The 60,948-nt window shown below is 40.2% G+C and overlaps 2 protein-coding genes across 2 annotated transcripts; one reads left to right on the forward strand and one right to left on the reverse strand.

The window, feature by feature from the left end:
• Positions 1-8,337: 8,337 nt before the first annotated feature.
• On the forward strand, positions 8,338-21,716 carry CD164 (CD164 molecule). The gene is made up of 6 exons (XM_060753151.2): positions 8,338-8,638; positions 14,587-14,643; positions 15,278-15,358; positions 17,240-17,275; positions 18,651-18,725; positions 19,100-21,716. The coding sequence occupies exons 1-6, from the start codon at positions 8,572-8,574 to the stop codon at positions 19,261-19,263; spliced, it is 480 nt and encodes a 159-aa protein (XP_060609134.2). The 5' UTR covers positions 8,338-8,571; the 3' UTR covers positions 19,264-21,716.
• A 1,263-nt stretch (positions 21,717-22,979) lies between these two features.
• On the reverse strand, positions 22,980-60,725 carry LOC132760855 (coiled-coil domain-containing protein 162-like). The gene is made up of 22 exons (XM_060753150.2): positions 60,619-60,725; positions 59,959-60,076; positions 58,087-58,252; positions 56,406-56,544; positions 52,703-52,856; positions 51,733-51,828; positions 50,550-50,693; positions 49,432-49,643; positions 47,897-48,035; positions 47,553-47,673; positions 46,345-46,454; positions 46,011-46,160; positions 45,170-45,223; positions 44,640-44,807; positions 43,193-43,345; positions 41,698-41,832; positions 40,093-40,245; positions 39,164-39,373; positions 37,364-37,484; positions 28,858-28,920; positions 23,746-23,873; positions 22,980-23,605 (listed from the first exon to the last, which is right to left on the reverse strand). Exons 1-22 carry the CDS (start codon positions 60,723-60,725, stop codon positions 23,501-23,503), a joined length of 2,946 nt encoding a protein of 981 aa, XP_060609133.2. The 3' UTR covers positions 22,980-23,500.
• Positions 60,726-60,948: the final 223 nt, after the last annotated feature.

Consider the following 60,948-nt stretch of genomic DNA (forward strand, 5'->3'; position numbering starts at 1 on the left):
CTAGCAGGAGCTTCTGGGCAGTCTTCAGAGGCAACCCCACGTAGAGTACGTTGCAGTAGTCTTTAGGGCACTATCTCTCTCTCTCTCTCTTTTTGTAAATGTCTGTTTGCTAAAACATACTCAGCATGTGGTGACTGTAGAATCTTGGTAGCAGTTAAGCACACTCACAAGGAAATATTGGAAATTTCTTGAATGATAGATTACTACTATACAGCAAAGTCACAAATGAAGAAAACGTGGTCAACTTCTCATTTTCAATCTCCTAAACCCCACCCTCTCAGCTCCCGAAAGTTCCTCCATCCAGACTCCAGGTCTTCCAGTCTGAGCTGGTCCATGTTAACAGGTTCCTTCCCACTCAGGGCCAGATGTTTTCACTCATCAATCTTGCCTAAGAAACTCATGGCATGGAGGTGTTCTGGTGTCTTGAACACACCACATATGGATCCATGACACAGGAGTCCAAAATGTCTCCTCTCATAAAGAGAAGAGCCATACTCGTGCAATATTTGTGTAGATTTTTTTTCTGAGTCCAGTGCCCCAAGAAACCCCCTTATCTTACACACTGGCAAAATGCAATGTGAAGGTTCATATGTCTCATGTGAACATTAACATCAAATAGATGCAAATGTTGGCTGTAAAGAGTACAGTGTGGAGGAAGTCAGGAACATTGCTCAGCTGCAGCAATATCATCCTGGCAGCACAAAAGAGTCAGCTGCCAGTTGCAGAGCTGGTGCATAATATAAACGCTGTGCCCTGCTACGGCCAAGATAGCAACTGTTTTACTGACAACAGTTTCAAAGAAGTGAAAGTAGGCTCTTCCTCTTCTCACTGAATCACCAGAGCAGGTGCAGGAGTTGCTTCTTTCAACCCAGCCAGAACTGAAGTTGAAAAAAAATATCAATACTGTGAAACGCCAAATGGAGCTTCCACAAGCTGTGGATTTGAAAAGAATCCTTGGAACACGTCCATCACAGTCAGAACCAAGGAGAGTAGCTTCAGATAGCACCACAGGCATCAAGTCCAGCCTTAATGACTACAGTCTCATATCATCCAAGATCTAGTTCAGGGGGCAGAATGGCCTGGGGACTGCATGACACACAGACACACACACACTATACCCCCATACTTTTGCAGCCTTCAGTCTTTGCTCAGCACCGTATGATCCTGAATCCACGTTACGAGAAAAAAAGCACAAATTCTGGAAGCCTCCAGGCAAAACAGAACATCTCCAAACACTCCTTCCAGCTCTCAACCCCAAAGGTATCCCCCAAACAACCCCTCACAATCAAAACTGCGCAACAAAGTTCCTAGAGAAACCAGGAAATTGACTTAGATCCCAAACTGGTGTGATGTAGCTTGCTGTAAAAGAATAACATTGGTCCTTTGACTCACCAGGCATGCCCATCTATATTGTTTTAACTCTTTGAGTTAATGATTTGCTTATGTCTATGACCACAAATCTGTCATCTGGGCATGATCCTATTGAGAGATATTCCACACACACAAATTAAGATGTAGGCTAAAAATGTATTGAAGTAGATGGGAATATATGGGTCTTTACCACTTTCTCCAGTTGCCTCCATTTGGTAGCAACAGTTCTGATTAATCCCCTGCAATTCAAGTTTTAAAAGTATGTATGTAAAACCTAACTTGTTTTTTCCTCGGAATTTACTACATTGCTTCCTTGTGCTCCTAGATATCTTTGAAAGTTTGCAGAGTGACTCAGACACACACCTGGGAGTTTTCCTTGGCTTTTGTTTGTGCCCTGCTTCTCAATAGTCAGCTGAGCAAACTCTTGTATACATATTGGCAGCTTAGGATATACAGATTTATATCTAAATAGCAATTTCCAGTGTTGTGTTCCAAATACTATATTATTTTTCATCTTTACATTTAAATGTATGTATACAGTTCACCACCCTTATCCATGAGACTCAATATCCATAGGATTTAATATCCACAGATTTAATTACCAATACTCCAAAAAAATATTCCACCCTGAAGTGTTTGTGGGTGTCTCTAGGGGCCCTTCCACACAGCCCTATATCCCAGAATATCAAGGCAGGAAAACCCACATTATCTGAGTGTAGACTCAGATAACCCAGCTCAAAGCAGATATTGTGGGATTTTCTGCCTAGATATTCTGGGATATAGGGCTGTGAGGAAGGTGTCCCAGTGCTATGGTATGGTATGTTTCTGACCAAAATGTAATCAAAATATAGGATTCAATGTTTTGGGTACTTCAATATTACAAGGGTTCTTGGAGCATATTCACCATGGAGACGGAATTCATACTGTAATTTCAAAATGAGAAAGAGTAACATTGAATTTCTGAGTGCTAATTTACAGACCATCGTGGATTCATAATTTACAGATCACAATAATATTTTGTATACTATAATTTTTAAAAAGACAAGTGTGCATAGGATTCAATTCCCAGTGTATTTAATAACTCATTTCCTTATCAAGAAAATCCATAAAAGGAACAAAACTGTTCGCTTTAGAAATAATGATTTGTAAATCACATGCTTTTGAATGACAGTACAACCTGACCTTTTTGTATGTATTCATTTATGTGTAAATATAGAAGTTATAAAGATTTTTTTTTCATGCAGGAGGGACTTGAGAAACTGCAAGTCGCTTCTAGTGTGAGGGAATTGGCTGGCTGCCAGGATGTTGCCCAGGGATGCCCGGATGTTTTGATGTTTTACCAGCCTTGTGGGAGGCTCCTCTCATGTCCCCGCATGGGGAGCTAGAGCTGACAGAGGGAGCTCATCCACTCTCCCCCCGGATTTGAACCTTCGACCTGTCCTGCTGGCACAAGGGTTTAGCCCATTGCACAACTAGGGGCTCTATAAAGATGATAAGACAATCAGAGTGTAATGAAAATTTAGAATAGGAGCATCCTTTTCATTCATAATTATATTCAACATTTACTACATTTAATCCTTTAAAAGTCCCTTTAGGATGACTTCTTGCACACCTGAACAGATAAAATGCACTCATCCCATCGGAAGTAGATGCTTGCTTATCCAACATAAATGGGGATGCAGAACTTTGGATAAGTGAAAATGTTGGATAATATGGAGGGATTAAGGAATAGCATATTAAACATTAAATTACGTTATGATTTTGCAAATTAAGCACCAAAACACCATGTTTTGCAACAAAGTGATAAAAAAGCAGTTCAATACACAGCTACATTATGTAGTAATTAGTATATTTATGAATTTAGTAGCAAAACATCACAATGTATTGAAACAGTTGTGGATCCGGGCAGGAGGCAGACTGCGTTGGATAATACAGAACGCTGCATAAGCGAAGGATAAGTGGGAATCTATTGTCTATTAATCTCTCGGATGTTTAGGGTGGGATTAGTCAGCTACTGCTGTGGGTGGACTGACCCCATTAGCGATTTGGGGTGGTTCCTTCCAGCTCCCCTTGCAGTCCCTCTCCTCCCACGTGCCCTCAAAATGTACTCTGGAGATTTGCAGGGATTGTTTGGAGCAGATTTCATGAGGGCACAAGGGACAGCAGCGAGGAGAAAAATAGGAGAAAAGCTCCTTGTGTGAGCAAAAATCTGCTTATACAACATTGGATTTCAACCCCTAATCGCTTATGCTGCTCTCTTTTGTTTTGTGTTAAGCTTTCTTTTATGGCTGTTTTGATCTCTTGTTTGATACATCTTTTGATACATATTCAGCTTCTGGTTTCCCCTTGCACTGGTTTGTCTAATCATTTGCCTCTTGGGTTGCTGTGAGTTTTCCAGGCTGTATGGCCATGTTCCAGAAGCATTCTCTCCTGACATTTTGCCCACAACTATAGCAGGTATCCTCACTTACTTAGTTTCCAACAGACCCCTCAACCTCTGAGGAGGCCTGCCATAGACGTGGGCAAAACGTCAGAAGAGAATGCTTCGGAAACATGGCCATACAGACCGGAAAACTCACAGCAACCCAGTGATTCCAGCCATGAAAGCCTTCGTCAACACATCTGCCTCTTGTTTTACCTGAGGCAAAGAAAATTGGATTCAAGTGTGGTAAAGGAAGGAAGCTGAGGAAGTGTAGAATGCATATTCTTTAATATTCAAATAAAAACATACTAATTTACGTTTACAGTAGTTATATTTCCATTTTCTTCAAAACACTAAAAACCAAAATTTGTGAGTAAAACAATGTGTGTGGCTACAACGAGAATGCAAGTGCCACAGAGCCAACTGCAACTAACAAGCATTCAATCTTTTTTGACAAGCTCCTGTCTGCCATCCTGAGGAGCTCTTAGATTAGATAAAGCAGATTGTTTGTAGTTGCAGTTTTTATGTTTAGGATGCAGTAGTAGTATTCTAGAAATCTTTTGCTGTTGTTGTTTGTTTTTTTGTTTTGTATATTTGCATGTAGGATTTATTTTAATCTGTCCAAATAAAAAAATATTTAAAAAGTTTAAATCACCTTACCCAATATTTTCCCATTTTAGTCATTTAGGTACCATCTCTCATACTATTGTTGCAATAAAAGGCTGAAAAGTTGAAGCCTACAATAGTTTTTAAAAATTAAATTAAAAGTTTAATTGCATTGAACTGCATTATGAGTGTTGACACTGAGCCAATAAGGCAATTCAAAACTGCAGTGTAGTTGGGGACTGTGTCTTCCAGCACAAAAAGAAATACCTGCACCTAACCTCAGCTATGGAAATTGCTACTTTCCGAAACTTCAAACCTCCTTTATCATTCTGTTCTTTTATGCTTTTTTGTTTTTGTTTTTTCACAATTTGCGGCTTCTATTGTTGCTACTGACTTTTGAATGTTTCAGCAGGGATTGAAAACCCTTGTGGTTGGCAGTATTTCTTGTTGAAGATGAGAAGAAAGGTGATTTTTTCCCCGTTACTTCCCTATTTACCAGCAGCCTCTCTGCCGGATGTGTTCTTTATAAAGAACAAATATATTTGGAATTGTTGTATTAGGGTTGTCAAGCCTATTCTTGTCCATAAACCAAGCAAACACGCACAAAAGAATGTACTATTACAAATGCTGAATGGAAGACAGATTCTTATAGATGTGGATATTATGCAAAAAAATGAGGCAAGGCTTAAGAAAAAAAGTTGTAAATATAAGTATCAGTCCTGAGCTCTGTTGCATTTGTAAAAAGGAACAGACCATCAGATATCTGTTGAAGGCGGTCTGATTTAGGTAAAGGTTCTCCCATGACATTAAGTTCAGTCATGTCTGACTCTGGGAGCTGGCAGTCATCTCCATTTCTAAACCCAAGAGCCAGTGTTGTCCATAGACATCTCCAAGGTCATGTGGCCGGCATGACTGCATGGAGCGCCGTTATCTTCCTGCCAAAGTGATACCTATTGATCTACTCACATTTGCATGTTTTTGAACTGCTAGGTTGGCAGAAGCTGGGGCTAACAGCAAAAACTCACCCCGCTCCCCGGATTCAAACCTGCTACCTTTTGGTCAGCAAGTTCAGTAATTCTGCACTTTAACCCACTGCGCCATCGAGGACTCCGGTGTCTGATTTATATTTTGTTAAAAGGAAGACACGACATGCTTTAGCAGCTTGTGTTCCCTCCATCTTATGAGTTTTATATTTATTTATGCAGTGCTTTTGACACAAAATAAATAACATTAAAAGTTTATGGCAATTTTATGGCAAACCTCTCCCTGTCCTGAAATGCAGGATCTGTTCAGATTTACCATTGGCTTCCTGAGGTCAAGAGAGTGTGACTGCCCAAGATTGCACAGCGTGTTCATGTGGCTGAAAAGAGATTTGAATCCCAGTCTCCCAGGGTCCTTTTGTGTGTGTGTGTGTGTGTGTGTCAGGAGTGACTTGAGAAACTTCATGTCGCTTCTGGTGTGTCAGAATTGGCTGTCTGCAAGGACATTGCCCAGGGGACGCCCGGATGTTTTGATGTTATTATTATCCTTGTGGGAGCTTCTCTCATGTCCCCGCATGAGGAGCTGGAGCTGTTAGAGGGAGCTCAACCGCACTCTCCCTGGATTCGAACCTGCAACCTGTCGGTCTTCAGTCCTGCCGGCACAGGGGCTTCACCCACTGTGCCACCGAGGGCTCCCAGATTCCTAATCCAACATGAAACCGCTACAGAAGGATGGCTCTGCCTCCAGTCAACTTGTTAATGTGCTCAAGTTGGCTGGTTTACATTTGTTAATGTTTTTTAGGCAAAGATGCCTGCTTCCACACGTCCCATGTGGTTTGGCATGTCCATATAATTCGTTAGTGGCAGGAAACAGGGCCACCCTCAGTGTTGCTGAGAAGTCACCATCATCAGGATCCTCCCTCCGCCAACTATTACCCAGCAGAATCGATCAGCTGCCAAATAATGGAGCCTGTCTGCCGAATAGGCCACCACCGCAGCAGCAGCAGCAGGAGGAGGGGGATGTTTATTTTGCCACCCTTCCTTTGGGATTCTTGTTGCCTAGCTCATGGGAAATATTGTGAAATGATACAGGAGATGAACAACTTCGCATATGACTCAGCACACCATGGGCGGGAGAGATTTAAGGAGGCTTAGTTTCAAGGAAAGAGGCAGAAGGGGAAAAGATGCCTTGTTTACAGCTCTGCAGTTTCCTAGAGAGAGAAAAGACAAGGTGAAAAGGAATGAGTATCTTGGGAAGTGCTTGAGAACATAATGTCCGTAAACACCGTAGTCCAAAATGCATACCCAAGGGATGCTCCTCAGCAGATGCAACTTTTTGAACTTTCTCAGGATTAAACAAAAAAGAGAATGATAACATTAAAAAGTTGCAGCTGTTGGTAGGAATGGCCCACAAATTGTCTGGGAGATTAAAGAAAAAGGCAATGTTACAGCAAATGGCTTATTGAGTGGTGATGCAGGATGCATCTTCACTGTAGAACGAATGCAGTTTGACACTGCTTTAACTGTGTTGATTCAGTGCTATGGGACCCTGGGAGTTGTTGTTTTACAAGGTCTTTTGCCTTGTATGTTTGTGCCTCAGTAAACTACAAACTCCAGGATTCTGTATACATTATATATCTATAATATGCATTGTGGTTGTTGATTTGTTCAGTCGCTTCCGACTCTTCGTGACCTCATGGACCAGCCCATGCCAGAGCTCCCTGTCGGCCGTCACCACCCCCAGCAGCTTCATATACAAATAATTCATATACAAATAAACTAAAACATAATAACATCATAGTACATTAATACATGAAATACATAAAAACACAGATCAAATAATTACATAAAGACAAGTTGTCAAGGTATATATATATATATATATATGTATATGTGTGTGTGTGTATATATATATATACACATAATATGCATACACACACACACACATATTTCTGCCAATCCAGCAGTTCAAAAATATGCAAATGTGAGTAGATGAATAGGTACCTCTCCGAACGTATTCTCCCCTATGAACCATCAAGATTATTAAGATCGTCTGGAGAGGCCCTGCTCTCAATCCCACCGGCCTTGCAAGCGCGTCTGGTGGGGACAAGGGACAGGGCCTTCTTGGTGGTGGCCCCTCGACTCTGGAACTCTCTCCCACCGGAGATCAGAACCGCTCCTTCTATCCTGACATTCAGGAAGCAGGTGAAGACGTGGTTATGGAGACAGGCATTCAATGAGTGAGCAAACACCCTGAGATATGGATGGAGGATGATGAACACCGATTTTAGTGGGACGACCAACCATTGTATTTATTGAATGTAATTGCTGTTTTAATGTTTTATTGTAATATGAAGTATGATGTTTTATTGACTGTATGTGATATTATGGTTGGAAACCGGTCTGAGTCCCTCAAGAGAGGTGAGAAGGTAAGTATACAAAACTTTTAAATAAATAAATAAATACTGCTTCGGCAGGGAGGAAACAGTGCTCCATGCAGTCGTGCTGGCCACATGACCTTGGAGGTGTCTATGAACAACGCCTGCACTTCAGCCTAGAAATGGAGATGAGCACCAACCCCCAGAGTTGGACTCGACTAGACTTAAGGACATGGGAAACCTTTACCTATACACATTTATATAGGTATATAATGTGTACACACACAGAGAGAGATTTAGACTGTCCCTCAATGTATACCTGTGGTTCCCAACCTTTGTGCCTTCAAGTGTTTTGGACTTCAGCTCCCCCAGTTCTTAAACTGGCTGGGATTACTGGGAGTTGAAGTCCAAAACACCTGAAGGCCCAAAGGTTGGGAACCACTGACTGCCCCCAAAGTCAGCAGGCAAAGGGGATGCATCAGAGGTCTGTCTTAGCAACACCTGCTCACCCTGCCTCTCTGACGTCACGTGTGACGTAACACTCAACGAGCGCCACGCCCCCCTGCCCTTTATTTTCCCCCTTTCCTCCTCTCTCGCCTTTCCAAGATCTTTCCAGCTCAGGCGAGATTGATTGAGGTCACGTGACGAGGAAACGTTGGGGTTTTTTTCTTCTTCTTCTTCTTCGCCTACTCGCGCGAGCTGCTCAACCGCCGCGTCACGTGACGCCAGGCTCGCGACGAGGCGGCTCACTTTCGGGTCTTCTTCTTCTTCGTCGTCGTGAGGTGGAAGCGCTTCGGTCGACGCTCTCGCCGTCATGAGCTGCTGGAGCAACGCGGGGTGGGCGCTGTTTGTGCTGCTCCTCGCCTCGGCCCTCCAGGAAGGTGAGGGGAAGAAAAGAGCGGGTGGGAACGAAGGGAGAGAGGCCCTGAGGCGGCTCCAAGCCCCAAGGAAGGCCCGCTTCTGGGGGAGGCAGTGCAGGAGGGCCTGGAGCGCCGTTTCCGGCGCTCCAGGCCCTCCTGCACTGCCTCCCCCAGAAGCGGGCCTTCCTTGGGGCTTGTCTTCTCTTGAGAGCCACATCACGAAGTCTGACGGTGGACCTACACTGTTTGACTCGACTTTTAACTTCCACATCTCAGTAGAATCCAAGGTGAGGCAACAACAGCCCAGCTAAAGGCCTTGTGAAACTACAACTCCCATTAGAGTTGAAAGGTAGGCCATCCAGTCCACGCCCATTCTACCCATGCACCAACAAAGCCCTCCCCACAGATGGCCATCTAGCCTCTGCTGGAAAAGCCTCCAGGGGAGGAAACTCCACCACACTCTAAAGAGGCAGCTTAATAATAATAGTAATAATAATAAAACTTTATTTATACCCCAAGGGACTCTGTGTGGCTTACATGAGGCCAAGCCCACAGTACATCAATAAACAAAAGCAATTAACAAAAATAATCAATGCAATACAATTAATATTTATTTGTTTATTTACGGCATTTATATGCCGCCCTTCTCACCCTGAAGGGGACTCAGAGCGGCTTACAATATATATTTTCATACAATATATTATATTATTAGCATAGTACAATATCAGTATATATTACTATATTGCACTATACCATTATATTGTAATATTATTAGTAATATTACATGTAATGTAAATATATAATTATAATTATAATATTGAATTATTATTAGTATTATATTGTATTACATTAATATAATATAAATATAAATATAAATCACATAAACAAAAATACTGTATATACTTGAGTATAAGCCTAGTTTTTCAGCCCCTTTTTTAGGCTGAAAAGGTCCCCCTCGGCTTATACTCAAGTCAAGGTTATTTATTATTTTACTCTGTTGTTATTAGTATTTTTATTACATGTATTATTTTACTCTATTTATTGTTATTACATTTATTATATTACTCTATTATTATTATTGCATGTATTACTTTATCCTATTACAGGCATGGGCAAACTTGGGCCCTCCCTCCATGTGTTTTGGACTCCCAACTCCCACAATTCCTAATAGTCAGTAGGCTGTTAGGAATTGTGGGAGTTGAAGTCCAAAACACCTAGAGGGAGGGCCCAAGTTTGCCCATGCCTGCTCTAATATTACTGTTATTACATTTTCATTGTTTTACTCTATTATCATTATTACATTTATTATTGTACTCTTTTTATTGTTATTGGAAGGATACGTCAGCACATTTACAGTGAAGAAGGTTAGAATAATGGTTCTATCAGACTTGGACAGTCTTACCTAAAGTTAGTTTTATGTAAATATTCAAAAACATTTTACCTCAATTAATGTAATTTTATTGATATCTATTTTTATTTTGAAATTTACCCATAGCGGCTGCTTTTCCCACCCTCGGCTTATACTCGGGGCAATACGTTTCTCCAGTTTTTGTGGTAAAATTAGGGGCCTCGGCTTATATTCAGGTCGGCTTATACTCGAGTATATACAGTAAACAATAAACAAAAAAAAATAACACACAGCATTAAAAAACCTATGGCTGGGCCAAATGTAATAATTTAAAATTTAAAAAATAGTGCTGGGCATGAACAAGGTAGGATATAACAGGGATAGGGTTTTCAAAGAGAGATGAGGGAACGCAGTTAATCCTAAATCAGCGGTAAAGTGCATTTTGAGGACATATTGTTGAGAGATTTCCTTATTCTGGGAAGGCACACTGGAACAACCACGTTTTCAGGCTCCTCCTAAAGACTGCCAGAGTTGGGGCTTAGAGCAGGTCTTACTATCAGCTCAATTAAAATTATTTTTTTTCTTCTCTTTTAAACGTTTTGTAAAAAAAATGGGTGTTTCAAGACTTGGTTGTTTGAGCTAGCGTTTTGAAAATGCAAGGTAAAGACTTAGGAATTGGAACGACTGGATAATATTTTTATTAGGAGACGTAAAAGATTTATGATTTTGATATTTTTGTTCTGGTTTTTATTATGTGTTAATGTTTTTAAATGTTTTACAGTGTTTTGGGGCATCAAATCGTTGCCACTTTAAACCATCCTGAGTCGCCTGAGGTCTGAGAAGGGCGGTATACAAATGCAGTAAATAAATAAATACATTTATAATCTTTCAATCACTCTGCTCTTACAGTATATCCAGGGAAGTCATGCTACTTCTCTATTCTGCCTTGGTCAAACCATACCTGGAATCATACTGTGTCCAATTCTGGGCACCTCAATTGAAGGGAGAGGTTGACAAGCTGGAATGTGTCCAGAAGAGGGTGACTAAAATGATCAAGGGTCTAGAGGACAAGCACTATGAGGAGCGGCTTAAAGAGCTGGGCATGTTTAATCTGCAGAAGAGAAGGCCAAGAGGAGACATGATAGCCATGTACAAATATGTGAGGGGAAGTCATAGGGAGGAGGCTTGTTTTCTGCTCCCCTGAAGACTAGAACGCAGAACAATGGCTTCAAACTAAAGGAAAGAAATTTCCACCTGAACATTAGGAAGAACTTGACTGTGAGAGCTGTTCAGCAGTGGAACTCTCTGCCCCGGAGTGTGGTGGAGGCGCCTTCTTTGGAGACTTTTAAACAGAGGCTGGAAGACTATCTGCCAGGGGTGCTTTAAATGCGATTTTCCTGCTTCTTGGCAGAATGGGGTTGGACTGGATGGCCCACGAGATCTCTTCCCTCTATGATTCTATATAGTCAGTTGCATAGTCCAATAATGCAGGCCAGAACCAGCATCCCAAACATCTGAGCTGCCTTGGCAGGGGAAGGAAGGGTATCCTTCCAGTGGGAAACATTTGAGCAGAGACCCCACATGTCCCTGCAAATATGTGGCCTACCTTCTCAGTGGATGTCTCCTCCTTGTGGCTCATGGAGGAGGCAGGGTGGGTGGGGGGAGAACATCATTATCTCTTTCCATTCCCACCTTCATGGGTCACAGGAATGAGCAGTAACACGCAGAGAGGGGGCAGCCATTTTGTATCCCCAGGCTGCCTTAGACCAGTGAGCATGGGATGAGTGTCAGGACATCCTCAACTGTATCCACATAGGAACCAGCTGCAGCTGTCTGGACTGCCATATCTCAGGGGAAAGTCCAAATCCTGGTGCAGGGTTTGGGCATACCGATCAAAGGAATAAAGGGCCAGGATCAGCTCTTCAGGCCAGATCCTTTCCAAAATGAGAGATATCTTGAGAGAAATATAAGATTGTGATTGCTGGATTGATCTGTTAATTTAGAGGTATATACAAATATTTAGGGGTGGGGGTCTTCAATTTCCCCTATCATTGTTATAATTGCATAATGCAAACCTCAATGTGTATGGGACCTCACAAAGAATTTGAGGGAAGCCTGCCCAATAATCAAGTTAGTGTGGGCTAATGTACTTCCAAAAACAATATTATACGACTTCTAGTTATGACATTGCTTGAAATTGATGTTTTTCAATTACCTTACCTGAGTTTTTCCACTCCTCACAATACTACACTTGATGGAGTCCAGTAAAGATGATAGAGCCAATTTCTTACAGGCCCAGCCTTCTTCCCTGGCCAATGATGTGTTGCGTTTTTGTGTGAGCGCTATACCTTGTTACTGTGGGAGCTGCCATTAGGAATAGTCTAGATTGGTGATTCTGAATCTTTGGTCCTCCAGATGTTTTTGAACTCTACACCACTAATAATAGACCATGCTAATTGATGCTTCTGCCAGTCAATATCCAAAATGTCTGGAGAACCAAAGATTGAGAACTTCTGTTCAGGGGAAAAAAGGTAATCTCCTTAGAATCTCCCAGAATTCTGATATTCATCTTTCTACCTGCTCATAGAGAAAATAACCTCCAAAAATTGCTCTGAGAAGTATCAAAAAGAATTCAGTACTGTACAGCTGTGTAATTTGGATTAATCAATTGACGTGAAAATTAGTGAGCTGGGATTTTTGTACAAACATGGAAGTATAATAGATAACCTTATGTCTTTTGAGTCAGTGCTGGGAGAAATGGTGAACTATGTCAGTAGTTTTGGTTTGTCAAAGGGAAAGGTTGATAAATAAAGTATAAAGAACACAGGTGTGAAGTCTGACAGCTAATAGAATTCCCTTGGTTCTGGTAATTATATGATTACATAAGTAATTAAGGTGCAGAACAGAAGTCAAGGAATCATTTTACTCTATTAACTATCAAACTTAGAACTTTATGTACTGTATGAAGCTCAGTGTCACTGCATTATATTGTTAATGATTGGTTCTATAGTTGGAAATATTTGTTTCATCAAGGTAAGGCTGTCTTGTTCAGTTACAGCTTCATGATTGCTTGGCACCACATGTGATCTCGAAATATACTATGTCCCTGGACATAGTTATCAGATTGATACTGTGGGAAATGTACATATGTTGTTCTCTCTCTTATTAAATAATAATTACATTTAATGTTAAGTGTAAAAGGATGTAAAAGGATGGCATGGTATTATAAGTTTAATTCTTTATGTAGTTATGTGCAACATGGTATTTGCCTTTTTTCCTTCATAGTTACACACACTTAAGTCAGCATTTGCCTAAGCCCTTTCTTGGTTGTTACTGCAACTCAGAGCCCATCACTAGACATGGAGTTTCAGATGTATTTAATTATTTAGTTGGCCTCAATGAGCATAAGTTGACTATAAAGTCATCTTGGAGGACCTAGAGATACCTAGTGATGCGTTCTCTCAGGTAAAAAAAAAAACAGCGGTTTTTTAAAATGTGCAGTTTTTTCATTTTGCGGAGGTCTTGCATTCCTCACCCAATGAATGTGGAGGGATGGCATTATATGCATATGGTGTAACCCTGAAATCAACGAGGTCCGTTTGGGGCCCTCCAACAGTAAGTAATAATGATTGTGGTTCAACAACATCTGAGGGGATATCAGTTGCAATCCCCTATGAAAAGATAAAAAGTAAGAATATAAAAATAGAAGAAAAATACTCAAATACTTACATTCTTTCTAAGCATAGTTCCATCGTTACGGAAGAAGAGATTTACAGCATAGCCGGTCTTTGCATTATCCTATGCAAATCTGTTTAGTAATCCACAGTTTTCTAGAAATCTGTGATTTAAATTTAATCTAGTTGAGTGGTTGTGAATTATAACTCTGATTTGTTTATCACCACAGAATTCCAAACTTTCTTAATCAGTCTTTCAGAAATTGTCCAAAACCCCTATGGTTTTTGGACAATTTTCAGTCTGATATTAGGGCAGATTATGATACATGAAATTGAATTAGTGGCCCTCACAACCCACACCCCTATGGTTTTTGGACAATTTTCAGTCTGATATTAGGGCAGATTATGATACATGAAATTGAATTAGTGGCCCTCACAACCCACATCCAGTGACAAATAGGGAATGCTACCCTGTTGACCTTTCTGGATCTCTTGACTACTTTCTACCACTGACCACAGCATCAAAGAAGGACTCTATTGAATGGCAGTAGGAGGCTTCTCCACAAGGTCTGCTGAGTGATAAGAGTAGGGGATGACTCTTGATTTATCCCAGCTGGTAGACTAGTTAGGAATGGTAGAAGTCCAAAACACCTGGAGGACCAAAGTTTGTGTATGCCTGGTCTATCCTCTGTGTGGTGCCTATCTTGTTCCCCATGTATTTATAATGCAATCATTTAAAGTTGTGGTATGGGATGCCATCTATATTGTCATGATCCTCAGCGGAGTTTCTTGTTGTTGGAGGAAGGTGGGACTATGAGGCAGTTGGCAAATACCATAATGCTTTAAAGGCCTGAGGAAGACCAGTTAACTGAAACAGAATCCTAGTAAAGCAGTGATTCTCTGGATTGGATAGCAAAGTACTTTCTGATTTCTTTTTTGTTTTTTAGATGGTGCTACTAATACTACCACAGCCAGCCCAGTAACAGTCAACGTAACTTCCGCAGGTAACATACTTACTTGCTTCCATTTAGTAAATTGAATGAGACAATTTGAAAATGAATTTAAATATGTATTAAGATTTGTATTAGTGGAAAGAAAAACCCTGTATACACAGTGGTCTATTACTGCATTTCCTTTTTGGTCATTTTACATAAACTTAGTTATGGCATTTTCTAATTAGAATTTAATATTTTATTCCGTTATGTGTTTATGTCATACTTTGGCTACAATACAACTCATCATATCCCATCAAAGACCTTCTGGGGGGGGGGGGGGCTGAAAATTAGGGTAGTAGTTAATTCTATATTTTAACTGTACTTGTGCCAAGATTGCAAAATAGCACAAGAGAACCTGGAGAGGCCGGAAAACATTTCCTGGAAGAATATTTTTGCAGTGTAGATAAGTAAAATGATGGGTAGTGGTTCTGCAGAGAAGTGGGTGGTCATAATGTATTTTAAATGCCTTGGCCGTCCAGATGTAAAGGAAGGCTGGCTTAAATATCAAGTGGTTGCCCTATTTCCTGGATAAAATATATAGCTGAATATATGGTATTTTAGATTAAATGTATCTATATAAATCCTTTAACTAAATAGTCAAGTTTCAAGATGAATAAGTTTGGTGGCATTTTCTCTGAAATAGGTAATACAACTTTGCATCCAGTGACCTCCACGCCTGCTAATGTTACAGGAAGTACAAATACAACTGTTCCGCCAACACCAGGTAACCTTTGATTTACATTAAGATAGGTCAGGATCTTTTGCTGAATTTATACAGAAGGCTGGAGTTTCCCGTGGGGACAAAAGATTGTATAGGAATTTGCAGTTTGATTTGCTAGTTTAAAGAACAGAATCCTCAATTTATTGATACCTCTGTTCTACGTAAAACCTCGGTAGATCAAGGAAATAATTTGTATTACCAAGTGAAAAAGTAGCTTCAAAAGCTGGTTCACAGCTGTGTAAGTTTGCTTGTACAATGTAGATACGTTTCTAATGGAAGTTTCTAATGGAAGTAATTGCCAAAGCAGTATGTTTTACATTTTAATTCTTGGAAAACTAAACTATAGACATTTTCAAAGCAACAGGAAAGTTTCTGTTGTAAAGCCTTCTAGTCCCCTATGTCGTCGTCGTCCCCCCCCCCAAAAACCCCCCTGACAAACTGAGATTTTGTCATAGAAACAAAAGACTCAGTGAAGAAGAGGGATGGTTGGGCAATGGGTGCCAAGCAAGTTGGTTGGAACCTGGAATTTGCTTCTTTATCCCTACAAGCCTGCTAAATTTCTATGCTTTGTATGGAAGAATAATTTTCATCTTGAAGAGCTAAAAGTAGAGGCTACTAACCTATTTTGAGCTAATCGTTTTTATCACCTAGCTTGTTGTATGCAGACCTCTTTGTCTCCTTCTATAAGGATCTGTAAATGAAGGTTACCAATCCAATGAACGTACTTATCTGAAATGTGTTCTTTTTTACAAAGGAAGCTAAGGGTGCCATCAGGTCAAGCACCATGTGCAAGCTGCTCTTTGTGATGCTCTTATTGCGTTGAAGATAGCTGCTACTTCAGCCACACAACAAGAACATCTGCCATTATGTGCCATGTATCCCTAGTAGAGGCATAACAGCAGGGCTCCCAAACATGGCAGGTGCCAGTGGTTGCAGCCCCTAATCATCTTTATTGCTTTGGCTGTACTGCATGTAGGGCCCAAAGGCATGTGGGAATTGCTGCTGTAACTATACAAAGTATTTCTTCTCAAGTGACCAAAACTATTTACAGTGGGTTCCATATTTATTCCACCATACTGGCTACAGGGGCAAAGATCTGATAAAGGGGAATTTTAAATCCACAGATGAAGTCAGCAGTCTTTATACACTCTGCAGAGGACATCTCTGTTAGATTTTTTATTATATGTAGTTTTTATTAGGTTTAACAAAACTTCTTTGAAGTGCTAGGACATTAATACAGGTCTTGGCCAGTAACATTTCCCTGCATTTTACAGCTTGACGAAATGATTATATGGCAGCAGTAGATGAACAGATGGGAAAATAAAAGGGGGTCTAATTAAGGATAGACAGTTCAGAACAGTGTATTCTATGTGATACTTAGACCTGGCCTCCTCTTGGATTTGGGCTCTTCTAGATTTATTTGTCATTGTTCTTACCCACATGAGATTTCTTTTATAAAACCAGTATAACATGGTGAGAAAAGTCATTGCACTATTGTTAAGATGCTGGACTGGAAGTATGGGTCCCCACTGGCCATGCAACACAGTGACACACTAAGGGCCGCTCACTTTCTCAATTTGACCAATTTAGGCCCTTTCCACTCCGCTTTGAACTGGGATATATGGCAGTGTGAACTCAGATATTTCAGTTCAAAGTAGATATTGTTGGCTATTTTGCCTTGATATTCTGGGTTATATGGCTGTGTTGAAGGGCCTTTAGAGGGTTGTTGTGAGAATTAAGGGTAGGTACAAGAGCTATATGTGGTGCTGTGACTGAGGCATGACTTCGCTGAGCGAGAGGCAGCAGTAAATACAACGGATGAATAATTAGTGCATGATCTGCACAGAAAGTATGTTCTGATTCCTTCCATTTTCCATTTTTTAGACACCAATGCTACCACAGTTCATCCACCAACCACAGGTAAAAAAGTTATTTGCTTAAAAGTCAAAATGGTTTAATAGAATATAAAAATTGTATGTACCAAAAGGTTTCCAGGACGTCTTTTTGAATAGTTGAATAATTGCAGGTCCTTGCCTGCAAATCAGTATTGCTACGTCTTTTTGGTAAATTGGATAAGAAAAGTTTGAAGTTTGTTTGTGTATACGACTGATTCTATGACTTGCACAGACAGAACATCTACTTGGCTAATCCTAGATGTAGCCCCTTACATCTGTACTAGCAAAAAACAAGGATGCCAATTGATGAGCCATCTGGGTTGAAGGGGGTTAGAAATGGATGGGGGGTTTGAATATTATGGATTCACAATGACTGCAGAAATATATTACTTGGTAATAACTAAGAGAAATTGTAAACAGAACATGCACAAGGAGCGGATTACAATGTCCATATACACGGCAAACATTCAATGTCATAGACACGCAACATATATAGACAGACACACAGAGGCTATTTAACTTTCCAGCTTTCATGAGGGTATTCTGGCACCAGGGGAGCTGTCACTTCACTGTCCATTTGAGACACTGATGAAGTACTTCCTCATTCTTTTTTTGCTTGCTTGCTAGAGATTTTATGGTGTTGTAAATTAGTTAAATTAGCCTCCCCGCATAAACAGTACCTAAATGTCCTACTTGACAGATGCAACTGTCTTTCGGGCTGCAGAGGTTGACAGCAAGCTACACAAAGGTCAGAAGCTCACTCCAACTTGGGCTGGCTTCGAATTCATGACCTTTCGGTCAGTAGTGATCTTAATGCAGCTGACTCCCAACCAGTTGTGCCATAGTCCCGGTGCAGTAATTGTGTAGGGTTAAGTGTATGTACAATTTATAGTATTCTGATGGTGAAAATGTGGATTAAAGAATAAGGTTAAACTTCTGTTCCTGTGATAAAATTTGAGAAAGCAGGAAAGGAAAAGACATTTGCAAGATTCTTCCTCCAAACATAACAAAATAAAGGGTTACATTTCCTGTTTCTTCTGCTGACCTGCAGTCTCATCAAGGTTGTTGTTCCACAGTGACTAGAATTTTGAAAAGAAATATTGTGATGAAAAATAAACTCATACTTCATTTTGGGTCACCTTATATAGACTTCCTGATTCCAATTGGTATTTTAATTTTTTATTCCTATATTATGTGTTTATATCATATTTTAGATATTTTAATTGCCCTGGTCTCCGGATGTAGATGTGGGCCAGCTTAGAATTCAAGCAGTTACCTTATTTTCTAAATAAAATCTTCCACTGAATATGTTTACTATGAAAGGTAGTTAACTGTACATCGTAAGTTCTCCAACTTGAGTTCTAAGGTTAATCAATTTGGTGTTATTTTCTCGGAAATAGGTAACACAACATCGCATCCAGTAAGACCCACATCTCCTAATGCTACAGTAATTATAACTACTCCACATACGTCAGGTAATCTTTTATTTATTTACATAAAAATTAAATTAATTCATCTTCTCGTTGAGTTAGATTATCTAATTATGTTACTTGAATTGTAATAAAGAAAAGCAAAATTTAATTGCATCATGTCTGAAATATTTAAATGTTATAAGTATCCTTTATTCTAACTACAGTTAAAAGTAGCAGCTAGAAGAGATCTAGGTAATGACGGCTATCTTTGTCCTGATTTTGATTTTGATTTATTTTATTATTTTTTTGGTAATGGGATTGTTGCATGTTTTGCAAGATGAAGAAAAATTCTGGATACAGAATTGTATAGTTATTTTAAAATATAATATAGAAAATAAATCGCACAACCTATCAATAAGTAATCCCTTTTTTTGCAGATCCTGTAACCCACAAGCCAACTTCAACACCGCCTTCTCACAAGTCCACTTTTGATGCTGCCAGTTTCATTGGTGGTATTGTCCTTGTGCTGGGTCTGCAAGCAGTTATCTTCTTTCTGTACAAATTTTGCAAGTCAAAAGAACAAAACTATCATACTCTCTAGGATATGTTGCTTTTAAATGGACTTCTAATAGCTGAATATTTGTGGTTAGCTGCACCAAAAGATCTTTATTCCTTATAGAAGACAGTAATTAAAAACAATATTTTTCAAAAGTTTTATTAAAAGAATATATATCTGCAACATGCTTGGAAGGAGGTTGTGTGAATCCTGTCTTGCTCTGCAAGATTAATTACAATATTTTGCATGAATCCTTATTGGCTGTCTTAATTTTTTTTTGTAGCAGCTGCTACTATGGAATTTTTTCCTTTACCGGACATGCCAAATTCTTACTGTGTTCAGTGACAGCAGTGTACTTATTAGGTGATCTTATTATTGCAATGTCTAAGGTAGTTAGTCTTATATGCAATGTCCCCCATATTATTATTAAAATGTGAATTGCCCATGACAATTTGTGTGAAAATTACGGAGTTATATCATGTTCTGTCAGAGGTCTGACACAGGTTTGTAGAATACTATCTTTTTTCTTAGGAATTATGGAAGCCCATATTTTTCTATACTAGATGTCAGAAGGGTAATTGTTTTCTAATTCAGATGTAAGCAGCCATAGGAAGAATAATGATCAGAGAATACAGATTCCTTGGTGCATGAAGAAGAAAGATCAGTGCCTTAATGAGTAGGTTGAAAATTGCAGTATTTGTGCCATCTTATTTGTTCAAGGTATAATGAATGTTATTCCATTTGCAGCTACTTCCTTTGGTAGAAACAAGAATAAACATATTTCATATGCCATTTTCAAGTAATTTTAGTGAAATAGAAATGGAAAAAAAACAGTGTGTCCAGCCTTCATATAATCTTTCTAAACTTATGTCTTCGGATTACTTGCCTTGGAAAACAAAGCAACAGGCTTTATACGTGAGAGTACTATTTTGTCATTTATGGCTATTTCAGAGCCACAGTAAATGTGCATGACTTTGTGAATGGTATTTTTTCCCACCTAGCAACCTAGTTTCCCTTTCATCAGTTTCATAAAGCATTGATTGTATTTATAAAGCTGAGCTGACTGTGTCCTTGGGGCCGCTTTAGCTTTTAATTGTCAATACGATTGCTGGTGTTTATTTTGCAAACTGCATGACACATGCAGTTTAAATACTAGTAACTTAGTAGTAGGTTTAAATGTTATTCCTGGATGAGCTGCAATGAAACTCATGGGGAAAATGTAATACTTGATGTTAAATTGCTAGTGATATTTGGCTTCTTGTAAAAATGTAAGTGCATTTTACTATTACGGTTTCTCTAGCCCTTCTAGCTTGAATTGTAGTCACTTCAATAATGTTGTATAGGAAGTTTGTAACATTTAGCAAATAGTACTGTAACTTGAAAGACCTTTCAGGCAACTTCTCTCCTTAAAAAAAGACAATAAGCTCAGGTGTATGAAACAGTAAATTGGCCACCCAGCTTTCAGCAAGCAGCATGGCTGAGGTAGGTGGTACAATGGCCTTAAAATAATCGTTTCCCCATCACTTTTAGTTTGATAAATCAAAGATAAGTATAGAAATATATTCTAAGAAATAAACATAAGAGTAATATACTTAAGAAGTGTGATTCAGCCCTTGCTTATGCTTAATGAAACTCAAAAGCTATTACCTTTCTTACTGATTCTTGAATGGCTTATAATATTTTGGCTTATAAAATTATAGCAGGTTTCCAAAGTGTAATAGGTTTACACAATTCTAAGATTGAAATTTGAGCCAGTTTCATTACTGAGCCAAGAGTAGCTGTCAAAAATACCACTAAATAGACATATTTTGCGCTAAGCATAAAAATCCTCCTTTAAGTGCCTTATGTTTTCCTGATGTTGGCCTCATTCCTGTCAAAGAAATGTAGGGAGGGAAAGTAGCTACTCAGATTGTCCCTCTGTGCCAGCAGTTGCTATTTTCCAAGGAATTTAGAAAATTCAGGTTTTGCTGCTACTCTTCAGGAAGTTCACATTTTCTACTTTGTTAACATACACCTATGTATTTAAGACATTCACCTTTCCATGTAATGGCATAACATTTGGATGTTTAGACCATGCTATTTCAACCACGTACCAAACTCTGGCTTAAGACTGTGAGGATTTTCCTCTTATATACTTGTTTTTTTAATCTTCTATACGTAGGTGAAAACTATTTTGTTCTCAGTTTCATAGCATAGTTAGGCTGGCATTAGTTACAGTAATAGATTTTCACTATTTTCTGCTATTTGAAGTTCAGAATAAGGCTTTAAAAATGTGCCTGTGTGGAATAGCTGATTATGTGATCTCTAATTATAAGGCAGTCAGTAAATTGTGATTGTTTTCATCCTTTTATGAGCATTGTCCCTAAAATTCCCTTGTGCGCATTGCACTTGGAATGTAATATTACAGAGATTACTGTGTTGCATATGTGTTGTCTCCATTGGAAGAAATGCAAATTATTAATTGCAAAACCAAAATTAATAAATCACTTATGAATATGTTCCTGCTTACCCTGTCACATCTGTTAATCTGGTCCACCTCATAAAATATTGTGAAAATTTTATTGTGACAACATACACTAGTGATATATATCATGTATGATGGCTCCTCAGAAGCTCCAACAGGGTTTTCAATTAAATGCAAATATGATGTATCTTATCCAAAATATGGCTGTTTATGACAGACATTGAAATGTGATTCACTGGACTGCATAGATCCCTCAGCTTAATTTCTAAAAAAGCCTTTAAAATTACTAGATTCCTATGTGCTGGTCAGTGTATGAGTGGCCCTGCCCACAGGCTCAGCCATGCTCCTTCATCAGCTTGATGCCAATGCACCCAACTTTTCATCATGGTGTGCCAACCAGCTATATCCCTAAACTGAGTTACACTGCCTTGCAATTCACTCGAAGGTCCTCTGTTGTTCATGGTGGCCAGCTGGATACATCTAACTCCGTGGTTTCCAACCCATGGACCACGAGTCCTAAAATAAGGTCTGCGGCTGGGGTCGTGTTCTGCTATTGGAGGAGAGCAAGAGAGGGAAGGAGGCCAGCACCGTTGCTCTCACCCTCTTGCATTGGATGGACCACATCAGCTCTATATTGTTAAATATGGTTTTCTGTGGGTGAGCAGATGGTGACTGCTGGATAGCATATGTTCTGTATCAGAAACTAGAGCTGATGTGGTCTATTCAATGCAGTTTTCTGAATCGGCACCCCAAATAACCAAACTGAATCTAAAGCCGACCAAAAACTGATTCATGACCCTTTTGGTACTAATGGAGAGTGGTCCTTGGTCAAAAAAGATTGGGAACCACTGATCTAACTAGTGCAGCCTACTACAACACCTGAATTCTGCAAGTGTTAAGTTCTTTGCCTGAAAACGTTTTTCTGAGACCTAAATTCTGTTAATTTCAACATCAAAGAATGCTTAACATAACATCAGTTTTTATCAGAACCACTACATCACCTAAGAGCTAGCACTTTTAGAATTATGGTTCAGAGTGCAGTCGAGAAAGCTGTTTTTTGTGGCCTTTGATAACACTTTTTTGCAAGGAGAGCAAACCACTTTTATTGAAAGCCTGGAGGAGAGAGAATTCACCTTTTAGATAGTTCGTGTGCCCCCTACATTATTTTTTTTTTAAAAAAACAACAAAAAATTTTGTAGTAGAAAATATATAGGAGAAAAACTAGTAGAAAGTGATTCATTACTGGTTATAAATCACAAATACAAGCAATCTTTCACAAGTTGCTCAGAAAGTTTGTTGTTCATTCGTTCAGTCGTCTCTGACTCTTCGTGACCTCATGGACCAGCCCACGCCAGAGCTCCCTGTTGGCCGTCACCACCCCCAGCTTCTTCAAGGTCAGTCCAGTTACTTCAAGGATGCCATCCATCCATCTTGCCCTTGGTCGACCCCTCTTCCTTTTACCTTCTACTTTCCCCAGAAAGTAGTCCCAAGTATTTTCAGCGAGGCTTACTCCTAAGTAAACAGGCAAATTATTTATTTTAGTTTTATTTATATTCCACTTTCTCCCAGCACTCAAGGCTGCTCCCATCAAGTTAAGAACAAAGAACATAAAAACATATTTAACACATTTTTAAAAAAAAACTGTTCTAATTAAAAACACCAAATTACAACGTTAAAAAGCTTAAAGTGGTTTAAAAAAACCCTTTAAAAGGTACCCCATTAAAGAATTCCTTCTTCCACAGTCACATAAAAGACAAAGGCCTGCCTAAATAAAGGGATTATCAGTTAAATACTTCAGTCATCAATCATGCTGTGTAACTAAATGTCTGGACCACTTTCACAACCATATTTTATTTTTGAGAAGTCTTCTCTGAGGTCAGGTAAGAGAGCATCTATGACACTGTTCCTTCCCCCAGAAGGTACCTGTAAATAAAAATACAGTATACGTAAGTCTTTGTCACATACAACAGTCAAACCTTCACTTTTTTCTTTGGAGCATCTGACTTTCTGCTTCTGTGATCCCAATATATAAATACATTATCTTTGGATCCTTCACTACGTACTGTTTTGGGCCTTGGAATCTTCTCTGACTTGCTCCTGTCCACAGAATCAGCAGTCAAAAGGTTGTGCCTGATGTCCCTGGTTAACATGAATGGTGATAGTCTTGTCTGGTGGCTCCGCGAAGCAGTGCCTGGAACACAAAACACGCATCTTTGACTAGAACTGCTTGTACTTTTGCTCCACCAAATTTAAACAAGCATATAACAGTTTGAAATGGTACATTTCAGGACCACATCTTTTAGTTCCACATGTAATTTGTGTAGAGCACTCTTGCATTTTGTTAATTTGATGTTATTGTCTGTTTTGTATGCATTTTATTTGGCCTTATTGTAATTACTTGGGCTTGGCCTCATATTAAACTCATCAGCATCTACAAAAAAAATTCTATATGGGTATGTGAACAAACTAGCGGGCAAGGGTCTCAACTCTTCATCTTTCTTCAGCTAGTTCATTTGGTGCAATTTTATTTTAGTAGCCCAGAAAGTGTCCAGTAACCCATATTATTTTATACTAGCTAGCAAGGAAGGATCAAATGTAAGGAGTTGGTGCTTATTTACAAGGCTATTGTAAATCAGGCCTATGTTTCTTTTTCTTTTTTTTTCAAGATTTCAAATATCCCATTACCTGAATCCTGTTGTGACAATTGCAAGGCAGGTGCTCCATTCTTACTCATGCAGAAAGTTGTTAGAAGGACAACAACCATGGGGAGTGCCCATGCAGCATTTAGCATAGAATCACAGAGTTGGAAGAGACCTCATGGGCCATCCAGTCCAAACCCCTTCCCAAGAAGCAGGAAAAACACATTCAAAGCAGTATTTAAGCAGCCTGGGAAGGGAGCTGTCCTCCAGTTTATAATAAAATATATCTTGACTAACTCACCAGAAATCGAAGAGGGCTATGAATATTCAATTCTAGCGGCACAATTGCAGATGAACATTGCCTTGGTGATGATCCTTCAATTTGCCATTACAGTAATTGATCATAAAAGTGCACCCTGGGGCTGTCGAACCTCATTGTGCTAGAAGTACAAGCCTGTGAATTATTGGCCACATTTATATTTCACCAGGATACTATTGGATCTCGGCCCTCATGAAAAGATTGAAGAGTACTGTGGAGCCAGTTCATGGACCAATCAGGCACCAGCTACAAACTAACGATGGATTCCAGTGCTACCATTGGCATTGAGTAGAATCTTACTGTTCAATTTATGGCTAGGCTGAAAAGTACAGTTTGAAAATCTAGGCAACATCATCAATGCTCATTGGGTTGATTTTGGGTCACAGCATATTCCTGTTCTCTCCAGGAATACCCTGGTCTTTCATCCCTGAAATTGTTGTTGCCTACTTCCATTCAGACCTGTGAGCCCCTTATCCTACAAATGGGGTACTGATCTATTTTCACTTGAAATGGGGTGCTGATCTATTTTCAGACTGGCTGAAGGCAAATGTTGTCCTTGTCTTCAAGAAGGGGAAAAAGAGGACCCAAAAATTCCCGTCCAGTCAGCCTGACATCAATACCAGGAAAGATTCTGGAGCAGATCATTAAGGAGGCAGTCTCCAATCACTTAGAAAGGAATGCTGTGATTACTAAAAGTCAACACGGATTTCTTAAAAACAAGTCATGCCAGCCAGACTAATCATATCTTTTTTGATAGAGTTACAAGCTTGGCAGATGGAGGAAATGCTGTGGATGTAGCATATCTTGATTTCAGTAAGGGCTCTGACAAAGTCCCCCATGAACTTGCAAACAAACTAGTCAAATGTGTGCTAGGCAATGCTACTATGAAGTGGATTTGTAACTGGTTAAGCGACCTAACACAAAGGTGCTCACCAATTATTCCACTTCATACTGGAAAGAAAGTGACTAGTGAAGTGCCTCAGGGTTTGGTCCTTGTCTCAATACTGTTCAACATCTTTAATGACTTGGATGAAGGTTTAGAGGGCATGCTCATCAAATTGGTAGATAACACCAAATTAGGAGGGATAGTTCATAATTATCTTAGTTTCTAGAGGACAGGATCAGAATTCCAAATGATCTTAACAGAATAGAGAGCTGGGCCAAAACTAACAAAATAATTTTCTACAAGGACAAATGTAAGATACAACACTTGGGCAGAAAAAATGAAATGCCAAGATACAGGATGGGTGATGCCTGACTCAACAACAGTACATGTGAAAAAGATCTTGGGAATCTTTGTGGATAATAAGTTTAAACATGAGCCAACAGTCTGGTGAAGCAGCTAAAAAAGCCAATGAGATTTTGGGCTGCATCAAAAGGAGTATATTGTCTAGATCAAGGGAAGTCATGGTACCTCTCTATTCTGCTTTGGTTAGACCTCACCTGGAATACAGTTTCCAGTTCTGGGCACCACAGTTCAAAAGACATTGACAAGATGGAAGGTGTCCAGAGGAGGCCACTAAAATGGTTAAAGTTCTGGAGACCATTCCCTATGAGGAGCATCTTAAAGAACTGGGTATGTTTAGCCTGCAGAAAAGAAGGCTGAGAGGAGACATGATTGCCATGTATAAATCTGTGAAAGTGTATCATAAGGACTCAGAGCAGGCTTGTTTTCTGCTGCCCTTGAAACTAGGACTTGGAACAATGGGTTCAAATTACAGGAAAGGAGATTCCACTTGAACATTAGGAAGAACTTCCTGACTGTTAAAGCTGTTCAACAGTGGAACTCTGTTCCTTGGAGTGTGGTGCCTCCGAGTGTGGTGGAGGCTCCTTCTTTGGAAGCTTTTAAGCAGGGGCTGGATGACTATCAGGGGTGCTTTGTGTTTTTCCTGCATGGCAGGGGGTTGGATTAGATGGCCCACGTGGTCTCTTTCAACTCTGTTAAAAATAAAATAAAGGAAACTAGCCACATGGACATACAGAACATGAAAGCCATTGTAATACATAGCTATGGTAGGGATGGTCCTAGTAACTTCTGTCCCTGTAAGTACACTTGGAAAAAAGCCGAGAAAACACAACTCCAAAATTGCTGTATGTGTTGCTCACAAATTTAGCCAAATAATTATTTCTCTCTTGACAAAGCTTAAAGGCAACTGTCATTATAAATAGTTGGAAACAAAAAGGAAGCTTCTCAGCATTTCATTGAAGTTTCATTTGCAACAAAAGTTCAAGATCAGAGTTGGAACAAGGCTCAGATCATTTTCCACAACAAAACTATGAAGTGCAGTGTATGCAGAACGAGCTGCTGGAACATGGTAGGGCATACATACCGCTGGTATTGTATTCCTTGTTAACACATGGTTTTGATCCTACTACTTTATTTAAAGGAGTTTCTTCCCCTAGAATATTCTTAGAACAAATGTGGCTGACAATTGCATTGTAAATGAACGGATGCATTTGGAACAGCTGATCTGATTATAAAATCAGTTTACCTAAAAGACACATGAGTTGTACAACAGCATCAGCTTGGCAGTATCAATCTTTAAAGAAAGATTTAAAATAATATTTGAACCTAAATGTGCAGTTTACAGCGAATGGCAAGGAGGTTGTGTCATTTCGTTTTAGCACATTCAGGTGTATTGTTTTTTTCATTTCAACCTAGATCCTAACCTCCCCCCCCCCCCCTCCCCCAAGATAGTCTATAAAGTCCATGATATGGTTGTTGCTTGGGGATGATCGTCTAATACATTGGAAAACTCAAGCTGTTTTAACAACAGTATCTACAAGCTAGCTGGCATTGCTTCCCGCCCCCCCCCCCCCAAAGTGTGATGGGAAGTTGCCGCTAACTATGAGAGAAATAAGATTGAAAACTCTGAAAGCTACCCACTGCATGGCTATCAACCTCCTACCATTAGACGCAAATCAAGGGAAAGCTTCCCAATTAAATGGCCCCTCATGAGGGTCTTCCTCCAGGAGCAAACCAAGAATGGGCAACTTGAAAGTCCCTGAACAGACTCAGAAGTGGAGTGGGCAGATCAAAAGACAACCTGGCAAAATGGAACTACCTAAAAGAATCTTCCACCTTGTGTGACTGTGGAGCAAAACAGACAACTCCACACCTGTATGCTTGTCCACAATGCCCTGCCTGATGTACAGAGGAAGAATTGTTTAAAGCTACAGACAATGAGCTTGCTGTTGCCCGGTTTTGGTAAAAAAATTATTTAGCTGCTTGTGCTCCTTCTATTTTTATCATTTTTATACTTATGTATGCAATAAATAAATAACAGTATCTCAGCATACATCATGTTCAGTTCAGTTTTGACCTTGATTTTATCTCTCTTTTCACACCCAGTCTTAAACATGTATAATATCTGCTTCCTCTTCAAACAACATTTTTATTAAAAGTTAATATGGTGTAATGTTAATAAAGCACAAATTTCTCAAAATAGAGATAAAATATTCTAAAACAAAGACTTAGGGATGGGAAGAAATTTGAATTTTGTTATCTGCATCCTTTGTCTCATTCTTAACAACTGTGTGCTCCACCGAGGGAGGAGGTGAGTGAAAAGTAACATTACAGAAGGGAATTGAGACAAAAATGAGGAAAGGAAAAACCAATTGTTCCCTGCTTGCAACCCTTCAACTGCTTCCTGTTCTTCGGCTGGGTTTTTTCACCTAGCAACAAAACCACATGATGTCTTGTCTCAATCCCTAATTGTCCTTTGGCCTTCCCAGTTTACCTTATCTGCCAGAGGAAGAACCACCTATCTTAACAAAATTTAATGTTTTAAAATTAGCTAACAATTGCTAAAACATTAGCATTAATGTGGAAATGTAATGATTTAGGCCACAAATGAATTAGTTATTCTTTTATACCACTAATTGCATTTACCAAATCTATGTGCCCTTTCTTTGAGGGATACATAAGGGCTGTTTCCCCACTTAATTGGAAGTAGTCACTGTGATCAATGGATCTGTTTCTCTATCCTTTGGAACGTGGCTGACTCCCCCTCGCAAACTTGCAAGGGGAAACTGCAATTGAGGCTGGCCATTGGGTGTGTGAGAACTTGAATTAACGACTCCTAATCAACAATAAATTGGGTTGGAAAGGGATCCATTGCAAGTATAGAGCTTGCATTGTTATAACTCACCAACAGGATTTCAACCCATTATAATACTAAAGAATTAAAGCTGATACTAGTGATATTATTTGTTACCTGAAAAAGTGCGGCAAGTGCTCCTGGTACGATGTGAAAGATTAGCAGACTTCCTTCGTGTTGCTGTGAAAACATGAACATAAATTAGATAATCTGTAAGAAGAATCCACACAAATCCTGCACTACTCGCTGCACTACAGTCTCCCTGACTGAGCTAGCGGGGGTGGTCTCGGACCTGGCATTGGAGTCCCAGCGGCTGCTTGTGCTGGGGGACTTCAATGTCCACGCTGAGACCGCCTTATCGGGAGCGGCTCAGGACTTCATGTCTGCCATGGCAACCATGGGGCTGTCCCAACAGGTATCTGGCCCCACCCACAGTGCTGGACACACATTGGACTTGGTTTTCTGCCAGGGATGGGAGGAAGGTGGCGGTGTTGAGGAGTTATCCATCTCTCCGTTGCCATGGACCGACCACCACCTGGTCAGCTTTAGATTAACTGCACCCCCTAACCTCTGCAGAGGGGGAGGACCCATTAAGTTGGTCCGCCCCAGGAGGCTTATGGATCCGGATGGATTCCTGACGGCTCTTGGGGAATTTCCCGCCGCCTCGGTTGGTGATCCTGTCGATGCCCTGGTCGCTCTCTGGAATGGGGAGATGGCTAGGGCAATAGACACGATCGCTCCAGAATGTCCCCTCTCAAGTAGCCAAGCTAAACCAGCTCCTTGGTTCACTGAGGAGCTGGCAGCGTTGAAGCGAAAGAAGAGGGAACTAGAGAGCGTGTGGCGTTCGAATCCGAGTGAACCAAATTGAACACAGTTTGTGTCCTTTTTAAGGGCATATGCAGCGGCAATAAAAGCCGCAAAGAAGACTTTCTTTGCGGCTACTATTGCATCCGCAAAGAACCGTCCGGCTGAACTGTTCCGAGTTGTCAGAGGCCTTTTAAAACCCACCATGCAGGATGGGTGCCCTGATGACTCGGCAGTTCGCTGTGAAGCCTTTGCTCAGTTCTTTGCAGACAAAGTCGCTTTGATCCGCTCTGGTCTGGATACCATATTAACGGCAGTCTCTGAGGATGTAACACGAGCATCTGCTTGTCCGGTTTTGATGGATTCATTTCAATTGGTTCAATCCGAGGATGTGGACAAGGTGCTTGGAGGAATGAGAGCTACCACATGCATCCTAGACCCCTGCCCATCCTGGCTTCTGAAGGAGGCCAGAGGGGGATTGGCCGAGTGGGTGAAGGTGGTGGTTAATGCCTCCCTTCGGGAAGGCAAAATTCCAGCCAGCTTAAAGCAAGCTGTAATAAAACCGCTGTTGAAAAAACCATCACTGGACCCCACTCAATTCGTCAACTTTCGGCCTGTTTCCAATCTCCCCTTTTTGGGCAAAGTCCTGGAACGTGTGGTGGCCTCACAACTCCAGGCATTCTTGGTAGACACGGATTATCTGGATCCGGCACAGTCTGGCTTTAGGCCGGGGCATGGTACCGAGACAGCCTTGGTCGCCTTAATGGATGATCTGCGCCGGGAGCTCGACAGGGGGAGTGTGTCCCTGTTGGTGCTTCTGGACCTCTCAGCGGCCTTCGATACCGTCGACCACGGTATCCTTCTGGGACGCCTCGCGGGAATGGGTCTTGGAGGGACTGTTTTACAGTGGCTCCGCTCATTCCTTGAGGGCCGGTCTCAGAAGGTGTTACTGGGAGACTCCTGTTCAACCCCACAACCTTTGTCTTGTGGGGTTCCTCAGGGTTCAATACTGTCTCCCATGTTGTTTAACATCTACATGAAGCCGCTGGGTGAGATCATCCGGAGTTTCGGAGTGCGATGTCATCTGTACGCGGATGATGTCCAACTCTGTCACTCCTTTCCACCTGCTACTAAGGAGGCTGTCGAGGTCCTGAACCGGTGCTTGGCCGCTGTGACGGTCTGGATGGGGGCGAACAAATTGAAATTGAATCCAGACAAGACAGAGGTACTCCTGGTCAGTCGTAAGGCCGAACAGGGTATAGGGTTACAGCCTGTGTTGGATGGGGTCGCACTCCCCCTGAAGACGCAGGTTCGCAGTTTGGGTGTGATCCTGGACTCATCGTTGAGCATGGAACCCCAGGTTTCGGCGGTGACCAGGGGAGCATTCGCACAGTTAAAACTCGTGCGCCAACTGCGCCCGTACCTTGGGAAGTCTGACTTGGCCACGGTAGTCTATGCTCTGGTTACATCCCGTTTAGACTACTGCAACGCTCTCTATGTGGGGTTGCCTTTGAAGACGGCCCGGAAGCTCCAATTAGTCCAACGCTCGGCAGCCATGATACTAACAGGAGCGGAGCGCAGGGAGCATACAACTCCTCTGCTGCACCAGCTCCACTGGCTGCCGATCTGCTACCGGGCTCAATTCAAAGTGCTGGCGTTGGCCTTTAAAGCCCTAAACGGTTCTGGCCCAACTTACCTATCCGAACGTATCTCGGCCTATCAGCCCACCAGGACCCTAAGATCTTCTGGAGGGGCCCTACTCTCTATCCCGCCTGCTTCACAGGTGCGGCTGGCAGGGACGAGAGACAGGGCCTTTTCTGTGGTGGCCCCGCGGCTATGGAACGCCCTTCCCATGGAGGTAATATCAGCTCCCTCATTGATGGTATTCAGGAAAAGACTAAAAACGTGGATGTTCGAGCAGGCGTTCGGTTAACTCAGTGCAATAAGTGTAATGATTGAAGGACTGGCAATCTGGACGACGAAACTGGATCACGATTTTAGTCAAGAGATGAATTGGATTGTTTATTGATATTTGTATTGTGGATTATGTTTTTATGCTTTTAAACTGTATACTGTTGTTTGTTATAAGTTGTTGTAAACCGCGTTGAGTCGCCGGTTAGGCTGAGAAACGGCGGTATACAAGTATAGCAAATAAATAAATAAATAAATAAATAAATAAATCCAAAAAAATACTAAAGGTCAGAAATATTTTAGCAGAATACTTCCTTGTATATGATGTTTTCCCCCAAAATGAGATTGCTTTAAGAATGATGATGATGATTAATAATAATAATAATTATTATTATTATTATTATTATTATTATTATTTATATTCCACCCTATCTCCCCGGAGGGACTTAGGGTGGATTCCAAACATAAAAGGCAAACATTCAATGCCGAACACAACAACAATACAGTAGTCCCTTGCTACTTAGCAGTTCACTTCGCGGACTCACTGTTTTGTGGTTTTTCAATATGGACTTAATAGCTTTGTCTGTATGGAGAGACTGCCTCTGCGGATAAAGCCGGAGCCAAGGATTACGTGAACAGCACCTTCAAGGAGGGTGATGTAGTTTATAAGTGTGTGTGGAGGGTTTATAAAGACTTAAAATAGTCTATAACTTCTAAAATGATGTATAAATATTAAAATAAATATAGCATCCCTACTTTCGCAGGTGGTCCTGGAACATAACACCCGGGATAAGTGAGGGAATACTGTACATCCATAGTAACGAAATTTGGCAACCCAACATATAAAAACAAATTACAACTAAAATTAGATAAAATATGCAATCTGTTATATCAGACATAAGACAAAAGATCAAACATTGAACAGAAACATCCATTTCCCAGTTCCTTGGGGGCATATAGATTGATCATTGCTCGAGATATCTATAGAACTGGTGGGGCATACAGGGCATGGGAAATAAAATAATAGATTTGATTTTATTCAATCCTGAGGACACGTTCAGATGTTTTGGCTGCAGGAATTATAATTAGTAACTGCGCTCTGTCCTAATGAGGGCAATGAAGCATTTCTTAGATTTTTCTCCACCACAGACCTCTCAATATCTTTTTTTGTAGCAGATTACCAAAACTTCAAGTAGATGATTTAAAACCCTAGTGCATTAAATATGTATTTAAAGTTGTACATCAAGGATCTTCAAATTCAAAGAGAAGGGAAACATAGATAAATAAATGGATACACTCCTAATATTTTGTTAGAATAATTCAATACAAAATAATACTGACGGAACATCAAACCGTGGCCTAATATTACTCGTTAATTTCAATTAATCAATTAAATTAACACGAAGATTGGTACTCATGTGTAACAGCTGAAACATATATTAGTTCTAACTTTACATTGTTAAAATGATTTTTATGCATATTTTTAAAGAAAAAACTAACAGGGAATTATTTTTCACACAAATATGTTGTTACAAAAAGTATCACCAAATATACATTTTCACAAATATATCAGTGCATGTCTCCTATTTACTGAAGTACAGTAGAGTTTTGCTTATCCAATATAAACGGGCCGGAAGAACGTTGGATATGCGAAAATGTTGGACAGTAACGAGGGTTTAAGGAAAAGCCTATTAAGTGTCAAATTACATTATGATTTTACAAATTAAGCACCAAAACATCATGTTTTGCAACAAATTGATAGAAAAAGCAGTTCAATACATGGTAACGTTATGTAGTAATTACAGTATTTATAAATTTAGCACCAAAACATTGCAATGTATTGAAACAGCTGTGGATCCGGGCAGGAGGCATACTGCGTTGGATAAGCAAGACCCTACTGTATATTAAAGATACATTGTTCTCTAAATCTGTTTTATTTGCACAATCTGTACATTGGTTTGAACTTGTTTCATTCATACTTCATATATGAAACAAAGAGATCATTCATAGAAAAATCCTATAGTGTCCACAATCTAAAGAGAGAACAATGCTCTGTGGTCATATCTTTAGTCAGGAAATAGATACTGTACTCAGATGATTCCTTGTCTAAGGAAATGCCACGAAATCCATAATGTTGTTATAAACTGACAGGCAACTTAAAAGTGCATGTACACATTTACATGTATGCATTTTTTCTCTTTCTCAGTTGGTTTAGGTTTTTTTTTCATCAACGTAAAAACATTTTGCTAAATGTACTATCAATTTTGCAGTGTTCTATAACTTGATTCCTCTGAGGATGCTTGCCATAGATGCAGGTGAAACGTCAGGAGAGAATGCTTCTAGAACATGGCCATATAGCCAGAAAAACCTATAACAACCCAGTGATTACAGCCATGAAAGCCTTCGACAATACACTGATTCCTTAGTAGTTTAAAAATGTTCTTGTAACATGATTGCTCTAGGTTCAAGGCTGTTTTAATGGGGCAGGAGTTAATCTCATCAGGTTAATTCAGTAAATTGGATCCTGTTGATTTACTTATCAGATCCATCCGAATCAGGATTAATTTAACAAATTGGATCCACTTGAAACTCTGACTCAGTTGTAAAACACTGTGTAATATGACTCCGGTAATGGTAATGTATCACATCTTTCTCAGTTTTTCACACCAATTTTAAAACATTGAAAACTAGATGCAATTAAATTGATGAGAGCAAATGTCAACATGGAGCTGCGCTAACACAGAAGACAACAGGCCTATACCTGAGTGCTGCAAATTATCCGAAAAGCTCAGCACTGCTATCTGTGTGTCTACAGAGTTCATGCTACCGCTAAGCTCATTAGTGTCATGATTAGTGTCAAGATCTAATCACAATGGTTTGTTGAAGTGGGAGAGCCACACATTGCCCTCATTAGCTTATATCGAAATGTACACAAGTGGAAGCCATGTTTCCTAGTATTAAGGTTTTCCAGCTAACTCTACCAGAATACCTGTTTCAGTGCATGCTGGATGTCCTGGGTTCAGTCCTTTGTACTGGGAATTTGAACATGGCAAGTGGAAATGCAACAGTGGCAATAATGCCGAGGGTCTGTTCCCCTGTTGCTCTGGAAGCGGCTCACTGCCATTTCCACCTCCATTCATTAGTCCTCATTGTGACCCCACTGACTAGCTAAGTCATTATTTTAGCTCTTTGATGGCATGGCACCAACTACCATGTCAGTCTACACAGAGAAGCCATTGAAATCCACAAGCACGTGGACTAGTTCAACAGAAAGGAGGAAACCATGAAAATGAACAAAATAAGTATTTTAATAATCAGCTTAGTAAATAAAGAGCAACACTCAAAAAACAGGGGAATTCCAGACAGCAAACAAACGGGCCAGCTAACATCTCCCAACAAAGGATTCCCCCAGTCAGGAAGCAGCCAGGCATTGAAGCTGCAAGGCTATTCTATGCTCATCAAGCTGGCCAATTGCAACATTCACACTTGCCTCCAACAGACAAGAATTCTTTCTCCCATCCCAGACATTTCACAGATATACAAACTCCACTTTCCTAATTTCTAACAGACCTCACAACCTCTGAGGATGCCTGCCATAGATGTGGGCAAAACGATAGGAGAAAGTGCTTCTGGAACATGGCCATACAGCCTGGAAAACTCACAGCAACCCAGTGATTCCAGCCATGAAAGCCTCCGACAACACACAAAAATAGTTCTCAAACAGATCAATATTCCTGCTTGCTTCAATTCAGATGCTCCATGTGAACTCACTGGCTTCTTGAATGACATCTTTATAATCACACACACCTCACTTACAGAATGAAGAACATAGCCATTAAAAAGCCCCTAATAGAACAGTTTATGACTAAAAGACCCTTTCTTATAAATAGTTCTCCAAAGCCTGTCTTGAGACACCTTGGCCTATAATGGGAGAAACACAAGATATTATATATTCACCTACTGATGGAAATACAAGAAAGAAGGAACTAGTCCAGCCTCTCTTGAAAAGGTTGAGAGCAATCACCAAGAAAAGCTCTGCTTAGCAATCCCGTTAAGCATTCCTGCCAGCAGGATGGCACTCAAAGGGAAGCCTCACCTGAATACTCCAAAAGCCTAGGCAGGTTCATATCAGACAATACAACCCTTCAGAGAATGGAAACCAGAGTTGCATAGATCATAGCAAGCATTTTACAGACATGGCTCTACCTTGTTTCAAGCAGTATCGGGGAAAGCCTAAAACACCGTTTCTCAACCTAGGGTCGGGACCCCTGTGGGGGGGGGGGGTGCGAGGGGGTGTCAGAGAGGTCACCAAAGACCATCAGAAAACATAGTATTTTCTGTTGGTCATGGGGGTTCTATGTGGGAAATTTGGCCGAATTCTATGATTGGTGGGGTTAAGGCTCTTTGATTATAGGTAAACTATAAATCCCAGCAACTATAACTCCCAAATGTCGAGGTCTATTTTCTCCAAACGTCATCATTTGGGCATATTAAGTATTCAAGTCAAGTCTGGTCCAGATCCATCATTGTTTGAGTCCACAGTACTCTCTGAATGTAGGTGAAATACAACTTCAATGCCTACCAAACAATTCCAGTATTTTCTGTTGGTGTCCCAAGTTTGCTTCAATTCCATCATTGATTGAGTTCAGAATGCTTTTTGGTTGTAGGTTAACAATACATCCCAGCAACTACAACTCCCAAATGACAAAATCACCCCCCCCCCCACAACCTCATCAGTATTCAAATGTGGGTGTATTGGGTATTTGTGCCAAATTTGGCCCAGTGAATGAAAATACATCCTGCATGTATAAAAGTATCAAATTACAGTTATGAAAGAGCAACAAAAATAATTTTATGGTTGGTGGTCACCACAACAGGAGGAATGGCATTAAGGGGTCACCAGCATTAGGAAGCACTGGCCTAAAAGAAAATTCCAGCAGTATAGGTCAAACTTTCCTCTTCTGCATTAAATGTACATCTATTCAATCCCAGCAACTACAACTCCCAAATGACAAAATCACCCCCCCCCCACCCTATCTATTCAACAGTAGTTGTGATACTTTCATGATGTATATGCTGTCCTCCCATTAGTTATAGCAAGGCAAACGTTTCATTTCAACTTTGTTGTTGTTGTTCATTTGTTCAGTTGTTTCCGACTCTTCGTGACCTCATGGACCAGCCCACGCCAGCGCCCTGTCGGCCGTCACCACCCCCAGCTCCTTCAAGGTCAATCCAGTCACTTTAAGGATGCCATCCACTCATCTTGCCCTTGGTCGGCCCCTCTTCCTTTTTCCTTCAATTTTCCCCAGCATAATTGTCTTCTCTAAGCTTTCCTTTCTTCTCATGATGTGGCCAAAATACTTCATCTTTGCCTCTACTATCTTTCCCTCCAATGAGAAGTTGGGCTTTATTTCCTGAAGTATGGACTGGATCTTCTTGCGGTCCAAGGCACTCTCAGCACTTTCCTCCAACACCACAGTCCAAATTTATTTCAACTACTGCTGTTAAAACTATCTCTCAGGCCTTCCAAAAAGTCAACCCTTACCCTCCTTTAAATGAGGAATTAAGAAGGCCCCATACCTTCTCTAAAGTTCTCTACAACATTGTTCCAACAGAAACCCTATAAAGCTGATGTTTTCTGTGCACACCAAACTGTTTCCAAACTGAGCATATATCTTAACTGGCACAGAGAAGGGTTATATTGTTAGTAAAATTGGGGGTAAGTGCCAGGTTATCTTCCCAACCCTACACTTTGTACCTTCATATCTACTGCAGTTGTGTGCCTGATCCTTCACCCATCCTGTCCCAAGACTGGGCTGCTTTTTAATTTTTACTCCTATGTCAAACATCCACATGACAGCATGTCACCCAGAGGTGGGGCCAGATAGAATTCAAATTGCAATTCTACCTCCAGGTGAATTTCTCTGGGATGTCGTAGCTTCCAAGTCATAAAGTTGAGACTGCAATTCTTCTACCCGTTGGTAAGCATTCAGTTTTAAACTGCGCTCCTGTGTTAACTGACTTCTTATCTAAAAAGATAATAATCTCTTAATCAATAACATAATTTCAACATAATCTCTTAATCAATAACATAATTTTCATATATTGTAATTAATTACCAGAATCCTGAAACAGACCCCAGTGGCTATCGCAGCTGCTTCCCAGTAAACGGAGATTTGGGGATTTTTACAGTGTTTGCATAGCAGGCCATAATTATACAGCAGTGACAAGTTTGTAAATCCAGGCAACTGCCATAGAGGACCCTGGGTCATTTAAAAAAAATAGAATAAGGGTATGGTCATCGAGACAACTAGGGTAACATTAGAGCCTGAATAAGGTTTTTGGAGATGAAACTGAAGACATGTTATTCAGTTAGGAAACATATATCTTCTTTGCAACCCCGCAATTCTATGTTTTACATCTCCTTCCAAGTTCATGATAGTTTAGAGCAGTGGTTCTCTACCTGTGGGTCCCCAGATGTTTTGGCCTTCAACTCCCAGAAATCCTAACAGCTGGTAAACTGGCTGGGATTTCTGGGAGTTGAAGGACAACACACCTGGGGACCCACAGGTAGAGAACCACTGATTTAAAGTATCAACCCAACACGAAAAAATTTGGCCAACCCTGATTTTAAAATGATTGAAAACTGAAAGTACTTGTATTTTCACATTTTAATCTCACTTAAACCATACTATCACCATGACTGTACCTTGTGAAAAAAATGTTGCAAAAAATATGGTATAGCCTATTTGCTAGTCCCAGCCAGAGGACCATGAAATTTGAATAAATAGAATTTATGTAAGTGTTCATTAACCAAGGTCTTGTTGATTTAATAGGTCTTTTTGAGCTGAAATTAGCGATTTAGACTTAAATATTTTAAGAACAAACCAAAACAAAAAAAATTAATTGAGCACTTGTAATTACATACACCTTGGCAGACCCCTCCATACTATAAATATTTTTTCCTAAAGAAGTCAGTTCCTCCACATTTGCAGTTTTGACTTTCACAGATTTGGCTAGAATGTTCTCTTTAGGAATCTCTAGGTCCTCCAGTGTGACTTTATGGTCAACTTCCTTCAATCATGCTGGAAGATCTAGAAATGCATACAGAGTTGTTCTCTCAAGGAAAAAAAGCAATTTCTTTATTTATGGTTTTGGTTTTCACAAGCCTGCTTTCCCCAGCAAATGTGGAGGTCTTTTTTTTTAAATCGTGTAAGAAGCAAATTGAGAATATACTGCAAGTCGCTTCTGGTGTGAGAGAATTGGCTGTCTGCAAGGACGTTGATCAGGGTATGCCCGGATGTGTTACCATCATGTGGGAGGCTTCTCTCATGTCAGGCTGACAGATGGGAGCTCACTCTGTCTCACAGATTCTATGGATTTGAACTGACAACCTTCAGATCTTCACGTCAGCAGTTCAGTCGGCACAAGGGTTTAACCCACTGCACCACTGCAGCTCCTTATGTGGAGGGCTGAATGTAATACATAAAAGAGTGTAGTGTACAACATCAACTTTAGTGAGCATTCTCACATTCACAGTGCCAATGAGAGAAGGAATGAAAACTCCTTATGTTTTAAGCAATATTTTTATGTTTTGCAGTTGGGATTGCTTGTGGACACTTGTTATCAGTATATAAAACCATAGTACACCCCCAGTTATTTACCATTTTTGGCACAAGTTACTTAACAGGTGTATTTATAATCTTACTTGCTGGATTTCTTTCTTAACTTTTTTCTCTTGAAGTTGTTGTAACTTGGCAGACTTCTCTGCTTCTTCTGTCAAGCTCTGCAGTTTCACTTCTTTCCCACCAAGGTCTTCTAGCATCTTCTCCAAGTTTTCTGTCTTCATCAGATCAACCTGCTGCCATCTGCTGACCTCTTGATTCATTTTATGTTCTACCTTCTGTAGCAAATGTCCCTGTGCATGAAATCACACAGATCCTGTTGCAATCGACTTCCTAATACTACTCCTCACTGCAATGTTCACACTCTGCCTCTTTTCTGAAAATTTGGGGGTTCCTCAAGACAAGTGAAACTGGCCCATTGTGTGTGGATGCTGCCACTTTGTTTACATGAGGAATGACACAGATACTTTGGATACACAAGGAATGACACACACTCCTGAACTTTCCAAACAGAAGGAATTATCCGGCTATGCCATAAATAGGAATGGTGAATAACAAGAACTAAAACATTCTGGCTAGACCTGGTATGAGCCAACTTTGGCCCTCCAGCTGTTTTGGACTTCAACTCCCACAATTCCTAACAGCCTACCACCTCTTAGGAATTGTGGGAGTTGAAGTCCAGAACACCTGGAGGGCTGAAGTATGTCCATGCCTGCACTAGACTATTGTTAACAGAATAAACAGATATATAGATCCACTTTTCTTTTCTTTCCTTTCATTTGTGGCAATCAAGATTTGCTGAAAGGTTGGGAAGGGCCTTCAAACCATATATTAGAATAGTAGTAAATGGCTCAACAGAATTGCTATGTTGTATTGAGCCATGCAAGATTGCATCCACTGACATACAGGCAAACGGTTCTTAAAAGCTGAGAAAATTGCACTGAATCCAACAGAACAAAGAGAAGAAAATGATTTCTGGGTAAGCAGTGATGTAACAGAGTCATAGCTGTACCTGTTTGTCTAGCTGTCCCTTCAGTTTTTTATTCTCTGCTTGAGACTGTGCCAAGGCTTTTCTTGCAGACCTGAGTTGCTGACGAAATAAAACCGCCTCTTTTTCTGCCATCATCTTCAATTTCAAGTACTCTTTTTTATTTTTATTGTCCTCCTGTGAATGCAATGGATTTAGTACACTGTGAAGTGCAAAATAAAAGCCATTTGCAATTATTATAATTATAATTATAATTATAATTATTACTATTATTATTATTTGAAACACAACAAGATGAGTCCACACCAAACAAGATCACTCTCGTGACTGTTGTATTGGATCACATGTCCGACACTTCCCAAGTGTCTCGGACTGTGTGATGTATTGGCGAATGATGCGTGCAGATCCCTGTAAGGTGGCCTTTTGCAACTGGCAGATGGTAATTTTGTCAGCGCCAATTGTGTTTAAGTGCAGGCCAAGGTCTTTAGGCACTGCACCCAGTGTGCCGATCATCACTTGAACCACCTTGACTGGCTTGTGCCAGAGTCTTTGCAGTTCGATCTTTAAATCCTCATATCGTGTCAGCTTTTCCAGTTTTTCATTATTATTATTATTATTATTATTATTAATAATACTTCACTTTTTCCTCTCCATAAGGGTTACTCATGAGCAAGCATCTTGTGAGGTTTACGTCCTTTATCATGGAAGAAAAGTGACTCACTGTTTAAAAATGTGTGTACATAGCTAACATAACTACCTTCTAAATCAGGCATGGGCAAACTTCAGCCCTCTAGGTGTTTTGAACTCCAACTCCCACCATTCCTAACAGCCTTAGGCTTAAGCAGCTGAGGGAGAAAAGGAAGGGGTCTGAAGCTGTTAGGAATGGAGGGAGTTGAAGATCAAAACACTTAGAGGACTGAAGTTTGCCCATGCCTGTCCTAAATTCATGCAGTTCGCTATGCATGCACACATTCGTTGGAATTGAACCATTTAAGTGTACTAGCCATTGAAATTTTAAAACAAGAATCTTTATTTTCATGATTTAGAATAAGATAGGACCCTTTCACACTATACAGTTAAAGCACAATGACTCCAGCTTAACTGCCATGGACGCATTCTGTGGGATCTTGTAAATTTTAGAGTGGAAACGAACTAAAAAGCTCTAGCAAACAATTTTATCTGCTCCTCCCCAAACTACAAACGAAATCCAGTGTAGTGCAGTTTGAATATTGGGCTAAGATTCATCCTGTTGCTCAGCCATGAAAACTCATCGGATGATATTGGGCAAGTCCCACTCTCAGCTTCAGAGGAATCATAGAATCATAGAGTTGGAAGTGACAACATGGACCATCTAGTCCAATCTCCTGCCAGGCAGGAAAAGCATAATCAAAGTATCCCTGACAGGAAGGCAAAATCAAACCCCTTTGAACAAATCCAGTCATGAAAATCCTGTGCTAGGGTCACCCGAAGTTGGAAATGACTTGAAGGAATACAACAGCTAAAACAAAAGCAAAACTATAGATCTGATAATTCCATAGCATGATAAAAGACAATCACAGCACTACATTTGTGCGTTGTGAAAGAGCCCTCTTTTCCAACACACTAATAGGAGGTTTGCAAAGATCTCACCTTCTCTGCTTCTCTCACTGTGGCTGACAGGCGTGCTTTGTGCACCGTTTGCTTCCAGTAATTCATGGTCTTCAGTTTAAATACCAACATTTGCAGCTGGCCATTTTCATCCCGTAACTCCTGTAACTGCTCCTGCTAATGAGAGCACATCATTTCTGTTTTTTTAAAAAATCTGACCTACTCACATTTGGAAGGAGGAGAGGAATTGTGTAATTGTGTAATTAAGAATTGGCATCAGCCTCTATACTTGGAAGAAATTCAAGCCATGTTATATGCACTTCAACTACACTAACCTCCTTATAGAAGCTATTGACATATTATTCTGTTCAGAGTAATCCAAACTGTGAATTTGGCTGATCATTCTCTGGAGAATAGATTTGAAAGTGCTGTATTTTCATTGATGACATTGACATACACAGTTCTGTTTTCTCAGTTCTGGGTCAACTTGGAAGTCCCTGTACTGACTCAGAAGTGGAGTGGGCAGATCAAAAGACAATCTGGCAATTTATTTATTTATTTATTGTCGTGTCAGGAGCGACTTGAGAAACTGCAAGTGGCTTCTGGTGTGAGAGAATTGGCCATCTGCAAGGACGTTGCCCAGGGGACGGCCAGATGATTTGATGTTTTTATCATCCTTGTGGGAGGCTTCTCTCATGCCCCCGCATGAGGAACTGGAGCTGATAGAGGGAGCTTATCCATCTCTCCCAGGATTTGAACCTGCGAACTGTCGATCTTCAGTCCTGCCGGCACAGGGCTTTAACCCACTACAACACCAGGGCCTGGCAAAATGGCATTCCCTAAAAGAATCCTACACCTTGTGTGACTGTGGAGCAGAACAAACAACTCTGCATCTGTATGCTTGTCCACAATGTCCTGCCTCATGCACAGAGGAAGAACTGTTTAAAGCTAAAGACAATGCAATCACTGTTGCCTATTTTTGATCAAAAATATTTAGCCACTTGTGCGCTTTCTATTTTTATCAGTTTTATACTTATTTATGCAATGCTTTTGATATGAAATAAATAAGTTCTGGGTCAGCTTTCCCTCCTATGTACTATATTTTACCTTTGATAGCAACTATTTTTTGATAAAGTCTGAGGCATTGCTTTTCTCAGTACCCTTTGGTTTCTCCTGTTCTTTGGACGTAACAACTGTTGTAATGTTTGATTTAAGTGCTTACCTTTAAGCTTAAGCAGCTGAGGGAGAAAAGGAAAGGGTCTGAGGCTGTTAGAAATGGTGGGAGTTGAAGTCCAAAACACCTGGAGGGAAGGCCCACGTTTGCTCTATCTTCTTATCCACTGGCCTCCTATTTCAAATATCTACTCAGTAGTAAGTCCTATTGAACTCAGTGGTGTCCAGAGAGTCTGGACAGGAAAGCAGCGTCAAATGAATTGCTAGCATTGGATTGCACTGCCTTTTGTCACCGAAGTTTTGAATTTGTCTATAAACTTATTTAGAGGAACAATTAAAGTAACTTTTTGACACATGATTTTACCTGAGCCAAGCGTTCTTGGAGTGCGCTGTTATCTTTAGTGGAGCCAAACTTTCTCTTCAGGGCAATCATCTTGTCTACTCCATCTCTTCTCACCTCACTGACAATTTCAAACATGCGTTGGCTCAGGCTTAAGCGATATTCATCCACTTTTCCCTGAAACCAAAACCAAGAGCCAAAATATAAATATAAACACTGTAAATAAATAACTAAATATTCAACCATATCAAAGTAACTGCTTAAATGCATTTATCATTAGTATATTATTTTAAAAATTATCAAATATATAAAGGTCAAGAAAGGCCACAGTAGTTATTTCAGCATAAACCCTCTCTGAAACTGGAGGGGTTTGGGTTAAAGTAACAAAGTGAAGTCCACAGATGAAGGTATATATATCCAACATGCTATAGCTCAGGCATAGGCAAACCATGCCTGAGCTATAGTATAAAATATGCAACCATGGCTTGAAGTAATACAAATGTTTAAAAGATGCATTTAATTTAATAAACAAATGTAAGTATTCATTCATATACATTTTTTCAAGAAAATGTGTTTTAAAATATCAGCAAATCTTTGTATCATTGTTTGTTTAATGATAAAAGGTGACAGTTTCCTTCTAATAATTATAAAGGAAAAAAACAGTCTTAATTATTGGTCCCAGTAAAAACTCCATTGTAATTCATACAATAACTTCACAGTGGTCTTCAAATTAGTGGATTTTTCAGTCTTACTGGAGTCATTGTACATGCATATGTTATACCTTTCCTGACATCTTGTGTCCAGAATGGTGAATTGTATGGTTTGATTTATCAATTAAAAATTAAAAAATACAAAATCTCATAACTGTTGAAGTGATCAATTACTATATAAATGGAATTTATATAAGTTGGTATGTAACGTCTTTCTGCATAAATCCAGGCCAAAATGAAATACTGAAATTGACACAGATCTCGCAGAGGAATTTCTATGCTGTGGAGGTATGTCACGTTTCATTCAGCAGTTAAATGAAAGATATAGAAATGTTATACAAACAATATTGAAAACTACATAAAATGTGCAGAAATCCAAAAACAAATGAGGTTACAGTTCATGGTTCTCTGAATTATAGCTTATTGCACCCCAACTTTTTCCAAGCACAAATCACAAATGGAACACATTTCTCTGCCACCAGGCACTTATAAACGGGTAAGGACTGGACTTTAAATGCTAAGTGGTTGGTATTTTAGTGTTTATTTAAAGTTTTTAATAAATTTTAACATTTTAATTAAATTTCAGGAGAGGCACTTTACCATTTTTTTGTCAGAGGAAGGGCTTTTTGAAGAAGCTAGGGGGCAATTGATGTGTACCCCAGTTTTGGGGTCCACATCAACTCCAGGGATGAACTTGCTCCATCCATGTAGTAAAGTGGCATTCCCTGTATTTTGCATTCAGATGTAACTTCTATACCTACTTTGAGATGCACACACGTCATAAACATGCTTTGCACTAATGCTTCATAATCCTCCTGTACTTCCTTCCTTATCTTCTCTCTGAGGCTATGGTTTTCTTCTTGGAGATCAGCAGTTTTGGCTCTCAGAGCTGTTATCTCCATAATCATGTCATGATTCATCTCAGCTACCTGTTCGAAAGAGAGATTATGCAAACAAGCCTATTAATAAATCTTTTCATGATTCAGTTTCTCAAAGAGTAATAACAGACAAGTTAAGATTTCCAAGGGACAACTCTGGTGGCATTGTCGTTGTGTCCCTTCAACATATCCATCCTGAGTCATGGGGGTTTGTGGACAAGATTTGTTCAGAGGGGATTGCCTTAGCCTTCCTCTGAGATTTGACCAAGATCACCCAGTGGGCTTCTACAGCTGAGTGGGAATTCAAACCATGATCTCTACAGTTGTTGACCAACACACAAACCACCACTGTGCTGGCTCTCTTTATCTGGAGCTATCTGAATGAAAATAACAAAGTCAATGTTTCCACTCACCTGACTGAGATTCAGCTCAGCATTTACCCCCTTGTTTTCTGTTGCAGACATTTCCTGAAATAGAATCAAACAGTATCTTTGAAGTAGGTTCTCCCTTAAAAATTACTTGCAGACATCCCTTGAGCCAACAATGTCATGCGGCAGTTTAAAAAGCCAGTAGGATTTTGGCCTGCATAAATCGGAGTATAGTGTCTAGATCTAGGGAAGTCATGCTATCCCTCTATTCTGCCTTGGTCAGACCACACCTGGAATACTGTGTCCAATCCTGGGCACCACAATTGAAGCGAGATGTTGACAAGCTGGAATGTGTCCAGAGTAGGGCAACTAAAATGATCAAGGGTCTGGAGAACAAGCCCTATGAGGAGTGGCTTAAAGAGCTGGGCATGTTTAGCCTGAAGAAGAGAAGGCTGATGTATAAATATGTGAAGGGAAGTCATAAGGAAGAGGGAGCAAGCTTGTTTTCTGCTGCCCTGGAGACACGGAACAATGGCTTCAAACTACAAGAAAGGAGATTCCACCTGAACATTAGAAAAAACTTCCTGGCTGTGAGAGCTGTTCAGCAGTGGAACTCTCTGCCCCAGAGTGTGGTAGAGGCTCCTTCTTTGGAAGCTTTTAAACAGAGGCTGGATGGCTGTCTGTTGGGGGTGCTTTGAATGCGATTGTCCTGCTTCTTGGCAGGGGGCTGAACTGGATGGCCCATGAGGTCTCTTCCAACTCTATGATTCTATGAGTTTATAACTCACTCAGTGTACCAACAACAAGAGAACCACTCCCAGAACAAAATAAATAAGTACAACACACTTCCCTTTCACCCCATAAGAAAGGACAGCATGAGAAATACTTGTTCTTTTTTATAGAGGAGCTGATGCTGCTGGTGGAGTATATTTTCATAAAACATGGAGTAGTTTTCAAAGTTGCTGCGTTCTCTGGCCATGACGTCACATCCGAGCGCAGTGAGGCACTTTTGTAAGTGGTCTTTCTGAAAGGCAATCTGGAGGAAAAAATTAAAGCGAGCCAGTAAATTAAATGCACATAGACAGATCTGATTGCTTCTCATGCTTCCTCAATGGTTTAAGGACCCTGGGATTACATGCTCTGAATATTTTTCAGCTCCCATGCTTCATTCCCCCAAATCCTAGGAGCTTTCCACCCATCAGGATTAATTATCCATATACCTCTGTTTCTGTTTCTTGGTGATTTTCCATTAGTCTTTGTATAAATGACTCAACTATTTCTGGCCTTGTGACAGAGAAGATTTCTTGCATGCTATGGTGCTTCCAGAGTTCTGAAAAAAACACCTTCATCAGGAAATTCAGAATAATGGCCAAAGGTTATGTTACCTTTATTTCATAGCTAGCTACTATACCATGCCCATGTTGTGTGTACACGTTTCTTTGAGACTGAAAAACATGAGATATGAAGTATAATGCTCCCCAACAATAATCATACATAATAAAAATACACACACACATGGAATGGTGCAGGGAAAAGTTTCTAGTGATAATAGTAACTGCATTGTGGCAATCTCCCTTTCCCATGCACCACTCCCCTTACGCCTCATTCACCAAGTATTGAGTGTAAATAAAAAACACCTGTGGCTGTTAACCATTCAACAACCAAGGTTGTGTACTATAGACCAATAACATGATTTCCCAAGATCTCAGAATAATGATGTACTTTATATGCACATGTATAAGTCAAGCTCAGATAAGTTGAGGGCAGGGTTGGGCGTCAAAATTATGGATTTTGATGTAACCTATGGGTAAGTCATCTCCTGGTGGCGCAGCAGGTTAACCTGCTGAGCTGCTGAACTTGCTGACCGAAAGGTTGGCAGTTCAAATCTGGGGAGTGGGGTGAGCTCTCACTGTTAACCCCAGCTTCTGCTAACCTAGCAGTTCGAAAATATGCAAATGTGAGTAGGTCAATAGGTACCGCTTTGGAAGGAAGGTAATGGCATTCCATGCAGTCATGCCAGCCACATGATCTAGGAGGCGTCTACGGACAACGCCAGCTCTTCGGCTTAGAGATGGAGATGAGCACCATCCCCAGAATTGGACACAACTAGACAATATCAGGGGAAACCTTTACCTTTATATGGGTAAGCTGAGAGTCAATCCATGGGAAGAGGAAATGGCAATATTTGTCTCAAGGGGTCAGCCACTATTGGCCACTGCCACCATTTCCTTGCCCCCGGACTCAAAAAGAGGGAGAGAGTAGAGATGGTTGATGTTTTGTTTAGATTTGCCTGGAATGGATTAAGCTCTTGACTTTTGCCACTCCATGCAGAGAAGTAGATAGTTCCTTTTCTGTTAAGATACAGTAGCTACAAACCTTGGAGGAAGAGGCATGATAACCTGCATATTAAATGTGTTCAAGTTATTACCAGTAGGGAGGTTTCTCTCTTGTCTTGCTTTTTCGGATATAACCAGTGTTATCTCTTTGTTGACTTTCTTTTGCACATCATGAATCATATGTACTTCTAGACTTTCCAGGAGTTTTTGCAGCTAGCATTAAAAAGCAAAAAATAACACTTAATGGTGTCTCTATCTTCTCATTTAGCAATTGGGGGGCAGGGCCCCCTCAAAAATAATAATAGTAAGAACATAATCATTTTGAATGTATATGTGCCAAATTCAAACATAATACATCTGACAAGAAATGGGTTTTTTCTACTGTAGGATACCATATTTGAAGGCCAAGAGGAAGCTGATACCTTCTGCACTTTACCTGGTATGTTTTTATCTCCACTTGTGAGGCTTCTTTAAGGGGGAACACAGACTGGGATGTGGCTCCAAATCCTTCAAATTCAACTTCTATGCCTCTGCGTCTAGCTAGGGATCTCATAGCTGGACACAAAACTTCAGCACTAGAAAAATGCAGACGCACAGGCATTGCGTACTCCAGTCTAATCATGACAATCATGACAAATTTGCACAATTATATAATTCAATACAGCTGTGTTAATGAGAATTTTCCCTCTGTAGCACTAAACTACTAATATATATATATATATACACACACACACACACACACACACACACACACCTGCCAACATCTCCCTGAAGGGACTCAGGGTGGCTTACAAAAAGCACACAATAGTGCCGTAACATAACACCAGACATTTACATAAAACAACATACATTTTCATAAAAAACAACATACATTTACACAAAACAGTATACTAATATAAACCCTACCAATTTAAAATCCAACACCAATATCTTCTTTTGGATAACGTAAGATATTTAGGTGGGCAAGGCAATAGGCGGGGGAAAGGTCACTGCTGATCAAAGGCAGCTGTGTGTTAGAAGATGGGAAGTTGAATGTTTTGTAAATCAGCTCGCCAGCATCACCCACTCCATTTCTGCCAGAACGGTCTGTTCAAATTTTCTGAGGGTCTGTAGATTTAGGACCTCATCACACTGAGGTCCTGAAGCCAGGCGGCAGCAGGAGGAATCTGTGGGGCAACGTGGCAAATCTATGGGGCAGTGGAGGAAACGGTTGCCCTGCGCCTTGCATTACCTGGATCACTCTCTTCCCAATCACCTGGGGAAAGCCATCACAATGGGGATTTCCAGCTCACTCAATCAGAACATGGTCAGTCACCCATGTATTCTTCCTTCCAGCATGCTTACAACATGGAGCCAGCATGGAGCCGTGCTGGAAGTAGCACATCATGTGATGGGCTGTATCAGCTCCATGCTGAAAGCTTGCTATGATCAGGGATGAGATCCCCATGTGATGAGATCCTTAGTTGCTGGTACAACACAGGCCACCTGTTGTTAATGCTTTCTGTGTGCATCACAGCATGGAATAGGGGTTTGAGTGTTGAGAGATCAAGGTTCAAATCCCCACTAGGACATTAAAACTCACTACACGATCTTGGGCAAAACACACACTCTCAACCCCGAAGGACAAACCCCTTCTTTAAAAATCTTGCCAAGAAAACCCTGTGATAGGTTTGCCTTGGAGCGTCATAAGTCACAAATAACACTGAGGCACACAACAACAAAGCATCATATTATATAAATATATAATCCTGGTTTGTTGTATCAGTTCAGCATTCTGCATTTGGTTTTTGCTTCTTGCATTGCAATAAAGAAATCCCAGATAAGAAAAAGATGACTTTTTTACCCTCCCTCTCTTCTTTCTGATTTTGAAAACTAAAAAGTGCTAAGGAATGTTTTATTTATTTATTTATTGTCATCTGTACTTTTGTAGTTTTATATTTACTACAATTTTCACAACAGAATGTAACTTACCCATATAGCTCAGAAAACTGTTTATATAGAGCAACTGTATTAATATCCTCGACTTTCAGTTTAAGTCTTCCCCATTCTGCCTTCAATGTTTCAAGCTGCTTCCATAGAATTAGGTAAGATTTCTGTGGGGCGCATGAGGCCATTGAATTGGGCAGCTCCGAAGGTACTTCTGACGGCTTCCCACTTGCTTCAGCAATTGTTGCCAAGTCTGGCTGAAGGTATTATTGCAAAATGCAATATCAGAGATATTTTTGGAAATAGCCTTAAAGACAGAACTTGTTGACAGAGCTGCAAATTACAGATTTGGAAATTGCAACAGGATCTGCATTTGTTTATTTATTCATTATACAATTATCCAATCCTTTCCTGTAAGGAGTTAATGGTAGGATATATGGTCCTACCATATATGGTTAATGGTAGGATATACTTGCCTAGTTTCTGTTGGAAACTAGGCAACTGAGGTTTATATATTTGTGGAATGCCCAGGGTGGGAGAAAGAACTCGTGTCTGTTGGAGGCAAGTGTGAATGTTGCAATTGGCCACCTTGATTAGCAATTAATAGCCTGGCAACTTCAAAGCCTGGCTGCTTCCTGCCCGGGGGAATCCTTTGTTGGGAGGTGTTAGTTGGCCCTGATTGTTTCTTCTCTAGAATTCCCCTGTTTTCTGAATGCTGTTCTTTATTTATTGTCCTTACCCCACTTGCCTCACAACAGACCTCACAACCTCTGAGGATGCCTGCCATAGATGTGGGCGAAACATCAGGAGCGAATGCTTCTGGAACATGGCCATACATGGTTTTAAGATATGGTTTTAAACAACTGATTTTAGTTTTTATGTGTATTTATAGTTTATTTTATGTTCTGGTATTGAATGTTTGCCATATATAAGTTGTGCTCCGCCCTGAGTCCCCTTCAGGGTAAGAAGGGCGGAATATAAATGTTTTCAATAAATAAATACAGCCCAGAAAACTCATAGCAATCCAGTGATTCTGGCCTTGAAAGCCTTCGACAACAAAGTGAAATATATTAGCTAAATTGAACTCTTCCATGTGTCTATGGCAATAGATGCTAATGTATTAAATATTTAAAATGTGATAAGCTATATCTTAACAATTTTACCTTTTTGAAAGATGTTTGCTGGCTGCTCAGGTCACTCAGTATTTCATAATTATTCAAGAGTACATCTTCTATTACGAATTGCATCCCAACCAGCTCCCCGTGAGCAGTTTTTCGATCCTCATAATTCAGTCCAGACAGACATAACTAAGAAAAATAGAAAACTTAACCGCTTGAGATGTCCATAGAAAGCAAAACTCAGATGATCTTATCAAAACTAAAGTTCACCCTTACATGTTCAATGGTCTAGAACAGAATTTATTGTTCTTCTGTGCTACAGTGTTTAACAAGTAACCTGCATTACTCATTAAACTACTACTCAAGGCCGCGGTGGTGCAATGGGTTAAACCCTTGTGGTGCTGAACTGCTGAGCTGAAGGTAGGCGTTTGAATAAATGGGATGGGGTGAGTTCTTGCTGTTAGTCCGAGTTCCTGCCAACCTAGCAGTTCAAAAACACACAAATGTGAGTAGATCAAGAGGTATCGCCTCAGGAGAAAGCAAAAAGATGCTCCATGCAGTTCATGATGCCCACACAACCAAGATGTATCTATGGACAACTCAGACTCCTCGCCTTGAAATTGAGATGAGGACCACTCCCCAGAGCCAAAAATGAAAGGAGAAGCCTTTGCCTTTGTCTGTGTATTTGTGTTTCATTGTATTTCATTGTAACAAGGCATTGAATGTTTGCCTGTGTCTGATTATCTGCTGCAGTTCACTCTGAGTCCTCTTGGGGAGAAGTGCAGAATATAAATAAAGTGTATTATTATTATTATTATTATTATTATTATTATTATTATTATTATTAAAAAGAACTAGAGAATAGCAAAACAATGAACATTCTTAATAAAATACCTTTAACATGTATTTAAAAGTCAATTAAAATAAGACAGACATTCCTGTTCTCTCTATTGGTAATCTCTAAACTAATTTTCATATTCCTTTTAAAATATAATCTTCTTACGCCTCATTCGTGCTCCAAGGGTAACTCATTGAAGAAAGTTACATTATCTGTACCTAATTGTCCCCAAGCTCTGAGAAAAAGAGATGAAACTAATAAGATACTTGTTTAAGAGGGTGGTGCTCATACAGGAATGAGGATCTGAGTTAAAACACTGAGGTTTGGTTCCAGCTTCCCACACACACACACACACACACACCCAATACCAAAATCCATGGATGCTCATACCTGCATGCAGTAATCTATGGGATTTAAATTGTCAATAATAGTAGGGAATGGACCGCTGTTTGCTTGATAGGTTCTCCATGGAAATAACATCTGTGCCTAAAATAAAATAAATATAATATCAAAGCAACACTAATTTCTCCAGGAACATGTGTGTGTGTGTATGTGTGTGTGTGTTGATAAAGAAAGTTTTCCTAATGGGAATGTTTGCTCATCTCAAAGGCTGGCCAATGATTAGGCAGAGTGAAGCCATAATCTCGTGAATTGTCATGGAAAGAGTAAACAAATGGCCAGTTGTTTCATTTGTCATTATTATTGTCTGACTGGCAGTAATGAGAGCAGGAGGTTTAATCACACAAGGCAGGCAAATCACAGTAGTACAACAGCACCTTTGCTTTGGATTTATCACATGCCACCATTTCTTTTACAGTGTTCATCCAGTAGGAGACCATGGGAAGGTTTTCATTTTACAGACACAAAATATCTATTAATAGCTTCCTTTCGTAAAAACCTTCCAACTGTCTCCCATGTGATAAGTTAAAGAAAAAGACAATGTTGTCTTGCTGTAATTGCAATTTTCCTGCCTCAAAGTACATATGTGAAAAGTTTTAAAAAATAAATAGCTTAGGCTATTTAGTGTGAAATGATATTGCTCAACAAAGGTAAACATATTTGCCTTTTAGCGATTGCATCATCTGAAAGTCAGCATCCATGACTCTTACTAGCAGTCAATGCTGTCCTCTGCACACAGCCGCTCTCATTTTAGTGATGAGTGATAATCAAATATAAGCAAAAATTATATTTTTTCTCACACACAGGGCCACACTTGTGAGTTGCCGTGAGAGTCATGATCATAGCTTATTGCAACAGCTGTACGGACACAAAAGGGTTCTAGCTACTGTATTCTAAATCAATAAGGTCATACGATTAGAAGAATTTTCTATCTATAACTTTAAAAATCAATTTTACTCACTCTGCGACCATGTGGATCTAATGGCTGTGGCAGCTGGAACTGGGAAGCAAAGAGACTTCCAACTATGGCATTACTTAGAGGAGGCAATCCATGGTAAATGTTGTCCGTAATACTCTGATAGGCACAAATATTCCCAGAGGATAAAAAGGCTTCTCTGAGGAGTGGCCAGAAAAATAAATCAATCACATTTTAAAGTAAGACACTTATATTGTATTCGCTCTGCCATTCAAAGAGCTCCATTGAATCTTTTATTTATGAAAAGCTTTGCCTGCAAGTGACGCAGGAATTGTGCTTTGATGAGATATTACTTTTTTAAGGGAGCTGAATGTTCATTTTACTCATTCTGACTGACAAAGACTTTGCTTTGTTGACAGTAGCATTTTGCTGGAAACCTCATTTTCCTATGATATTTAAATATACATCCTTCTCCATAATTGTGAGGTAGGTTTAGGAGCCTTGTGAACTGAGCTAGCCAATTTTCAGTTTGTGTGACGTTCCAGAGTGCCATGCGGTGTTATCATGGTTGCCATTTGGGTCTATTTATTAGTTTTTTACTCCTTCTGGACAGAGAGCACCTTGAAAAAATGCACAATACTATTATAAAGGAATCCTTACTCTTTAATTGGTGCCCCCAGTGGTGCAATGGGTTAAACTCTTGTGCCAGCAGGACTGCTAACTGACAGGTCAGCGGTTTGAATCCGGGGAGAGTAGGTTGAGCTCCCTCTGTCAGCTCCAGCTCCCCATGTGGGGACATGAGAGAAGCCTCACACAAGGATGGTAAAACATCAAACATCCAGGTGCTCCCTGGGCAACGTCCCTAGAGATGGCCAATTCTCTCACACCAGAAGAGATTTGCAGTTTCTCAAGTCGCTCCTGACATGAAAAGAAATCCTCTTTAATTTGCCCTTTTACTTTGCCCTTTAATTTGCCTGAAAACGACTTGTTTTTTGGCTGACATTTCAGGTGAATGATAATAGGAATCCGAAAGACTCCATGATTCATAACCACCTCCAGTATCAACAAAAGTTACTGAAGTGAAGTGAAAGTGGGGGGGGGGGGGGCATCTATAGCACCGATATCTACAACAGTTAGATCAGCTTGTCATGGTTATATCCTCCTAACTCTATTCCTTGTTCTACTCTCACTAGTTCAGTTTTACCAATTTCCTTGTCCACATGCATGTAGGAAATGATTGTCTCCCTATAGAAGAGATGTGCAAGTTTTTCATTCAAATGCTATTTTAAAAGGTCCTTGAAAGACACAAGAAGGGGCATATTCATACCCATGTCAGTATCTTGGTTCTAAAAGTGCCTTTCTCATGGCTTGTTTTCTGCAACCCTGGACATTAGAACGCAAAACAATGACTTCAAACTACAGGAAAGAAGATTCCACCTGAACATGAGGAAGAACTTCCTAACTCTAAGAGCTGTTCAACAGTGGAACTCCCTGCCCCAGAGTGTGGTGGAGGCTCCTTCTTTCGAGGCCTTGAAGCATATGCTGGATGGCTATCTGTTGGGGATGCTTTGGCAGGGGGTTGGACTGAATCATCCAACACTTTATTTATTATTATTAGTTATTTATTTACTTTACTTGTATACCGCTCTTCTCAGCCATCAGGCGACTCAGAGCGGTTAACAACCAGTATCAACAATACAATACAAAATCATTAATCATTTAAAACAGTAATATCCATTAATTAACATCAGAACATCAATACAACAATACAGGAAAACAACAATACATCACGTCTCATCAATAGAATCAGCATCCAATCTCGTTGTCCATTAATCCATATTCCAATAATCAATCAATTGTACTGCTTAGTTGAAAGCCTGTTCGAAGAGCCAGGTCTTCACTCTCTTCCTGAATGCCAATAAGGAGGGGGCTGATCTAATGTCTGTAGAAAGGGCGTTCCACTTTGAGTCTATGAGTCTATATACAGCTGCTAACTTGTCTGGCGGCTGAATCTTATTTTGATGTTGCCATTGGACAAACACAGCTCTTGCACTGAACTCAGGAGAATAGCCAGGAGACTCAGCATGAATGGTTGGGAAGGAGGCTAGCACCTGAGGCATTTGCTTAATTCTGTCAGCCCTTTAAGTATTACACCATAGGGCACTGATCTCCCCCCCCCCCCCCCCGCAAAAAAAACACACATAGAAAATACACATTTCAAAAATTAGGACTTCATCCCATGGTCTTCAGGCTCTATTTCCACGTGCTTTGGAAACAGAACCCAACGGAAGCCTTCACATGACGTGAGGATCCTTCCAGTGGGAATCTGTGGCCCTCCGTTTCCTAAGTGCATGGAAACAGAGCCCAATGACCGTCTTCAGAAGTCAAGTGTGACCCAACTCCAAGTAGCAGAATGCAGGGGGAAGAGAAGATGGGGAGAGGCATGGTAATCATGTGAGATGGCTGGCCATCCTTGAAGATGGGGAAAGATGGGAGGGAACGGTGTAAGACCATTGCCTCCGCTATCCCCTGCTTTCCCCCTACTCGGCTGATGATGTCTTGATGGAATTAAAAGAGCAAACATGAAACACATTTAAATATTTTCATTCAGATCCCTTTGGTTTGCTTGATATTCATAAGGAACAAATGCTAAGATGTATTTATGAAACACAGAGACATCTTCCCTTATTCGACGTTTCATAGTAGCTTCAGTACAAAATGCTGTAACGTGCTAGTCATACATTTTTAAGTTGTTTCCAGGACTAGCCAAGTTCCATGTATTAGTACATACATCTGTCTGCTACTATAAATTGTGAAGTCTTAACTGAAACTAGATATACAAGCATGTGTTGCGCACTCCCAGCTAATTTATTTTGAAAAATCAGAGTGTTTCAGAATCTAAATAGAGGAACGGTGGAGTAAAGAGGCTATTTAACCGTTTGCCCTGTGGGTACTTTCCCCCTCAAAATCCCCTACAACTGCCTTTTTAGACTTACAAGGGAAGGCATAACAATACTTTTGAATTTTCCTTTAGTTGATGGAGGAAAATGGGGAAAACTTAAAAACAACTGGGGGGGAGGGAGCTGAAGCAGCTCGATTCCTTTATTTAGATTTTCAAATTCTCATCACTGCTTTTGAACAGAAGTAACCAACACCTCAATTACTGTTTCATTTCAGTCTTATAGAAAACACATGTGAGATTCTCCTTTTTTTACAGTCTCCTAAGGCTCTGTCAGGGTCCTTTTTCCTAGACTATACAGTAGAGTGTCGACAGAACGTCAGATAAACAAATATGTCAGATAATACGGAGTCTCCTACTGTTACCCATCTGACGTGGCGCTAGACATCTAGAATGCTAACAACAGGGACTCAAAAAGTTACGGCAAGACAATGCCTCCAGGCTAGAGAGGTCCAGCAGGAAGTCCCCGGATGCAGAAGAGGACTGTGGAAATCACAGAGGGAAGGAGAGAGGACGCTTCTGCTTCCAGTCCTGCCTCTTTTCCCCCTTTCCTCCCTCCTCCTCCTCCTTGTCTTGCCTTTTTCACTTATTGGAGAAAGAGTTGGGGAACACTCCTTTAATTGAAGGGAAAATGCTGGAGGAAAAGGGAGACATCGGATAAAAGCGTCGGATAAGACAGAATGTCAGATAAGCAAAGGTCGGATAAGCGAGACTCTACTATAACACGTTTCAGCTGTAAGACTTCTGCTGATTAGGGAGGACCTGACTTTGCAAACATTGATATCTTACCGCATTGAATGTCGAACTGCTGCATCAAACTGCAGAAACAGAAGTTCTCTGTGCATGCTCAGCATCTGAGTAACTTTCTTAGGATCTGTAGGGTTGTGGAGATAATCTATTTTCTTCTGTAGTTCTTGAAGCTCATTTCCTAGCATCCCAACAAGAACAATTGATTAAATATGCTGGCATTCTCCATCTCTGCTGTAAATCACTGTTCATCAATACAATTCGGTAATAAGGTCTGGAATCCGATAAGAGGCAAGTAGGGTAGAAGAAGTTTGCTTTGTTAGGAACTGTTGGAAATTACAACCTTCTTCAAGCCTCCTGTAGTAATTTGTTTATCTATAATCGCATTGCTTATGAATTGTATGTATGCTCTGGTATGCAGCTTTCTTTCCTTGCTCTATGTTTTTTCCTGAGAAGTTGTTGGAGTTGTTGGAGTGGCTGCAGACTACATGATTCACTCTGGGACGAGCACAGGCTTCTTTAAGCTTTGGGACTGCTCAGATCTCAGACTTGCAAACACTTGCCTGCTGTTGATTATAAGAGAGATGTTGTGACCAGATGGCACAGAAACTATCTCAAACATATCTGTAACTGACTGATAAGTTGTGTACCTGTGTAAACTGAACATTGAAGGTTGTGAGTAAACCAAATATGTTGTTTATTTATTTATACCAAAGTCTACTTTATTTTGTCTCTTGAGTGAATAATATAACATAAGTTGCTTTATGGGAGAGGAGATATCTTCTGGGCACTGAAAAACACTATTTTTATGCACTGGCATATTCTCTGTTTCCTAACAGATCAGAAACAACAGGTTGTTCAGTCTAACAACTGAAGCCAATTGCCTTACATAATTATATTTGGTAGTACAGTATACCACTTGAGAAGATTCTACTAAAATGGGTTTTGGCTCTTCTCTAAAAGGTTATGATCTCTAAAAGGTCATGCTCATGAATCTAGCTTATAGAGCAGGGAGAAGAGACCACTGGTCCTCCAGATATTCTAGAGCAGATGTGTCAAACTCAAGGTTCACGAGCCAAATCCAGCCTGTCACATCATTAAATGTGGACCTCCAAATGTTGGACTACAACTCTTGTATTCTTCATCATTAGACATCATAGCTACAGCTGATGGGAAGTGTGATACAGTAAGATTTGGGAGGCTGCAATTTGTTCTGTCTAGTCAGGATGGTGGGGTTTGAATTAAGATACAAGGCTTGTGGATATGATACCTGACTTTTAAATGTCCTTTAACTTGTTAGGAATTGTGGGAGTTGAAGTCCAAAACACATGGAGGGCCAAAGTTTGCCCATGCCTGATCTATAGAGGGTCTAACAAAGTATATGGTACTTATGCAAGATTTACCTGACTAGTTGTTTCATTTCACATGTGCACACTGTTAAGTTTTGAATAAAAAGTTTGCTGAAACATGTTGAACTGATCTCTGCTCTTGTTTTTCAATGGGGTAGGAAGTTGGACCCTATCTCTATTTTCTCCATATCATTTCTGCCTTTAGTACCAAATTTTTTGATAACAAAATAATGTTTAGTAACACAGCTAACTGAGGCATATCTGATTAACCCCTGACTTAAAATGTAAACATGCTTTGTTTTGTCCTTCCTTTCCTGAAAAGTATTAGAACTGGCAATGGAACCAGTTCCAAAAGCAAGGAAGATACTACTAACCAATCCATTCAGTTCCTCCCCAGTCTGCGCTGAGATGGTCAGAAGGACAGAAGTAATCAAAGCAGTCTGGTGGACTTCCTAGCTGAACAAAGCTGAAAACGTATGAAATAATGTCGTGAAAAGTTGCCACAAGTTGAACGGTTTGCTTCAGGCCTCTGTACGAAGTCTATGGAAAACAGGTTTACAAAAAGAGAGAGAGAGATTTAAATAAACAATCAAGTACAAAACATCAAAAAAAGACAAAAACTTACTGGGTTGATAGATTTTCCCCTAAACACAAATGCCAACATCTACGTAATTATGTTGAATCATACAGGAGAACACTTCAGAAGAGCAGAAACTACCTGCAGCTGAACAAACCAAAGTACAGCAGCCTGATTTGTGGTGGGTCTCCACTCCTGCTTTAACCTGCTTCGCAACAGCCCATACTGTTCAGAAGATTCCCCTAGCTCTGCAGAAAGTGTTTGGGGAAAATGGAAAGGAGAAGCAATGCTCAGCCAGAGATTCCCAACCTTTGGGCCTCCAGGTGTTTTATACTTCAACTCCCACAGTTCCTAACAGCTGGTAAGCTGGCTGGGATTTCTGGGAGTTGAAGTCCAAAACACCTGGAGGCACAAAGGTTGGGAACCACTGGTTAAGCAGTCTTATTCACATGTGACCTTTAGATTCAACTTAGTCTACCTTTGTATGGGTTTTAACTGAAAATCCAATTGGAAATATCTTGGCCAAAAAGGAGGGTGCAGGCTGAGCATCCCTTATCTGGAATTCCAAAATCCGAAAATTTCCATGTGGGCAGCTGAGATAGCGACACCTTAACTTTCAGATAGGTCAGTGTCTATAAACTTTGTCTCATGCACAAAAATTATTTAAAATACTTTGTATAAGGTTACCTTCCATGTATGTGGAGGAACACAAACACATTTTCATGTTGAGATTTGGGTCCCACTTCCAGGAGATCTCATTAAGTATATGCAAGTATTTAAAAATCTGAACTTTATTTATTTATTTATTTATTTATTTATTTATTTATTTATTTATTTATTCTATTTACATTCTGCCTTTCTATACCCCAAAAGGGACTCAAGGCAGTTTTACAGTTTGATGCCTTTGGAGAACAACAATTAAATACATTTAAGTTCAAATTTAACATTGAAAAATTGAAAAATTAGAGTTAAAAAGCACATTAAAACTTATAAACGTTATAATCACTATTAAAATCACGCCATCCACAATCATAATCCGGGGCTCATCCAAAAATCATTGCACCCATTTCATAGTAATTTTGCACTGTAGTTAATCTCCAAAGGCTTGACCCCAGAGCCAGGTTTTTACTTTCCTCTGACGGTCAGGAGGGAGGGAGCTGCTCTAATATCACTGGGGAGGGAATTCCACAACCGAGGGGCCACTACTGAAAAGGCCCTGACTCTCGTTCCCACCAGATGCACCTTTGCACATGGCAGGTCGGAAAGCAGGGCCTCCCCCAAACGATCTTAGTCTTCCTAGGTGGTTCATAGGAGGAGATATGTTCAGACATCCACCTGGGCTGGAACCGTTTAAAGCTTTATAGGCTAAAGCCAGCACTTTGAATTGTGCTCAGTAGCAAACTGGCAGCCAGTGGAGCTGACGCAACAGGGGATTGTATGCTCCCTGTATGCCACTCCAGCGATCTGGCTGCTGTCCATTGGACTATTTGAAGCTTCCAAACAATCTTGGAAGGCAATCCCATGTAGAGCACATTGCAATAATATATTCAGGATGTAACCACAGCGTGGTCTACCACGGCCAAATCTGGCTTCCCAAGGTACAAAGGGTTGCAGTCCAAGAACATTTGGAGGTCCACACTTTGCTCTCCTTTGCTTTAAGCATACTGACCTTCTCTGGTAGCATTCTGAAGAGCGATAGGACTTCTGACGGGTGAGGAATGAACCAGAGATTCAAGAAAGATCGTCCATCAGAGGACAGCAAGCAGCGGGGCCGTGGCTGGAATGATCTGAATTGTGACAAGTGGAAGATGAATTACATGGATAATCACATCACACAGTTCTGTGGCACCCAAGTGTCACATGACTGGGATTGTTGCACAATGCTTGCACAGCTATTTCTTATTTTCTGTAAGCAATACATATGAGTAATATAGATAGATTAATATGACAGTTATTCCTATTCCTGTCATGATAATTTGTGTACCACCGATGAGCCTAAACCACCCCACAACATAAGAATAGGAATAGCAAAGTTCTGGATAAATCTGATGCTGTAGAAACTGAGGAAATATAGAAATCATTGCAAGCAGTCCCCGAGTTACAAACATCTGGTTTACAAATAACTCATAGTTAAGAATGGGGATGAGACAACAGGAAGTGAAAGAAATCTACCCCCCCCCCCCAGAAGGGAAATTCACTCCTGGAAGAGTTATTAATAACATTACATAAGTACCAGAATAAACCAATGGTTATCAAGACTAATCCTCTTCTTTCCAATTTACAAATCAAACAAGTGTGGAATCGGAAACAGCTTAAACTGGTTACAAACCTGGGGTCATCTCCAAGCTTTCCTTTTAATTCTCCCTCTCCTTTCTTCTCATGTGGCAACCCTATAATGAAGTATTTGGCTCTCACACTGGGGAAATCATTCAGCATAGCTCTGATGCTATTGTAATAGGCAATGATCTGACTTCGAAGAGAGTACTGCGATATCCGATGGTTCACCCTAAATTATTCCAAAATGCAACATTAGCAAAATACTACACAGTCAGAAGCTTAGAAAACAAAAGTGCCTGCCCTGCTCTATGATTGTTCTGTCTGAAATGCAAAGTGGCAAAGCCTAATATACAAAATTTCACATTTTTAGATCATCATGAGT

Source organism: Anolis sagrei, chromosome 1 (genome assembly GCF_037176765.1).
Source record: "Anolis sagrei isolate rAnoSag1 chromosome 1, rAnoSag1.mat, whole genome shotgun sequence".
Classification (NCBI taxonomy): domain Eukaryota; kingdom Metazoa; phylum Chordata; class Lepidosauria; order Squamata; family Dactyloidae; genus Anolis; species Anolis sagrei.

Excerpts from the sequence above, each read along its gene's own strand:
- CD164 (XM_060753151.2), top strand. The coding sequence starts at position 8,572 with ATGAGCTGCTGGAGCAACGCGGGGTGGGCGCTGTTTGTGCTGCTCCTC. Across the intron at positions 17,276-18,650 it reads AGTTCATCCACCAACCACAG|GTAACACAACATCGCATCCA; the intron begins GTAAAAAAGTTA and ends TCTCGGAAATAG. Across the intron at positions 18,726-19,099 it reads AACTACTCCACATACGTCAG|ATCCTGTAACCCACAAGCCA; the intron begins GTAATCTTTTAT and ends CTTTTTTTGCAG.
- LOC132760855 (XM_060753150.2), bottom strand. The coding sequence starts at position 60,725 with ATGCTGAATGATTTCCCCAGTGTGAGAGCCAAATACTTCATTATAGGG. Across the intron at positions 46,455-47,552 it reads AGAGAGAAACCTCCCTACTG|AACTCTGGAAGCACCATAGC; the intron begins GTAATAACTTGA and ends TGTTTTTTTCAG. Across the intron at positions 28,921-37,363 it reads CCAGAGAAATTCACCTGGAG|CAACACGAAGGAAGTCTGCT; the intron begins GTAGAATTGCAA and ends ATGTTTTCACAG.